This window comes from Cuculus canorus, chromosome 3 (assembly GCF_017976375.1).
Source record: "Cuculus canorus isolate bCucCan1 chromosome 3, bCucCan1.pri, whole genome shotgun sequence".
Taxonomy (NCBI): domain Eukaryota; kingdom Metazoa; phylum Chordata; class Aves; order Cuculiformes; family Cuculidae; genus Cuculus; species Cuculus canorus.
In genome coordinates this window covers 84812989-84884855 of record NC_071403.1, presented here as the reverse complement: position 1 = coordinate 84884855, position 71867 = coordinate 84812989, and the positions used below count along the sequence as shown (strand labels likewise).

The window sequence follows — 71867 nt, the reverse complement described above, 5'->3', positions numbered from 1 at the left end:
TGTTCAGCACAAATCACACTGCACACAAGACATTATCATCTTCAAAGAATGAACAGTGTCTGGAAAAACAGTGTTTGAAAGAAAAGATGCTATCAGAGGGACATTTTAACTTTTAAAAAACAGAATTAGTTAGATGAACTTGATTCTAGATTAAATCAAAACTAGTCCACTTTTTGTATTAGTAACTACTTCTTGCATCAGCTTCACCTCGGTCTCGAACAAGGGCTGGTTTATGTTGTTGGTTGTGAATTCCACTTTGTTTCTCCTCAAGATTTCAGCAAAGAAATCCATGTTCAAAATGCAGAGGATTTGTATTTCTCCACTGTGAGAGCGTGTTGACTGGATGATCCTACAAACACACCCGTGGCTCCCAGAGATAAGGTCCGCATTGTACAGATTAACATTCTGCTAAACAGTAAAACAGAAGTCAGCATCTACATCAAAAATACTGGCATTCCTAGCCAGAGACCTCCTCTGCCTACTTTATGTTCATAGTTTCATCTGAAGCTTATTGTAACTAAAGCCTGCAGCCTCTACCCTCCAAGACTGATTAAGATGGGACCACTGGAATCACTCAATGTGGTTGAAGAGGGCCTGTTCTCAACCATAGGTCACACAGAAGTGCATGGGGCCGATTACGTTTGGCTGGTTGCCTGCAGGGAATGTGCCAAGCTGGCTTGCTCAGCATCTGGGCTTCTAGAGGAAAACAGGTCCCATCTGAAGAAAGACGGAGTCAAAAATGGGGATGTTTTCAGAGAAGTGACAGGACTAGAAGTCTGGGGTCTTATCTAGCTTTGGTACACTTCTCTGTGCCTTCAATGCAATTTAAAATATTGCAAGAGTGAGCTTAATAAATTGGTTTACATGTAAGTGCTGCAATGCCTCTTTTCTAATTAAATCAGTATGAACTGCAGATGAGACTTTCTCCTTACCCTAGTTTGAAGGGTATCTAAAGATATTCAGATGGAGTTGTTACTTGTTTACATCTTGTCATCTCCTTTTTTTTTTCCAGGAGATTTAGAGCTTTAGGTTTTCAGTTTCAACCAAAAATAGCTGAAAAAGCAATGCAAATATTTTTAATAAGAGTAGTTATGAAAGCAGCAAACACAGAGATTCTTTTAAGAGCCTTTCAGCTGTATGTGGGACACACAGGTGGATAGGAGAACTGCTGGGGTAGGGAATGGTATCCCTACTGTCTGCTAATATTTTAGTGTAAGAACATCATCTTTCATTGAATTTTCATAACTATTTCTTACTTTCAAAAACCACTATCATAGTTATTTATCTTGTTCATTTCTTAGTACAGCTACAGAATTGTGCACTGTAGGTAAAAGGGAATTCAGGAGAGATTTTTCTTAGAAAATTCAGAAATGCAAGTCTGAAGGGTAGCAGAGAAATAGCAAGACCTACACTCCAGAATAAAATAATACTTTGCACTTCCAGGATGCAAAGTCTCCATAAGGACCTCAGCGCACTTGACATATGTTTTGTTCACTCTTACCTCAGTATTCATGTGTCACAGGTTGGGAAATACAGAGAGGGAAATTGCTTGATAGACTAATTGATTTATCAGAAGCTAGGTAGGAAGTTTCTGCCAGAGTCTTATTTCCTAAACCCAATATTTTGTTTCAGTTAGAAGATCAAAGGAAAATGCAACACATGCTGATTGATGCTCAGATTCAACCAACTCTGTTTGTAGAAGATTTTAACCACGTAGAGCGTTAATGCAGTGCAGGCTGGACTCTGGATATTTCATGGTCATGCAGTGTGGCTCTCTGTCTCCTTCTGGTGGTTTACATTTGTTATGGTTTTACTATTGACCCCAGACTACTACAGGTTTATACTTCTGTTTCGTTAACTGGAGTTCCTGTACTGAGTGCCATAGGTTTTGGAATCTCTTGAGGCAATTCTCTCAGAAGATTAATAGGTACTTACACATTTGTTTTCTGCTTGAAATAGCTGTGTTGCTTGTTTTGTTTTCAAGAGCAGGGAGTGAGGAGTTAAAGATTTACATTTATCCCGGACAAAATCTGATGGGGATACAGGTCATATAAATCCAATTGTTTTATGCAGGTGCCCCTCTGAAGATATATTATGATTTTATATATGTATATCTAGATAAAAATCTATCCAAGAAAAGCTATACTGCTGTCTGCTACTTAATGGAAGTCATTTCATTTGAAAGGCCTATGAACAATTATTGATTTTTCTCTATCATTCCCAAAACAATAGAAAACAATCGTGAATATTTTCTCCAAAGTAGTTAAAGTGACAGATGTCTTTAACAGAATTAATCCTTCATTATGATGTATCTCATTCATTGTGCATACTATATCTTGACTTCTGTGGGTTTAATGTTCTTTGCAGAACAGACATGGAGGCCAAATCCTGTAGTCTAGACCTCACTGGAAACATTATGCTTGCAGCCTGGGTCATGCAAAGCACCACAGCCTGACCTACAGACCAGATGTGACAACTTCAAGTCCCAGGAACAATGCCACTGAAGAAGCTTTTGTAGATGCTCATATAGAAAACAAGATAAATCATAAAATAGCCTAGATTCTTCTGTCGTGAATCTGGTGTGCATACAAAGAAGGATGCTAGAAGCTATGTGTAACAGAAGGGTTATTTAATCATTGGCAGAATAAAAATACAGATGCTAAAATCAGACCAAAAGCAAAAGGTGGTTGTAATAGTCATCTACAGTCATCCTAAGGGAGAAAATAAAGCAATGGAATCGCTTCATCTGCAAGTCCAACTTCTTCTGACATTAAATGCTCTTTTTGGCCTTTTAATGTAAGTCTTAATGAGAGCACCAGAGAGACTTCATTAAATAATTCCATCTTATTAAGTAGGCATTTTTATCAGGTGTCAACTATAAGCCCTTTCTAGCAGTTACTGGAAAGTCGGTATATGCAAACACAGAGAACATTCCCTTTTATTCCGTCAGTCTCTGTCTTAAACCTCTAGAGATTCAGCAACCACACTGAAAATGCTAAACCAATGCAAACTTAAATGAAATTAAGTCAGTGAGAATACATCTACACTGTGTTAAAACTGAACTGACAAATTTAGTGTTACCCCTGGTCAGTCTGTAGGTTGGATTTAAAATATGTTTATCTAAAAAAAAAAAAATCACATTTTAAACTATTTCAAGAGTGAGTTAGTCTGCTAACCTGAACTGCAGACCAGCAGCATGTCATGTCATGAAACATGACAAATCCTAGTCTAGCGTGTTTAAAGTCAAGTTGTGGCCAAAATAATTAAAAAACAGAGAATCATAGGATGATAGAATTATAGAATCATAGAACAGTTTGGGTTGGAAGAGACCTTAAAGATCACCCAGTTCCAACCCTCTTCCAGTATGAGACAGTACCTTTTAAAATCCCAGGTCAGGGCGAGCAGACCAGTTTGGGAGATGTTACTGTGTGTAGTTTACTTGCTTCTGAAGGGCTTCAGCCACACCAGCTGTTTCTGGGACAGGCATTTTCTGATTGTGAAGCCTGTTTCTTTGCAATGTAAACTAATGAATGTACAATCTGATGTGTGGGCAGACCAGCATGTCACCAGATGAGGGTGTAGCAGGAGTAAGCTGAAGCATGAAGGTCCCTCTGCTGCCAGTACCTGCCTGCCAGTGGAAGAGGGATGAGTACATGATGTTTCCTGTAGCATTTCAGAAGACAAATGCTTGCAAAAGGACAGTTACAGGCAGCTGCCTGGCTCAATGTCATGTTTATGGTAATTTATGTCTCTGCCTGTGTTCTACAGAGACGAGGTATGTGCAAGGAGCGGCGAGGCAGGGCACAAATAGAGAGTTTACTGTGATTTATTGGAAGGCGGATAGTGACTCCAGGAAGAGAGTCCAAGATATCCGACTGCCAGGTTTGTGCCCCAGGTACTTTATAGTGTAAGAAGGGGAACAGAGTCTTGAGGCTACCCCACAAGGATGTCTCACATCTTCAGGAACTAAGAGTGTCACTGTAGCAGTGACACTTTGGACACTGGAAAATAAGTGAAACCTCTAAAATTTTCCATGTTGTGATACAGTTTGCTGGAGCTGGGGGCGGCATATGTGGCAGCCTAAGCCCAGGTGAACTTAGACTCACCTTCCAGTTAAAATGCTCTGGAAATGTCTTTTCTTTCTGCACTCAAATTAGATTAGAATAAATTTAAGCCTACTAAACACAGACTCTTTTCCCTTTTGAAAACATAACATTTCTAATCAAAATACAGATGTAAAAGTACACAGAAAGAAGGAAACTGAGCTTGATGTAGCTTTGTTTTAGAGAGGAAAAATAATATAATTCAATAAGACTTGCTTAAACCCTCTGATTAAAGCTTTTTTAACATAACAGATAGGGAGGATGAGATCTACACTGAGATAAAGATAGTTAGTACAGATCAAAAGAGCTTGTGTTCATGCCAGCTAGATTAAATGACAGGATGTGGTGAAGCGCTGGGTACCGTATCTGGTTACTTTACATACAAAGCTTTATTCACTGAATGTAGATATATCTATTAGTTTATAAGCATTTATATGTGGAAACTGTAGAAATAAATTGAAAGCAAAGTAGCATGTGTAGAGTATTTGTTCCGATATTGTTCTTAGATTGCGTTTCTTCCAATTACTATGTAAAGCTGTAATCTTTTATAGCTATCTCTCTCACTAAGATTGTGGAAGTAAATTATACTAGAAATTGAGGTTTATTTCTAAATGCATTAGCATTCCACCATTCTCACTTGTTAGCTTCTGTGCATAAATTCAATAGAACCACATATTTCATACTCCAGCTTCATCTTAGCAGGAAGCCTAGGACAAATGTAGGAGTAAATTAAACTTAGGACACAAATTGCAGTTGTCATTTTAAAGGTGGCTTTTATACTTATTTATCTGCACGTGGCCCCTGAAGAGGCAGGATAGAGGGCTGGAAGGCTTTTTGGTCTAACCCAGTGTGGCTGCTTTTAAGTTTCTCATATGCTCTGCAACAGCAGGATGCGGGAGGAAGGGAACGTGATTGTCAGGAAGGGAAAACACCGCCGGATATGAAGTTGCCACAGGCCCGTGCCACTGCCCACTTCTGCAAGGCAGCAGGAAGATCTGTCCTCCACATATGGTGAACAGGCTGGAAGTCCTGCCTGGTTGAGCTACATCAGAAATAAACATGAAGGAGAGATTCTGTCAGCTCTGCAGTAAGATTGATGACTCAGAAAATGAAAGGTTTAGCATGGGATGCAATTGAACTGAACAGATTTCATTAGCTGCACCTACTTTTTATTGTTATTTTTCATTGTTGCTGCAGCGCTGCCTAGAAGCCTAAGCCTCACAGTGCTCCAAGTTAGAAATACTCATAAGCAGATTGTCTCAGAAATCTTAAACAATAAGCAAAGGGCAAAAGATGGAGAGAGCAGTAGGAGAAAGACTTTAGTACACAGAGGACATTGCTAGTGTTGTGTTATTTCCCGTGGACAGAAGCAGGATGGGCTGGAGCAACATCTCAGCGTCATCAGGTGCAGAAACAGCTACAACTGCAGTAGAGGTGCACAGTTCTGTTATGCCCTGTGGCACAGGGAAGGGGGCAAGAGGCTGCAGCTCCCTTCGCCCTCCCAGCAAATCACAAGTAAGAACCTAAGGTTTTGTGCCATATGTAGTCATTCACATCTGTGCTGAGGATAAAGTAGAATTTCTGTGCTAATGGAAATGTTTGCACTAAAATGAGGTCCTCAACATTTTCTGAAACACAAAGATTGCCAGCAGTGGATTTTAACATAAGCTGCCTCTGCCTGGAGGAGGACCTGGAAGCAGCTGGGACTTAGAGACCTAACCAGTAATTTACTTGAAAGAAAGAGTAGGTTTAACTGCAAGACCCTAACAGTCAGTCTAAGAGTGGGCAGCTGATACAATGCAATGTGGGACACAGGCTGAGCTAGTAGTTCTGAATCACTGCCGCACAAAAAGGTCCCATCAGGTCATGATTGCTGTGCAGTTCTGTGGGCCTCACTGCCTTTCTGCAGTGTCCTCTGGCTTCAGAAAATGTCTTAAATGTTTCATAACCTTAAAATCCCAGGCAACCTAAGAGAGCTTGCCTGTGCTTGTTTTATTTATGTTGCTGACGGGCTTTTCACAGAGCTGAAAAACAGCTTCACTGCCACATTTAAGAAGGTCAGGGTATAATGTTCTGATTAGGAAATACCCTGAGAGGCTGGCAACCTTGGGTAGCTTCTTGCACGTTGACAAGACAGGAAGAAGCCATTGGTTTGGGAAGGGAACCCCAATCTGTGCATTCTGCACAGGCTGCTTTTACGGCCAACCTCAACAGAGGAGAGAACTTACAGGTGCCTCCACATGGGTTTTGCAGCTTGACCATCACTGCACGTCCCCAGACATGGAGATGGTGACCACAGATTGACTAACATTGTGAAGAAAAGGAGTACAGGCAGGAGGGAAGGAAATCTCTTGTAAGTAGTGAAAACTGGAGCAGACACTTCTGTCCTAGAGGCTGCAGCTGTGCTACTCAGCTAAACAGTGACAGGCTTGTTCTGTGGCTCGGAGGGCGACTGGAATATTTTGTGGCCATACTGTTAAATTGAGCTGGTCTCCAAAGCAGGGCTGCCACATGCAGGCTGTGTATTTGGAACAGCCTCTGCACATGCTACAGTCCTGAATCATGACAGCAAATTATTAAGCCAGTTCCTAGTTGGCCACAATCAACTAGTTAGGAGTGTAACACTGAAGTGTTAGAGGGAAGAGATATTTTGCTGTGATCCCTTTTTCTGCACCATCCTGCAAAACTTCTCCAACTCTTTGCTGGCAATTATGTTATTGGTGGCTAAGGAGGAGGAAGGCCAGAGTGTAGGACAGCTACTCACTGTCCTTGAGACTGTAGATGCTCCTGCAGGCACCAAGCAACACTGACCCTCTTCTAGTGTCCTCTGTGGATAGTGCTGTGCAACTGCGAGGGCAGACTGCGTGGTGAGAAGGTACTCCCAAAATGACCAGCAAGGAATGAAAACCTTTTATGGCCAAGGCTAGAACTGGCCACATCACCAAGTCATCAAATAGCTCTGTCCCAGTTCCACAGGAATGCCATTTGGTATTTCCTCTGGGCTGAATCTGCATTGCCACAGGCAGTTCCACAGCCATAGTTTACACTGCACACAGAAAGATTCAGCTTTCAGCTCCTGCTTAACAGGTGCCCTCGCCTAAAGTACTGGGACTTGTGTTTACTACAGAAAATATCTTGCATGCACAAAGGCTTTAAATACACTCCAGACATGCAGACTATGATCTGGAGGTTCTTTGAGGAGCCAGCAGTTGTTCTGTTAAGAGTGCCTGCTACCGAAAATACAGCAGTAGCATCAAGAGCAAGAAAAGGCAGGCTTTTTTTTTAAAAAAAAAAAAAGTGGTAAATCAATGTATTTTCTGGCAGTTTGTGGATAACAACTTTACAGTTAGACAACTTTATTACGGTAATGAATATGCAGGCCACAAGTTAGTAGCTTCTTACTTATAAATCAGTCAAGCTTAGCCAAACAATCCCAATTTCCTATTGAATATATTTGATAGCAATAATTTAGGGAAGATTAACTGAACTGTATTGGCAAGCTGTACCTGCTGTGTCTGAAGTGATCACTGGAGGATGTCTTTTTTCCCATGCAATACCCTGTCATCCTTCTATGCACCAGTTCTGTGATATAAAATCATAGACTAGTTTGGGTTGGAAGGGACCTTAAAGATCATCCAGTTCCAACCCCCCTGCCATGGGCAGGGACACCTCCCACCAGACCAGGCTGCCCAAGTCCCCATCCAACCTGGCCTTGAACACCTCCAGGGATGGGGCAGCCACAACTTCCCTGGGCAACCTGTGCCAGTGCCTCACCACTCTCAGGGTGAAGAAATTCTTCCTTATGTCTACTCTAAATCTGCCCTCTTTCCAGTTTATACCCATTGCCCCTGGCCCTATCACCACAAGCCTTTGTAAACAGTCCCTCTCCAGCTTTCCTGTAGCCCCTTCAGGTACTGGAAAGTCACTATAAGGTCTCCTCAGAGCCTTCTTTTCTCCAGGCTGAACAACCCCAACTCTCTCAGCCTGTCCTCATATGGGAGGTGCTCCAGCCCTCTGATCATCTTTGCAGCCTCCTGTGGACCCATTCCAACAGTTTCATATCCTTCTTGTGTTGAGGATTCCAGAACTGGACACAATACTCCAGATGAGCAGAATAGAGGGGCAGAATCACTTCCCTCGACCTGCTGGCCACGCTTCTTTTGATGCAGCCCAGGATACGGTTGGCCTTCTGGGCTGCGAGCGCACATTGCCGGCTCATGTCGAGATTCTCATCCATCAGCACTCCAAAGTCCTTCCCCACAGGGCAGCTCTCAATGACATCATCCCCCATTCTGTATTGAAACTGCGGATTGTCCCAATCTGGATGTACGGCCTTGCACTTGGCCTTGCTGAACTTCATGAGGTTCTTCAGCCTTTCCAGGTCCCTCTGGATGACATCTTGTTCCAGTGTGGCGACTGCACCACTCAGGTTTGTGTCACCTGCAAACTTGCTGAGGGTGCACTCGATCTCACTGTCTATGTCATTGAAAAAGATATTAAACAGCACTGGTCCCAGTACTGACCCCTGAAGGACACCACTTGTCACGGATCTCCATCTGGACCTTGAGCCATTGACCACTACTCTCCGAATATGACCATCCAACCAATTTCTTATCCACTGAACAGTCCATCCCTCAAATCCATACCTCTCCAATTCAGAGAGATAGATGTTGTGGGGGATCGTGTCAAAGGCTTTACAGAAGTCCAGATAGATCACATCTGTCAGTCTTCCTGTGACCACTGGTGCAGTTACCCCATGACAGAAGGCCACTAGGTTGGTCATACAGGATTTGACCCTGGTGAAGCCATGCTGCCTGACACTAATCACCTCCATGTCCTCCTCGTGCTTCAGCATAGCTTCTAGGAGGATCTGTTCCATGATCTTTCCAGGCACAGAGGGGAGGCTGACAGATCAGTAGCTCTCAGGGTCCTCTTTCCTACCCTTTTTGAAAATGGGCACAATGTTGCCCTTCTTCCAGTCACCACGGACTTCTCCTGATTGCCATGACTTTTCAAGTATTATGGAGAATGGCTTGGCAACCACATTGGCCAATTCCCGTAGGACTCTTGGATGCATCTCATCAGGTCCCATAGACTTATATATGTTCGCATTCCTCAGGTGGTCATGAACCTGATCCTTCTCTACAGTGGGAGGGGGTTTACCCCCCTGGTCACCATCTTGTTGTCCCATGACCCAGGAGGGGTGAGGAGAGCAGTTGTTAGTGAAGACTAATCCCTGAAAGCATCAGTGGCTGTGAAAAGGCAAGGGCACACGCACTTCCAAATGTTAGTATGTGCTACGCACCTCACAGGTTTGCCATTTATTCCCTGTTTCAGCTCTGTCCTTCAGGGTTACACTTGCTGTCTTGTCTGGCACAAGCAATAAGGAGTTATAAACAGTTCACACATGAGCCATTCTAACTTCATGGGGTAAATGCTCAAGTGCTGGCATGCTATATAACTCTTCCCTCAGTCTTTTCTTCTGTCATGGCTCTTTTGTTGCTGATTCTGGTTTTGAGTACCTTCTGTATCACAGCTGAACTTTGGAAAGACAGAGACAATAGGTGATATTTAACCCACCTTGACTGTGCACTGTATTGTAGCTTCCCATACAGAGTTATAACATGCCTTACTTTGCTAAAATTCAGTCCAAGTCATGACTAAGCTGTAAATATTACTTTTTTTTCTGTGATAAAAACAATGTACTGTACGCTTAATAGAGACTACCTGCACAGAAACCTTAAAGGTTTGTAATCTCTAAGGGCCTGTACGAATGATGAGAATCAATTTAACTCTATTGATGTGAAAGGAAAAGCCCTGATTTGTAATAGCTGGAGATTTGGGCAACACCTGGTAAAAAAAGAAAGAAAAAAGAAAAAAAAAAAACTAAACAGCTGCAGGTATGCCCATAAACAGGTTTTTCTCTTCTATGCCCATAAACAGGGATGATCTGCTCGGGAAACAAGCAATAGCTGCCAAGCAGACGTGCTTGTTAAATGTGGTCACTCACAGCAAAGCCATCAAACTCGGTAGCACATTCCATTTCCTGGCCCTGGACAAGGCAGGGGTTTTCCAGAGTGCTCCTCAGTGCTGCGTCAGAGAGGACTTGGCCCTGTGCATTTCATCTCTGATGCACTGACTTTATTTAGAACACACTTCAGTTCTTCAGCCTCCAGGCTGCAGAGGTAAAGCATTCTATAAATAGGGCAGGCTAGGCTGCCACAGGGAGCTGTTGGTCTGCTTAAGTTTCTTGTTTAGCCTGGGAGAAGCAGAAATCCAATCTGCTGAGGAGATACAGCATAGTACAGGCATCAGCAATAGCTCTTCTCTCCAGCCAGAAACCATCTTTCCTTTTCAAGGTAGCACAGATACAGCCACTTACCTTCCCTGAACGAAGGCTGCACTACCATTCATTTATACTCCTTCCAGCTCTCATAGCTTTTTACAAACTCATGCCATGCAAACCGTCTTGTATTTTCATGAAACCAGCTACTTACGAGGGAAATGCATTCCTTCATTTTCAAAACAACAAATAAAGTGAATCCCAAAATTAAGCATCCAGAGGTAACACACATCTCATCTTTTGGAGGCCCACGGATCTTTAAGAAGGGCTATTTTAATAAAAATACCACCAACAGCCCAGTTCTGCACTCAGGGTTCTTTGTTTCCTCTCACAGGTATGTATACTGAGAGCATTTTCTTCCCTTACTCTATGAGTGACTCAATTACTATTATAGAGAAAAGCCATATTTCAACAAATTTCCATTGTAGCATACCTTTCAGCAAGTGTTTTTTATTTACAGCAGAAAGCTAATGGAGGCCATCTCTGAATGGTGCATTTTTGACTCAAAGCACTTGAACTGATTCTTCGAACTCCACACCCCCAGCTTTTCAAAGCAAGCTGCAGCCAAGATTGCAGAGCAGTGTTTCCCCCATTCCCTCCTACTGGGATGCAACCTAAGAGGGACAACGTTTAAACTAATTTCAGGATTTTCTCTCAGTATTCCGCTGTGCACACAAGAAAATGGGATTACTTGTGTCAAACAAAAAAAAAATCATATACTGAATATTACACGAGAAAGCAAACCATCAAGTCTTGGGGAAAACAGGTGGATCTCATCAATCTTTGCCTTACACCAAATACCTGTGACAGATGGACAGACCTCATTAGAGCCCTTGCCCAGGGATCTTGAAATTCTGGGCTCAGCCTTCACAGCTCTGGTGCCAGCCCACAGCACTGGGAACCTTCCTTGCCAGGGCATCCCCATGGTTCTGGCCACGATGCTTCTGCCAAGCTGCTGAGCAAGATGCCTCCTTCACAGAGAGATGGATTCCCACTAGTCAAACTGAAGGGCTCTTTTACTCGAAATAAGCTTTTTGTACAGTTTTAGATACCTTCCAGTTTGTTACTACCAGTTACTGTGCTTTCATCCCTGCTGACCCTTGCTAAACCTGAGATACAAGAGACTAAATTTGAAGGCAGGCTAGAGCCAAGCATCAGTCAGTGACCTACTAAAACCAAGGACTTCCATAGGCAATACTGGAGAACTACGGGCCTGTCAGCCTGACCTCAGTGCCACGGGAGGTTATGGAGCAGATCATCTTGAGTACCATCACGTGGCACTTAAAAGGATAACCAGGTGATCAGGCCCAGTCAGCATGGGTTTAGGAAAGACAGGTCCTGCCTGATTGACAAGATCTACTTCCATGACCTGGTGACTGCTTAACAGATGAGGGAAAGCCTGTGGGTTTTGTCTACCTAGACTTCAGCAAATCTTTTGACGCCATTTCCCACAGCATTGTCCTGAAAAACTGGCTGCTCATGGCTTGGACAGGCATACTCTGCTGGATAAAAAACTGGCTGGATGGCCAAACTCAGAGAGTTGTGGTGAACGGAGCCAACTCCAGTTGTCAGTCAGTCACAAGCAGTGTTCCCAAGGGCTCAAATTTGGGCCAGTCTTGTTTACCATCTTTATCAATGATCTGGCCAAGGGGATTGAGTGCTCCCTCAGTAGGTTTGCAGACACCAGGATGGGCAGGAGTATCAATCTGCTCAAGGGAAGGAAGGCTCTGCAGAGGAATCCAGACAGGGTGGATCGATGGGCCAAGGCCCATTCTGTAAGATTCAACAAGGCTCAATGGCGGGTCCTGCACCTGGGACACAGCATGCACCACTGCAGGCTTGAGGGCAAATGGCTGGAAAGCTGCCTGGCAGAAAAAGACCTGGGGGTGTTGGACTCACTTTTAAATGTAAATGACTCTGTGGGTTCTTTATGCTCTACTGCAATTTTCCTGCTGCCTCCTCTCTGCTAGACAGGCATTGATTTCTGTTCTACAAGGCTTAAGGTCTAATAGCCTGTGAGCCTCTTCTACCCACAGATGCCTGCTCTCTTCTTTCTTAGATGGTTTAACCAATCAAATTAGGCAGGATTTAATAAGGACAATTTTATTTCACGTGTATTTAGCTCGAATCTTAGATGAGAGAAGTTCTAAGTTTCTCAGTCCAAACCTTGCCACGTCATGCTCTCCAAAAGAGCTGACTGACAATACACAGGCAAATTTGCATCCCATTTCCCTTTAAGTTTGCAATTTAACTATCCCAATATATTTTTTCTGACACAAGCTGTTACTTGGAGATGTGTTTCTAGATCTTGGGAAGCTCGTAAGAAACTGTACTTTCTCATCATAAGCCACTATAATACAGTAGTCATCAGTCCTCAGAGAACTGAAAAGAGCCAGTTTCGGTAAAGGACCAAGAGCTGTTCCCCAACAGCCTGAGGACATCCTGTAGTGCCACGTCTGCATGTTTCCCATCTCTCACTACCTGAACCTAACCTTAGTGTCACCCTTCTGCTACAGCTCCTCACCTCTCCTTTCAGCTCAGTTTCCCCTTCTACTTGCAGTAGCCTCTGATTTCCACACAGCTTCCCTCATTTGCCACTTTCTTTACCTTAACCTTCAGCTTTTGGCTCTTTCCTCTTCCTCCTGCATCTTGCTTGGATGCCAGCTGGTGGCAGGACCAGTACAGACATAAGGCCGCGATCCCGATGCCTCTCTCTGTCTCTCTCTCTGTCTCTGTCTCTCTCTCTCTCTCTCTCTCCAGAGCAGCCTCTAGGTTTCAGCAGTGAAAGGTCAGGCTTGAGGCAGCACAGGTGGCCCCCATAAATTTGTCAGGTACCAATTCTGAAGCCTGAGAATACAGAACTTCACTGCAAATGACCACACAGAAGCTCTTTGGTAGTTAACCTGGACAAAGCCAACATTCTCCCATCATTATCTGATTTCAGAAGTAGTTAAATGCTTTCACCTGTAATTTGCATATGCACATACAAGTCAGCTGAAAGCTAATATCTAACAAAGAAATGACAAATGAAATCATTAGAGCTTACTGAAATTAAGAAAGCCTCCACCAACATCCACAGACAGAGGACAGCAGCTGGATGCACCTGCTAAAAACTGGCAGCAGCACACACTGGCAACATTGGAGATAAGGGGAATCACAAAGACAAACTGAAGTGAAACGATAGTAAGGAAGGTACTCTGTCACATTAGGTTTTGAAGAAATATGGAATCTGTTAATGAAGAAAAACCCGTACATTGGCTCCCTTAGGGTCTTTCACAATGGAGGTAAGTTTTAGCAACTCTTGTTGAAAAATGAGTAAATTTTACGTAAGTACTGCACACTGCTCCTGTAAATCTATACAAGTACATTCCTTCTCTAAATCTTTGGATGTCTGAATAATATACTTTGTTTGTACTAAGACAACACTCCATGTAATTTTATTTGTAGAATAGCAAGTTACAAACAGATATAAAAACAACAGAACATAAAAACTTTTTATGAAACCTAACTAAAATAAAACAGTGCGTTTTCTCAATAGTTTAATTTCAATAAGATCTTCAATAAGAAGCTTACTCCATTCAACCTGAATATTTTGGCATTCATTAGAGTTTCTACAGTATATTAAAGAAACACTTTAACAAACATTCTAATTAATATATCCAAAAACACAGTTTCTGTGAGGGAGTATACAGTAGTTTCCATTGCATGAATGCATATGGACAGTATATATATATAAAAAAGCCAAACCATTTAACAAGTGGGAACAGATTTGCACTGTGATTAACCTGAACACAAACAACTTAAAGTGATTTCTAAAATTACAGGTTGTGTTAACACAAAGGCACGTTTTATTTTAAATGTAAATTCACATTTCTAGAAGATTAAAGTTTTGTGCCCAAGCAACTTCACATCGTGGCACAGTCAAACAACTCTAACTGCAAGTATCTGAACTTTCAATAGAAAGATCTGGTTTCTATTTCTTTAATCCAGTTTTAATAAGGGAGAAATAAAATTAGAAACAGGAGGGCTCTCCCTTCCATATTTACAGACTGCAAACTATATTGCTTTCTCATCTGAAATTCTAGTTCTCCTGTCAAACTTTGTTAAGCTTGGTAACTATCAGTACCCTCACAGTTTGGTCAAAGGCACCACAAACACACAGTCCTTTTTTGTCAGGGCTCCAGTCGAGGCTAGAAATAGGCTGTGTTGACAGAGTCACATTCTGCAAGAGGCTGACTGAACCCGCCACCCCCATCTCGGCTCCTTCAGAATCCTTCTTCGAGCGCTGAGCTGGGTACTCGCTGGCAAGAAGGAAAGAAAAGTAAAACATGCACTTTGAATTTACTGATTAAAACATTATTATTATCTTTTTTATTTTAAAATGAACACAGAGAAGGGTTTCCTCAAGATAAAGCAAATCAATTTCTTCAAAATAATGAATAATCATATCCAGCTATATCCACAATGCATACTTGGGAAATATTCCATTAAAGGAAAAGTGAGGCAGGAAGTTTTGAATCCCAACATCTCTCTCCCATAAGCCCTTCATTATTTAACTGGTTAGGTTTTGCCACAGACAAGAAAATTTCATCTCAGCTATACCTCTGAAACTTAGTGCGCCTACATCACTGCATTTAGGATGATTAAATTATTTTACCATGTAACGTAAGAAGGTGTAAATTTAAGGATCAGTAAAAGTCCAGGCTTTCAATATTCTTGTCAGACGTAACTGCTACCATGTTAAGAAATCCATTTTCTTCCATTTATCATCTTGTTAACCAAGGATATAATTAGATTTTGGTTATGTTAACAAAAGTGACAAAGGCAAAATTCACCTGTGCTGTTGTCACATTATTTCATTCAGGCATTAATTCAGGATTCCAGATCAAGCACTGACACTGAAATCACTGTTTCTACTGCATTCATAAGCAATAATTTTAATTAGATATTCTGAGGTTGGAAGCAGAACCCCACTCGTAATTTACAGCAAGATTCTTTCTTAAAATATTAAAAGGCTGGTTTCTTATTCCTGCCATTGCAGGCTGGAGAGTGACCACTTACTATTTCCAGAGATGAAGGCTCCCAGCTCCTCCACTTGTCATAAATATATCTCTGTTCTGTGGCAGGTGCCGAACCTGCCATATGGTAGATTTTTGTGCCTAATTGAAAAAAAAAAGAAAATCAGCATTGTATAGCTCTCAGTTAGGGATGAGCTTCACAAGAAAGGATGCAGAATCTTAAAATGGCAATCTCTTCTATGAAGAGAACCTGGCGTTCTCACAGTGGATACTGGAATGTTCTTTCTGAGGTGCTTTCTTTTCCTCTGGCCTTGTCACCTGCTGCCACAGGAGTGTCCAGTTTCAGTAAATAAGTCCAGTGAATGAAAGTTAGGAAATTCCATTTTCCCATTTTAGTGATTACAAACACTAATTCAGTAAATATTTTTGTGTTATCTAATCAAAGTACTTCCAACATCTTATCTGCTTTGAATAGTGATATGGAAAATACTGATTTAAAGATATTAAGTTGAAGCTCAACCTTTTCTAATGTAGGTAGAACTTCACCACAGAAGTTCCTTTTCTCCAATTATCATCCAGTTTTGTTCACTAAAAAAAAAAACAACTTAGAAGTAAAAAAAAGCTCTTCTGTAAAGACCACAGACAAATCAACACAGTGGTGACAGATGGAAGAAAAAAGGTCATGAGAGTTCTACGAATCTAACAGCCTCCAAACCAATAAGTCTCTTCTATATATCCTTTCAGTCACTCTCAATATCTCAATCCAAACCCATTTGGTTCTGAAGAAAAACAATGATTTCTATGTCTCACACAAGCTCTGGTGACTGCAAGATGAAAAGTGTCAGTAGAGGGCTCACTTCTTTTTGGGATATATTTATGATTTGGCTCTGCATGCTCATCACAATTTAATATGGCTTCCAATAAACATGACTCACAGGTTGGGGGCACTGCTCAGTCCACAGAGGTGTGACTGCAACAGGACTCCAAGCAGAGCAGCCCGAATATCAGGTTATAAAAGGGAGGAAAGTTGTATGAGTGCTGGCAGCAGGATGCACAGAAACCCTTTCAGTGCTTGCAGCTGGGGCCTCACCAGCCACACTACCACAAGATTTGTGCCCCTGCAACCTGGGCACCTATTACCTATCAGAGACAATAGCTGTAGACCTGCAGTCCTTTGACAGTATATATTCAAAAAGTTTGTCTCTTAATAAGAGGTGCCCTGTCTCCCCATACCTTCTCTGAAACAGAAGCAAAACCTTTGGTTGGGTGCTGAGTTCTCATATCGAAAACATGAAATTTCCCCTCAAGTGATGTGGCCACTAGCTTGTTCATATTTACATCCTTTCTGTCAAACTCCACACTGCAAACCTGGAAACACAAAAACACACATTCAGCCTTGAAATATAGCCACTGCTAAAAAAACCAAGGGGTTTGTGATTTGTAAATATGTATTAATCATTGGTTATTTTTACAATGACAACATAACCAATTTGGAAATAACAGAATCATGTGAAATCGTGAATGAACTGAAAAATACCCCACACTACCCAGACCGAGAACTTGAGAGTTACTATTTAAAGAAAATAATTCTTTTGACACAATCTCAGCAGAAATGTCTTCTGGGTAGATTTCACGTCAAGACAGTTCTTTTCATTTTTCTGTCCTGCATTAAAGCTGGAATGAAAAACACTTTTATGGTTTCCTTACCCCATTCTTAATGTTGGTCTCCCATCGCAGTGACATGGTTTTTAAGTCAAATAATTTAATGTCCCCATTGTCATATCCCGCACACACAACACGCTCCTCTTGATTGTAAGCATTGCCTGGACACAGAGAGAGAATTAATCAGAATACAGAAACCCTCTTTAGTCCATAAATTTCAGACCTCCTAACCCTGCAATTCATCTTATATTTCTGCCAGAAAAACATTACTATTGGGATATTAAGATTTAATGAACTGGCTGGTTTTCAATCCTTGAGAAAAATATAGCTTCAAAACTGGCAGTTTGTTTCTTTTAAAAATATGAACAAAATTCTTACTCCTCCTGCCAAGCACAGCCTAAGCCGCGCAGACTGAGTACCGCACACTGTTCTCATAAACCCATACAAATACATTCCTTCTCTTAAATCTTCATCTGCTATAAACCATGCTCCCCAGACAGCACCAGGGCAGAAAGCAGTTCATTAACCAGCCTTTCAAACATGAAATGTTAGTGTGGCAAGGAGACTTTTCTGCAGACACAGACTCGTAGAGCGGCCGTGGGTATTACTGTGGCCATCACTAGACGGATGCAGAAGTCTGCCTCCAAAAACTCTCCATCGACAGCTTCAAGGAAGCACACCAGCGTTGTGGTGGCCAGGATGAACCTGGCCTTGGCTTAACCTTCAGTAACTCAAAAGAAAATTGAAGAAAATAGGAGGCCACTGTTTTCTCTCCATTTGTCGAAGCAGAAGACAATGTATCAACAGCAATGAGCATTCCAGTTGCACTTACTTGCCAGGAAACATCCTCTCCCTACTATCAATTCTGTTATTATAATCCTTGCACTCATTAGCAGCTTGTAAAACTCACTCCGTGGCTCGGGAGGCAAAAAAAGAGCTAATCCAGAAACACTAGCTTGTGTAGAACAGAAGCAGCTTGTTCTCTCCAAAGAAAAAACGCAGAGGACACATCAAGCATCTATGTTGTCTCTTAGCTTCAAGGATATTCTCTTCAATTAATGCCCTAATGCTTGATAGTTGGAACTGAGCTACAACAGCGATTGGTTCCCTGTGCACTGCAACTTTTATGCTTCTTTAGGACAACAAAGCTGGATACACTGCTTGTACAGTCCAGAGCACAGAGAAAAAGCTGGCACAGCTTCTCTGTGAAATGACTGACCAAAGAGGATAAGAAAGTAAGTCTAAAACCCAGCCATCACAAAGCTTGCTTCTTCTAAAAACCACATTAATACCACGCAAATTTGGCAGTGTTGAAAAGCAAAACCTGCTACTGATTGGCCCATATGAAATAAAGTATGTCAAAACACCTCTGAGAATTGCCAGAGCACAGTCATATTAAAGAGAGGAATGATTATAATCTGGTAAATTACCAAATGCTACTGTCCAGCAGTCTCTTTTGCTCTCCCCCTGTACAGGTTCCATATTTGCGACAGGAGTCTCCTTCTGTCTCGGGTCCCATACCTTCACAGTTCCTGTGAAAGAAGGACAAGGGGTTTTGTATTATGGACACACTGTCACATTCCTCTTACCAGGGAATGCCTTTGCTTTTCAGCCTGACCATTCAAAACACAGGACCATCTCTTTCAATTCCAGAAAGCCAGACTGCATTTAGCGGATAGAAAAAAATGCAACAGAAATAAAGCGAAAGTATTTGCTAAGGATGCATTTTCTCAAGCTGATATTTTGCATTTATTCTGCTTTGTATTCCTTCTGTCCCACGCTCAGTGACAACAGAATCTTTTGCTTATCTACAGCTTCTTAAAAGAATTAAGAGAAAATTTGTCCCCAGGAAGATTCAAAAGACTAAGTATGCAGAACTAGTTGCAACAGACCTGTAACTAGTTCAGATGGCAGGCTGAGCTCTGCCATCAAAGCTTGCAGACTGCTTTCTCAGAATAACTGAAAAGGCTTGCAGAGTTCTCTAACTCACCATCTCGACTGCCAGTCACAATTTCTGGTGCACCTTCCCCAATTCCTAAGCCTCCTACACCATCTATACTGTTTATGATTTCCTTATGACCTTTCACAGAATACACAGGTATTTCAGGAGCTTCTAAATTCCTAGGCAAGAAAAAAAAGAACAAATAACATGGCATTTTCCTCAACACTCAAAATTTGTATAAAAATGAGAGGAAACTTGAGCACAAATTACATAAGCTCAGATTAACAGTGGGAACAAAATATGGATATCACCACTAAGAACCATGAGTCTTTGAGCCTTCGCTGGCTACTGCTTTAGTCTGGTCTGGAGGTTTTTGCTCACTCCTGGACTTTTCTGTTTGTAGAGGCAGATAAGGGCTGCTGTGGTGAATCCCGCAAGACCAGTTTTTATGTTGGAGTCACGCTACAGATGAGAATACCCCAATTAGTTTTACTTTCGGTAAGTGTATAAAATGACCTTATTCACGGATCCCCACTTAGCTCTGACTACTGCTCTTCAATTTCCAACGATAGCTGCAACCAACTGTGGTTTTTTTGGTCCATTCCCACCAATTCTCATCCTTTGAGAATCTTTCAGAATTTTAGTTTAAATTTATTTATTTTAAATTTCAACTCATGACTACTCCGTGGCAATTCTACCATTCCAACAAAATAGAATCAATAACGGCAACAATAATAAAAGCAATCCCTTTTGGACCCTATGCCTTTATCCAATAACCATTTTACCTACATAAATGAATTACAAACATGATTCAGGCACCTGAAAAAACATTTGAAACTTCAAGATTAAAAATACGTATTTAATCTAGACATCAAATTCAGATTGAACACAACCTCTGATTTGTATTCATGCATCCATTCAAAAGTCTCTTCTCAGAACTTTAATAGGTTCTTGTAGCTGCACACAGAAGATGCAAGTGAACAGCACCGAATTAAAACACGGTGCAGAATTCACGTTGTTTTAACAACACAGGCACGCTCCAACACAGTAGCCAGCAAAGCTTACGACTGGGTCCCAGCCACATGCAGCACAGAGAGCATCTTGTACAGAAGCCAGCCACACACGGAAACATCAGCTCAGACACATACATCACAAAACAAAAAACCTTCAGGAGAATGCGTATGCTTACCATATGTTAAGGTTTCCACCAAAATCTCCTGTAGCCAAATATCTTTGCTGCAGAGATGTAGCACCAAAAGTTCCACATTTTATAGATTTGGGCTTTTCAATCTTTTAAAAAAAGGAGACATTCTGTGTCAGCACATGATAAAAAACAACACAACCGCAGGCCAGGGCAGAGGTTTCTTGAGAATCCACAGGCCGCAGATTACAGTGAAACACATAGGAGTGAAATTTAGGAGTGAAACACATTACAGTGAAATACATAGGAGATTTGGCATAAAAGACTATTAACACATTATCAGAGCAAATTACACTTTGTGTTTATTTCTTTGTACACAGAAAAGCAGACACTTCACTTTAACGGTCTTAACCCTCCCCAGAAGCACGCAAACCCCTCGCCTCTGCTCGACGATACCAAGGTTCTGCCTGGAGCCCAAAGCTGCTCCACTGTCACCCCAGGGAACCCCGCAAGGGCAGCTCGAGTGAAAGCCACCCGAAACGCACAGCTGGCTTTCCCAGCAACACAAACCATGGCAACACAACAAGGGACGCCTGCTGGGCTCCCGTGAGCCAGCACCACATACGGGACTGGCAAAATCAAGATGTGAAACCAGGCCAAATATTGGGGGGGTTCTTCTCATTTGTTTCCCGCGACCTCTGGGCAAGCGCTTCGGTCACCCTTTCCGTGCGGGGTCCCCTCACTTCCACCAGCAGCTCCAGAGCCCCACCACCATCTCCATCAGATTTCCACCTCCACCAGCAGCACCACAGCCCCACCACCATCTCCATCAGCAGCACCAGATCCCCGCCACCACTTCCACCAGCAGCACCACAGCCCCACCACCACTTCCACCAGCAGCACCACAGCCCCACCACCATCTCCTCCAGCAGCACCAGAGCCCCACTACCATCTCCTCCAGTAGCACCAGAGCCCCATCACCATCTTCTCCAGCAGTACTACAGCCCCACCACCACCTCCACCAGCAGCACCACAGCCCCACCACCATCTCCTCCAGCAGCACCACAGCCCCCCACCATCTCCTCCAGCAGCACCAGCTCCCCACCTCCCTCTCCAGCAGCAGCACCAAGGGCAGTCCCGCCCCCCCGGAGCTCGCACAGGTGGTTCAGCCCGCCCCGCTCACCTCGCTGAGCAGCGCCAGGCGCCCCCCCCGCAGCTCATACAGGTGGATCAGGCCGGTGCCGCGCGCGGCGCTGCCCAGGCAGAGCAGGCGCGCGCTGCGGGGTACCCACTTGCAGTCGAACAGCGTGAAGGGCAGCGCCTGCTGCACGTGCGCCACCACCTGCGGCCGCTCCAGCCCCGCCGACATCTCCACCACCGCCCCGCCGGCCCCGCCCCGCGCCCCGCCGGAAGTGCTCGCCGTCCCTTCCGGCGGCGGCACGCGGCTCCGCGGGCTGGCATGGAGGCTGCGGCGAGCGCCGAGGCGGGCGGCGAGGGCGCTTTCACCAGCGTCCTGTCCAAGCGGGGCCGGCGGAAGCGCCGGGCGGCGGTGGTCACCATGGACACGGCGGAGCCGCGGCCCAGCAAGAGGCCGGCCTTCCCGCCCGTGGCCGCCGAGGCGATGGGGGTACGGCGGGCGGGGGAGCGCCGGGAACCGGCCTGACCGCGCCTCACGGCCTGGCCTCCCCGCTTCCTTGTCCTCCCCGTTTGACTCCCTCTCTTCGACTCCCTCTCTTCATCTCTCTCCCCGCCCTTTGCTCTCTTCCTCACTCCCTTCCTCCCTCTCTTTCTTATCCCCCTTCCCTTCCTCCCCCTTTGCCCGTCCCTCCGTCCCTTTTCCCCTTCCTTTCCCTCCCTCCCTTCTTTGCCCTCTCCCAACCTTTCCCCACATCTCCCTCCCCTCCCCCCGTAGGTCGGAAAAAGCGAAATGAGGAAGGTTCCCGTGCCGGCCAACAGATACACTCCACTGAAAGAAAACTGGATGAAGATATTTACCCCCATCGTCGAGCATTTGCAGCTTCAAATAAGGTTTAATTTGAAAACCAGGAACGTCGAAATCAAGGTACGGAGAGCTTCTCTCCTGCTTTCCCAGCTAACACCTGGAATGCAGTGCCTCTCTCCCCCCAGCTGGCTTTGTCCAGCAAGTTAAAGACCAGGGAAGTGCTCTGAATCCCCCATAGTGCATGGAAGAAATGGAAGTACGTAACGTAGCATCACCTAACCCGTGTTGAGGAACAAAATAAAACTTGCCAACCACTGTGCAAAAGCAAGTGATTAATGTCAGTAAAGTTTAAAGGTGTTAATCTCTCCTGGAAGGGGCAGGTGTAAGCTAGAGGAAGGTTTCCATTTTAGTAGGAGAAAATTATGTACTCGAGAAGAAAGAATCTTGGCCTCTGTGTTAGGTACAATTTTGGGTATGAACTGGACAGGGGCAGATTTAGGCTAGACATAGGGAAGAATTTCTTCACAGTGAGAGTGGTGAGGCACTGGCACAGGTTGCCCAGGGAAGCTGTGGATGCTCCATTACTGCAGGTGTTAAGGCCAAGTTGGATGGGGCCTTGGACAGCCTGATCCAGTGGGAGGTGTCCCTGCGCATGGCAGGGGGTTGGAACTGGATGCGCTTTAAGGTCCTTTCTAACCCAGAATTTTCTATGATTCTGTGATTTGGAATGTAGTGTCTTCTAGCCATTTAAGGCTTCTAACTATTTATGTGACAATTTTGACTTGACAGTGTTTTTTGAGAGGGCCACCAAATCTGTTCTCTTTTGTTTGTGGCAAAAGATAAGGGCTTGCAGTTTAATAGCTTGTATTTTTTCTTTAATGGATTGCACTGACGTAGCTTGGGGTTCAGGCACCAAAATATAGATGTAAATCTTGGAGTTGCTCATTTTTCATTCTTGACCTTTCTCAGGAACACTCAGACCAGCTGTGTTTAACGTACTCCCAAAGCTCATGCTGTGCCTTTGACGTACAAGTTACTATATTAGCAGTGTTGCTGCATGAGATCTTCTAATGTAATGGTGAAAATACTGACACCAACAGGAATTTTGCTTCCTAATCTGGAAATCTTTCCACAAGTTTGATGGTGGCAAATAGAGGAAAGGTGACAGAGCTCTCTCTTACGCTCTCTAGAAATCACTTGAAGCAAAAGTTAGGGCAGAATGGGAACACTCTTGCAATTCCACTGAATAACCATGCAGGTGAAAACTCTGGGATTTTAACAATACAAGAAGTTTTGCTTTTCATCAAGCCGGTTTAATTTTGCTCATACCTGTCATGAATATAAAATGATTGAAGACTTCAAAGTGAGTTTCTGTCATTTCTGTGACATGGCGTGGAAGCTGTAAATAAGATTTTGGAATACCTTTGATGTATTCCAGACTTTTAACATCACTGTCCTCATTAATTATTGGTTCTTCCTTTTCTTACAGCTTCACAGACTGCTCTTTTCTATGTTGTCCCTGTTAGCATCTGTAAATGCAGCTGTGCACAGAATTCCACTGGTGGCAGAGGAGTGCTTTGGCCCACATTTAGAATACAAGCTGAAAGAACGCCCTGTAGCCTTTGGTGGCACAGGACGAGGGATAAAAGTATAAAACATTATTAAACACTCCAGCACTTGCTGATGTCAGGTCAATTCATTCCTATTCTCTTGTCCCATGTGTTTTATTGAACTTGTCCCTGTTTCTAATCACCTTGCTAACACCATTAGAATATTGTCATTAGCTTTCTCTCCTGGAGATGTCTCCTGTCATCATCCTCTTTTACTCTGCTGTTCTGTGTTGCAGTTTAGTTTAAGTTTGTTTTGTTTTGTTTGTAGTGGTTTAGTTTTGGGTTTGTTTTAGTTTTGTTTTTTTTTTTCATAAAAAAGATTCTTTTTGGTCCCTGGCGGTGGGGTTTTTCAATGGTTTCTTTTTTCCCTCCCCTCCAATCACAGGCTGTGGTAGCTGGTGCATTCTCATAGTTGAGGGTCAACATTATAAGAAAGCACAATATCAGAGCATTACCAAAACATGGCTTTCTTTGACTTGCCTTTCTCTCTCAGGTTTTTCAAGTCCTGACCCAATTATGGCAGGGTCATAATTTGCAAATATCACTTCTTGTCTTGCAGACTTGTCAAGAGACAAAGGATCTCAGTGCTCTAACAAAAGCAGCTGATTTTGTGAAAGCGTTTATCCTTGGGTTTCAAGTAGAGGTGAGTTTCCCAACAGCTCGACTGTGAGATTGCTTGAATTTGCTTGGATGTTGTCTTTGGCCTTTCTGCAAATTCAATAAGAAAGAAAGAAAGATGCTTTGGTGGGTTTCTAGAAACAAATTTGCTTGAATTGGTGACTGGAGTGGAAGCGTAGTTTCTTTAGCTAATGCAGGATAAAAAAGTAACCTTCAAACAGCATATAATTAAAGTTATGAAATGTAGGACATATTTAGCTGTATGTGAGAGGCAAACATGAAGCAGTATGTGGCTCTGAGGTGCTCTGCACATGTCGAGCCTGTTCGTTTTGCCTTAGTCCAAGCCAGACTTTCAGTCTATTCAAAACTCAAACTTCACTTGGAGAAAACAAACCCACTTTTTGCAGTATCATATGGGCTGCTTGGTGCCACAGACCTGTACTGGTACCCACTGATATAGGTGGCTCTGGGGTGAATGTGGGACTAAGTGTGGATAGGGTTCTCCACACAGAAGTAAAAATTAATAGTGCTGTTAAAAAAACAGTCTAACATCAGCTGACTACTGTTTGATATGATGTCATCTGTTTATAAAGAGAACATCAGCTTTCAGCTGCGCTGTGGTACTGTAGCGCTTGGTGATGATAACATCTCTCAATATCTTAGGACGCTCTTGCTCTCATCAGATTAGATGACCTTTTTCTGGAATCATTTGAAGTTACAGATGGTAAGTAGTTTCTGGTGTGATACTCAAACAGTTGTGTGTTTGAATCTACTTTTTTTTTTCTTTCCTGCTGCCCCATTTGTGTCAGTTACCTTCAGGGATCAGGAAACCCTTCATGCTGGTACACAGAATCACTGTCCAGGAACAGGTGGCTTGAAAGGGTTGTCATTTTACTTTGTAAGATGTCCCAGCAACACTCCCCTCCCCCAAACTTTAAAAGTATGTCACTTCATCAGAGATTTTTCTTGTCACAGTCCTAATGTTGTTTTAAAGCTAAAGAGGACATGGAGTGTTTTCAGGAATACATCCACTGGATCTTTAACCAGGAATGGACTTTTGTTCCTCTGAGTATGCTGACAGTGAATGGTTGGAAGCAGACAGCAGAAACACTTATTATGTCACTGGTCACTTGGAGGCTTCTTCAGAGCAGCATCCAAATCTGATCTCTTTACTTTCTACCGGTGTTAATTTCGTGCACTGTGGCTCTCTTTCTTCTCAATCAGGAACAAAGACAGTGCCTTCCGTTGCAGTTATGTATGAGAATTTCTCTCTGATGCTCACGGTCATGTACCGCTGGATGTGATTTTCACTTCCAGTCTTATAGGCAAATAGAGATTCATAGATTTTTCAGCTATAGTAAAGTCACTTCTGTGCGACTTCAAACTAACTGTTTCCAGTAACTTGAACAAGGGAAGCATTACAGAAACACATCCTGCTGCTGTTTTACTGAGTGTGTTAATTCTTGTTCTAGTCAAACCTTTGAAAGGAGATCACCTGTCAAGAGCAATAGGGAGAATAGCAGGGAAAGGTGGAAAAACAAAATTCACGATAGAAAATGTAACGAGGACACGAATTGTTCTTGCTGATGCGTAAGTATTGACTTCCTTCCTTCTAGGCAGATGACAATCCACAAACGAATCTATGTCCTCTGGCAGGAACAAAGATAACTTGAATTCTTCAAAACTGTTGTAGAGCAGTAGCAATACAAATTTTTAAGTGTTACTTTTCATGAACGCAATTTGACTTTTTGAGAATGATGACAGTACCACCAGCATGTCTTGAATTGATTCTACACAGCATAAGAATTCCTCCTTATGAATAAAGTTGAGCCCACGAGCATTTTTCTCCTAAAGCTGCTACGCTATTAAAAATGTAAATTGTAAATCTAATGATTTAGAAAATCAGAAGATTCTATGTTGTAGGGTTTTTTATTTTCAGTGTTTGGGTTTTTTTAATGACAACTATGGAAAAAGAACTGGTAGACTTGTCTGAAATTCCATGCTCATCTCTCACCTCCAACTCAGATATTCTGTTAGCTATGTAGTCACAGGAAGGTGTTTTTTTTTTTCCATTAACTACTGCTACTTTTACTGCTTTTTACAGGAAAATTCATATTTTGGGATCTTTTCAGAACATTAAAATGGCACGAACAGCAATTTGCAATCTGATTTTAGGTAAGTCCTGTTATTTTATCTTCTCCATCACACAAACAGATCATCTTGCAGTCTGAGAAACTGCCTTCTGGGGTATATACCTTCTTCCCTGCTGTGTTCACACCTGTATTTGTAGCAGATTGCTTGCTGGGAGTTCTCTTGATGCCTTTAAGAGAAGGATTTGGAGGAAGGGCAGGGAGCCTAGGGCTTGCTTTCTGGTTCTAAAACTAAAAGGAAGACTTTCTGCTTTTTTATTTAGCTGGAGTGTTCCTTGAGAGGCTCTGTCAGTCTTGGGGAGCAGTACTGGTTTGAATGCACTGTTGACTAGAAAGCTGAAGGGGTCAATCCAGGCTGAGAGCAGTTTAACCCAGTACTTGCAGAAACCAACAGGGTGGCTAACCCTGACCACTCTTCTCACCCATGGGCTTATTCTTCACTCCAGTACAGACATATGCGTTAGAGCAAAAGGTCTCTTTCTGTGACAGACATCGTGTTTGCTGATTTATCTGTGCCTTCTTCTGCAGGAAGTCCTCCATCAAAAGTTTATGGCAATATTCGGGCAGTGGCCAGCAGAGCAGCTGAAAGATTCTAAGCTGCCCTATGGCTGCACCACCAAGGACTGGGAGTCATGGTTTCTGCGTGCATAAGAGACCTGGAGCTACCGCAGCACTTCACCTTCTGCTTGATTTGGAAGCCCAAAAGAAAGCCGGGACTGTCTGTGCAGTCTTAATTTCATTCAGACATGCTGTCTGAGTTGAACATACTGAATATTTCTGTATAGTTATTAAAAGTTATTTTAAATTGGTTGTCTACATCAAAAAGTACCTGATTTTGCTTTAACTTATCCTCAAACAAAAATATGCTTCATTACCGAATTTCTGATTCTGTGAGTACTAAGACACTGCAGTGAGGACTTGAGAAAGCCTGCAAGTTTGAACCTAAAGGAATCAGCACAGTTAAGTGCGCATAAGGACACATCATGGTTCAGAATCTTCCTGGAGGAAGGAAAAGTCAACTGAAATACAAAGCTTGCTGGCAGGCTGCCCAAAGAGTCACTGCTGCTGCTGGGACAATGCAACACAAAAAGGGTAAGGAGACAAAGTAGTAAATAGTGTATTTGAACTTAGTCCTACACTTTGCAACTCTGTATCTCACAAATGACCTGCAAGGGCAGCCTAGTAAAGCCAAGAGCCTCTAGGATAAGTGCTTGCTGGCATACTTAAAAGCACAAACCACTGCAAGGTGCTGTGTCTCCTCCTTAAAAGTGCTACTTTCATGCAACAGGGTACGAAGAGAGAAGATGGAGACCAATCACAGTCTCACTTTAACTGAAATGTAGGCCCTTTTCTGACCCTGCCAGCCCATCTAGTTACCAGGTCTCTTGCAAAATAATTCAGTTTAGGTTTGTGAATGAAAACAAAATATGAAATGAGATTATCAAAACCACCAGCAAATTGGGTAAGCGTTTCTCTCAATGTCTGAGTTTCCAGTGCAGAACTCAATAGCAGGGGATTATTATCGTTATAGCCAGGTTCACACTAAAAGATTTACAACTTGCTGAGCTACCCAAGTGTACAGCTTTCAGCAGCCAACCATATAGGGGACTACCCCTTTTGAGCACCTGAAGGTAAAAGCATATACCTACCTGGTTAGCATACCTGCTGTTCAGTGGTTGCTTATGTAATTTATCTCAATTGCTTGAAAGGTAAGGGGAAGCACAAGGACACAAAAGTAATCTAACCTTTATCCTAAAGCAGGTGCACACTGATACCGAAAAAAAGCTGTGTAGAAGGGGAAAGGGCAGCACACAGCAGGCCCAAACAACTGCAACAGCAACCAGTCCTGTGCTGCTGCTGTAAAGGACATAGTGCTACAAGGAGGATTGTTCTCGCCTGTAGAGCACTTGGAGCTTTTCCTGAGAAAGCAGCTGCCTTTCATTTTCCACCTACACTGAGGTTAGGAGGTTTTGTTCTTTTTCAAACCACCTTCCACTATTCTGAATTCAGCAGAATTTAAACAAGGTATTTTACCCATCTGCAACATTTAACAGAGAGAACTAGATGTGCCTTTAAGAAAGACAAATACCCAAGTAGTCCATCCTGAAACACTGAAATGAAGCCTGGATATACTCAGGGGACTCTCTGGACCCTGTAGAGCTTTTCAATACATTTTTATAATCAAAAGAGGGGACAAACACTATGAAGAGCAACTTCTCTTTAAAGCAGGGTGAAGAGCTGCCTTAAATCGAATGGGAAAGGTCCAGATAAGTACTAAGGCACCACAGCCAAGGTTCAAATAGTTTATTTTGTATTCATATAGTATGAAGGTTCTTATAGTTCCCACAACATATGATGTAGCATGCAGAGGAAAAAACTAAACATTCAACATAAATCATTTTTCCCCACACAAACTAAAAAAAAAAAAACAAAAAACAACCTCATCCCTCCCTTTCCAGTCCCCCTAAGGAAATAACATTAGCACTAATTTCTATAATGCCAGCCAAGATATGCACAAGCAAGTAAGAGAAATCGAAAGCATTTGCTAAAATGTTTGTAACAAATACTTATGTACAAAAAATTCACAAAAGACTAGTTCCCCCTTGAAGCAGAGCACATGGCAGTTGACACTGGAACAGATACAACCACTGGCTGGGATTATAAGCCACGTACTGATCCAGAGGAAGAAAAGTTACATGTAGTGGAGATTTTTGTTTTGAACATTAACATTTACCAAAGTTTGGCAACATTATCTTTTAAATTATGCAAATTATGTAAACAAGAGGAACATTTCAAATCGATCTACATGCAAAACTTCATGTCATGCAAGGACACCAAGCACCTGGATTTCTCTCTCACAGACAGAGCCCATGATGTGCAGCACTCAGTTGAAGGAACAGCTATGGCAGACAGGTGCTCGACTGAAGTTGGTTCAGACAACCTGCACTTTCCACTGCTGATTATAAAACAATTTTGGTAATAGAAAAACTACTATACAGGAAAGATGTACTGTCCTAAAAAATCTAGCAAATGTTTTTCTTCCAGCCAATAGTACCATTGCAGAAAAGGGAAGGGATGATATAAAGTTGTAAAACAGGGCTCGCTACTTTTATATCACACAAATGTATCAAGTTACCATCCATTACAAATTATGATATGGACAAATCTAGAAAAGAAAAAAAAATCCTCCAGGCAAAGGACTGGAGAACTGCAAGAGGTATAAATTTAGATAGTGTGAAGTTTTCCTCCTCTATGGCATAGGTTAACAAGATTTTTCCCCCTGTATGAATCCTATATACATATATATATATAAAATATTACCAGTTATTTAAGCTACCTGTAGTATTTTTTAAATGCAGAGGGGAAACTATCATGGTTGAAACAATAGAATTTAAATGACAAGAATATTTAATAATCTAAGTAACGGTATAAAATAAGTAGATGGGAATCCTGCACAGTTATGTCAATCCTAGTTTCATTAAGCTAAGCACAAGAGAAAATCATGAATGCGTTTAACACCTTAAGCAGCTGTATCTAAAACAAATCCAGAACAGCAGATTTGCCTTAACTTCAGGACAGCTGTTAACTGCTCCCAGTTCCTAGGTGATGAAATCTAGCGGCCATCAAAGCATTCCGCAGTCACTAGATGCACACGAGGGCTAGTTCTTGGCAGTAGCATTAAACTATATTCTCGTACTAAGTAGAACTGATACTAAGTTATTTAGCAAAGAGACACAGTCCCTGGTAATATATTAACAGGTATAAATAAACTTAGTCTCCTGTGTTACAAAAAAATGTATTTAAGGTGAATTAATAAGCAATGCTTTGTCAGCCAGTCAATATATAGAAACATCTGAACAGTCACAGGAAAGGAAAAGAGCTGACCTAACACCCAGTTAAAATTTTACATTCTTCTACTATATATATAAAACTGTGTGAAATAAAAGTAAGGATGTATATCCATACATTGAACTGTTAATATTCTGCTTGGCACTTTGTACTCTAGTTTTGTTTCTGAATCAAGTATATTAAATTAAAGCCCACCTAGCTACTACATATAGAAAGCTACATATATATCTATATATAAATACACACACATATATATAGATAGATATTTCCTTGTTATAAAAGATGAAGAAAAATAAATTAAAAAGCCAACCCCTTCCCTTTCTCCACCACACTGATATGCTCTTTCCATCTTTGCTGTCCTTCAGACTTTAAAGTGCTACACTGAGTTATTGAGAGAATAAAAGTTCAATAACACTTAGTTGGCTTCATGAGGCTCATGTTGGAAAATGTGGCTTCACAGAGAAAAATACTTCCATTTAAATACACAGAGAGCATTGCTGGACGTCTTGAGCAGATCTTCAGAGATGGAGAAGAAAGCAAAAGTGTTGGGTGGTGCCCTACAGAGTCACACGTCTACGACCATCTTTTTGTGGATATCTAGGCCTCCTACAACCTGGTAGAAAAACAAGTGTTCACAAACAATAAGAATGGAAATTTATCAAGGTACAAAGAACATTCTTTGTTCAGAAGATGCATGCATTCAGGTCAATCGTAACTGCAGCACTTCCCTGGCCTCTCCAAACCAATCTACATTTCAGAAGTACTGCAAGATACGTGAATGAATTATGTATGAACCAAGGTAATTACATGAGTACAATTTACACACTCAAGGGCCTGAAAAACAGGGTAAATGACACCATTTTGGCTTTTTCCTCCCCTCATCTTGTATTCTGACCTTGTATGATGTTTCCGCATATTAAATGAAATGCTAACGTTACTTCTAAAACACTCTGTAAAACTCTGCATGGGAAGCAAGGGGCCTTAGGAAAGGTGGCAAGATTTCTGACAAAACCACACACACAAAGAAAAGAATTACCAGTGTTGAAGAGTGTGTGACTCATGGACAGAGAAGAGAAAAGAAATGGAAAGGTGCCATGTCAAAGGAACTTTTTATAACATGGAAATAAAATTCAAAGGCCAAACATTACTGCCAAATGACGCAAACAAAAAAGTTCTGTAGATAGATGGCACAAAATTCAAAGAAGGTAAAACATAAGAACATGAGGGGAAGAGATTGTAGGAATGAAAGGTGTCTTGTCAGGGGGTCAACAAAAAATGAAGACATCAAAAGAAGGGAAGATGTAAATCAAACAGTAGCCCAAGGCAGGAAGTGTGAGTGAAGCCCAAAGACAAAAGAAAAGGCAAATTCATATTTGATGGAAAGCTAGAAGACGACAGCCCAGTGCAAGAAATGATCAGAGATCTCACTAATCTAGGGATTTGCAAGATGCAACTCAGAGTTAGTTCTTTGTAGGTGACCACGTGTTTCCACATGATGAAAATAATTAAACTCGACAAAGCAAACGGGCGGACAATTGAACCTTCTTGCTTTAATAGTCTGGGGAAAGGCAGATTTTTTTTTTTCCACTTTTTTTTTTACAACTTGCATTGATGGTGAGTATGAACAAATTGTTTGAAGTGAAGCTGTAAATTCCAAGAACAGGAAACAAAAGCAACGCTTGAGTGTGTGTTGACACAAACTGTGCTACCCAGATGCATGTTCATTAGTACATCATTTAAAATTTACGTGCAAATATTATTGTGATATTCAGATGTTTCAATGTGTCATTTACTTTTTTTTAAAAAGAGAAGGAATTTAAAACTTGCTGTCAACTCATTAAACAAACGTACAACCTGGGTGTAAGTCAGCCACTTCAAGTCTCAAGTGCAAGATTGAAGCATTCTCCTCAGTAATACCTAAAGAGTTTTTAAAATGCACCTTTCAACTGTTTGTGCCTTTTCAAGAGCAGCACTTGAGGGGTTACTCTCCCTGTAACTGACAAATCCTTTGTGAAATCCCTGTGTTCCACAGAGTGTGATAATCTCCCCAGGCTCTCTCCACGCCCTGCAAAGATAAATCTTTCTGAAGGGTGACTTGGTGCAGACACCTAGTATAGAGACTGGGAGATTAACCTGAAGTTCACCTCTGGAACACACCTCTCCCCTTCCTCTATGCACCACCGCAACAGTGACACTTCTTGAAGCAATTTCTCCCCTCCTTGGCCGACTGCACATTCCTGCACCCCATGCTTCCATATTTTCACTCAGTGTATTCTATTAAGAAGCGAGAGACATTTAAAACTGTGCTGTTTCTTTTTTTAATGACAACTGCTGAAACTCAGAAGCAGTCTCCTATGAAAAGCCGGTCACTAGCAACTCATCTTTAAAGCTGCTATTTGCTATCAGCATAGAGACTGCAATCCCAACATACGTCTTCATGTCAGGCTAGCATTTTTGTCTACATAAATAGTCAAGACTGGTCTTGTGTTTAGTATGCCATAAAATGGCATAGAAATCTGTTGGTAAAAGTTGGTGTACTCTGAATGAAGCAATCTTCTTCAGGAATGCTAGATTCAATGGAAAAGTCTGCATCCCAAATGAACCGATTCATGACTTGCTTATTATGTCATAAAGCAGGATATTCTATTGGAAGCCATAAAGGAAAAATGTAATCCATAATAAAGCTGTGTCAAAGGGTGGCTGTTGCCAGGTCAGAAGACACACTGCTTTACGCTCTTACCCTTCATACTGTTTAGTGGGTTTTCCCTCCCTTTTTTAAAATTCCAAATGATCAAAGTTTTCTTTAGAGGTTACTTACAGCACAGAATTCTTCAAAAGATATTCTTCCATCACCATCCTTATCTGCATTAATTATGGTTTTATCTACAATTTGCTGTAACTGAGTGTCTTTGAGATTGTTCCCAACCATCATCTTCAGAACCTGGAAGAGCTCTCCATTCGAGATGTAACCATCTTTGTCCATATCATAGATGCGAAAAGCAACTGCAGAAGTAAAACATATATATATGTAAAACTTTCAGTAACAAATGTTGTTGGGGAAGAGCAATACACAATCGTGTGCTCTGTATTAACAATAAGCAGCAACACAATCCTGTACAAACTGAGCAAAGAAAAACAAGTGGCATCAGAAACAATACAATAAACGGTGCTACTAAGGTATTTAAAAGAATAAACTCACTTTAGAAACGTCGACTGAAATTAGTTTAGCATCAGCAGTAAAAGAACTCTAGAAAAACTTCACCATCAGAAAATAAGCACCCAGGTAGCAGTTCATTTACAAGCGGAAAAAATTACAACTTAATTCGCTGCAAACAATTTGTTATTAAGAGTGAATTTATTTTTAAACACTTCCAGCAGAGCAGATTTCTTTCCTGATTATAATTACATCTTAGTTACTGAGAGCTACATCCATGACCGAACCTATCCCTCCCCACCTTCAGTGTTCCTAAGATGCAATTCTCAAACAGGAATTTCGTGTTGTTCTACTGCACTGTTAAACGTGGAGAAAACAGCAAATCCAATTTTTTTTTTAAAAATGGGAAATCATAAACGTGGATTGTAAGTTTTTTGCACAGAGTCAGTGTACTTTCCAGTATCAAAACCTTTTTGTTAAGGAAAATCAAAATACTTACACCTCAACTTCTGTTCCTTGTCTCCTTTGACACTGAACTGGGAGACTCCTTCTATAAATTCTATAGAACACAAGAAAAACATGTACAAAAAATGTGCGTTTTTTTAATAAACCATGGAAATCAACATTTAGAAGTCTTCAGAAACTGTAAAAATAATCTAAATTAGTGTAAAGTCTTTAAAATACTGTCTACCTTGTGACAATTAAGTGACTGTATACTTCGATACTGTAATGATCATTAGTGGGAAGTATTTCAAATCCAGCCCTGTGCTCACTGGACAGAATTGTTCACGCCATTAAGTAATTCTGAACTAAATTGTGAACAGAATCTGGTCTAAAACTCCATCAACATCTCTACTAAAGCCTCTCCAGTGAAGATTCTAATCAATACAGCTCCTCTCATGATTGGTTTCTCAACTTGAACCAGGAATTACATGAAACTGAAAATTGCTCTAAAATAAAGTCTCCTCCCCTTTCCCACCCTCCAATAAAAATAATTTTCTATAAGAAACAGGGTAAAAAGAAAATTTTATTGGAAGCCATAAAGGAAAAATGTAATCTATAAGGGTAAAAAGAAAATTTAACATATTTTCAAAGTTTAACAAAGAAGCCATGATAACACAAGCAAACTCTTGAGTTGCCAAAAAAATAAAACACCCTGGCAAGTGATGTTTCTGGATGTAATCCTTTAACTAGACTGCCTAGAGCTCTGGGTGGCTAAAATGACAACAGTGCAGAACTGGAAGTTTAATTAGTGTAGAAGTGATATGGAGGTACAGCAATACAGGTTGAAAGGCCTACAACCGTTTAAACAAGTTTTATGAAATTAAATCAATACTCCCTATATCATTTATTAACAACATGCTTGACAGATAACTTGATTATTTTTGTTTTTACAATTATGCTTACATATTAATCTAAAAAATGTCTTTCAACGAAAGAATTCAAGTTTCCTCGCACTAGTAATTTTCATAGAATCACAGAATGGTCCGCCTTGGAAGGGTTTAAAGACCACCCAAGTCTAACCCACTGCATGGGCAAGGACACCTCCCACTGGATCAGGTTGCTCCAAGTTTCATCCAATCTGGCCTTGAACACCTCCAGAGATGGGACATCCACAACTTCCCTGGGAAATCCATTCCGGTGCCTCCCCACCCTCACCACAAAAAAAAAAAAAGTCTTCCTTATAGCCAATCTAAACTTGTTCTCTTTCAGTTAAAAACCTTTCCTTTGAGCTTCCCTCCAAGACTGAAATAAAGAAATTAAATTAATCAAGTTTGGCCAGATGACAACAACATAATTAATTGCCATTTATTGCAGCAGCATAATTTTACTATGGAAAATTGATTTTGACAGCTTCCTGTTCCCACCCAAGAGGAACAGCTCTCAGTAATTATATTAATCACAGCTCAATGTCAAATACAATATACCATCATCTTTCATCACTGCCTATTTTTCACAAGGGAGTTTTGGACAGTTACATAAAAAATTTAGTGCTTTGAAAACAGACACTAAGGAAGTCTCAAAAATGCAACATTCCAGTTCCACTGCGATTCTCCCTATAGAAATTTAAAGGCTTCTGTATAAGTTAGCAGCTTTTGTAAGTTAACATTTTATTGAAAATGTCTGCCTGCCAATATAAATGAGATTCAATAACTTCCTCCAACTAAAAGAATCCCTCAAGAATATCCGATTAACCTTTTCTAGTCATGAGCAATAATAGATAAGTATTACCTTGAACAGAAGTTAGACAGTATCACATCTAAGGGTCAGCCACTACTTTATGTTAAAGTAGTAATAAAGAATTTTTAAAAGGGCCAGCAGATTAAAAATCATGAATATTTAAAATAAGCCTGAAATTTAGGAAGAACATACTAAATCAAAACTTTTGGTTTTCATTTGAATCGTCTACCTAAGATCACAAATAAGAACCTTGTAAAGGAAATATCAACATAAAATTTTGGAGCACGTTCACAGTTCTGAACTAAAAACACTCCAAAAGAGATCTCATAGCAACACATGACTAAGTACAACTTACACACTCTACCCACTTTTTTCATAGTCTCTCAGCCTAAGAATATACTTCAGAAAGCACAACAATTAAGAGTCTGAATTACTGTACTTTAAGAGATACTTAATGAGCGGTCCTAAATCAGTATGACCTGGAAAGCTATCACTAAACAATCTACTCTTAAGCATTTAATTCAGGAGTGCATTCCCCTCATGCACCAGAGAAACTCTTAGTGGTATTCACTTTCACTAGGAATTAGCACCTTATGTTGATAAAAAAGTTTTCTTCTCCCCTCAGTTTTCTTCTCGCCTTCTCAGCTGAAGCAAAATTTGTATTCCAAAGCTCCAGGAATTCTGATACAAAGCCATCACCTGTCACAAAGCACTAAGTCTTACCTTTGAAGTCTACTTCTCCATTTCCGTCTGTGTCAAATATATCTATTACTCGCTGTACTAATGGATTCTGTTGCAATTCAGGTAAAGACATGAACTCTTCCACACTCAAAGAGCCAGAGTTGTCCAAATCAAGCTTCTTAAATCTCTTTCCTAGTCGTTTTATCTCATCAGCATCAACTGAAAGAAAAACAGTAAAAATGCTTCAGTAAACCTCTTGCCAGTTAAACACAACGCATATTTCTTCACTGCTTTCCTACCAGAATTTCTCCTACTTCATTGTAACTATTAAACACTCTCATGGAAGCTTATAAAGATAACATCAAATTCAAGACAAACACAAGCCTTTTAATTTTATTTTAAATAAACCTTACCTTTTTTCCTCCCCACACCAGCCATAATACAGTTAGCCTTGTGACTCACTGAATACCATATGCTGACACAACATCTTTAAGGATTGAGGATGCTTAGCCGGTTCTTAAGTCAGGCATCTCTTAGAAATATCAGGTATGAAGAAATTAGAAGAGACTGAGGTTTCTTTGAAGAAGCTGGCGTTATGTTTACACTAGACTAGCATAATAAGTTAGAAAGACAATTATGTTAGTAAACATACTGGCAAAACTAGTGCTTCTTCAGCACACCAAACACGTGAGATTTCCTGGCATTCATGTCAAGTTAAGCAGGTTAACACATCCGACCGTCGACCAGTTATCACTCACCCACCCAAAACATCACCTAGAGACTTAAAATCATTGTTCTTCCTCTCATCTCAAACAGACATATCTGTGGCCACGACCTGCGTACATCTCTTCGTTGTCTCAGAAATTAAAGCAGATGCAGGTTCTGCAGCAGTACCTCTTCCTCTTCAACTTTAAAGATAATCTCAATTAAAGCATATATCTAGTACCCTACTTCACACCTCTGCTTTTGCCAGGGATAGACTAAATCTGTAAATCCATAAGCACCACTAAAAAATCTTGTATTCTGTTACTGCTGAAAAGCTTGAAAAACGTTCCCTGCAACAACCTGAAAATTCCCTATCAGCAGCTTGATTTAAAAATAAAAGTTAGTTCACAAATTGCTCATCGTGTTTGGGGACAAAGGAGGAAGTCCTAGAAAGTGGCCAGCAAAGAGCAAATCACAAACGCATAACTTACAGAACCTGAAGCTTTCGAGCTCCCCAGACCAATTTCTTTCCTAATATGAACTACCTCCTCAACATAAGAATTTAGTGTTTGCTCCAATAGTGAAAGAAATTGTTTCTTGACTTTTACAAGGCACAGGCATACCACCTGATCCACTTTACATCACAGGCATTTGTAAAAGCGCAGCATAAAACCAAAAAGCACTTAGTCTTTCCAATAGGTAAGGTCAGCCAAAATGCAGAGCTTTATGTTTGAAATAGTAGCCGATTCAGAGACCTGATCCTCTACCAAAGCAGTAAAACTTGCACTTATATTTCTTGATATCTTCATCTGAAAAAACAGCCAGACAAATCCAGAGATACACACAACCGTGGTATTAAGGAATGAAATGGAGAGAGTATGCCAGAAGTCCAGAAGCACAAGATGATTTTCTGTCAAGGCTTATTTTGCCTGGATAGTGAATTCTGACATTCTGCAGTTAGTCAGTCTTAGCAACTGCTTGCAACTACAGAGGCAGAGGGCAAAAAAGGGTCTATGCTCCCAAAACAATCTTTCCTTTGCCATGCCAGCAAGCGACAGATCCAATTCTGCCTCTGGGGCTGTAAAATAAGGCTAAACAGCACTTGCAGAGGCTTAAAGTAGTTTCCTCAGCTTCCAGTATGCAATTTGGCATTTCAATTAATTAGGCTCTCGACTGCAATAAAACCATATCCCTTTTTCCACCAGTTTATGTGGAAGCCTAGAACACGGTACGTGTGGCCTTAACAGCACAACATAACACTACAGCATCAAGAGCACATTACTGTTGGCACAGCTACAGAGAAACCTCTCTGGATCACACAAAAGGAGCTGTATCACCATATGGCCAGCTATTCAAAGACCTTAACCATGAGACTAAAAAATGCCTATTACAAGCAAACAGTAAAGCAGAGGTGCACTGGCAATTAGCCCCTATAGTTCCTTATGAATTCTACCAGTACAAAATGCTGCTTCTCATGAAATACTAAAGGTATTTGCCAACTCTTGTTTCTGTCCACAGAAACTTCTTGGTTTCCATTTTCCTTAAAACTGTGAACGGAGTCAGTCAATCTTTGAAATAGTAGGCACTACTATCTGCCCTGCCACCCTAATGTTATTGGACCCACTGCAGTTTAATGCAAAGCCAGCACTTGGGCAAGCTGTCTACCTGGGAATCTCATTTCTACTGCAAGCTCTACTCCAGACTTGCAACTCGCATGGAAAGAGGTGATATCCTAAAACAATCCTCACAGCATTAGCATTTGAAGAAGCACAAAATCATTAAGTGTGGCTTGTCGCACTACATATTGAAACACATCTTTCAACGTAAAACAAATGTGTGCACAGACACAAATTATATCTTTATTGCAATAATGTATGTAAGGACTTGTCCAGCCATGACATCCGTCTCTCTCTTATTAGCCACGTTTAAAATGATGTCCTGGTCCAACCACAGCTCTCCTACTTCCTAACCTGGTCTCAGAAAACATCTTTCAAGTAACTGGCTATTATTTTATTAAGACAAATCCCTGACAAATGTTCCATTTTTGAAATCAGAAGCTTGCAATTGCATCTAGATCTCATGCTGGGAAACCTTGAAATACATTCTGTGAGGCTTACATTACCACTACTTCCTACAGAAAAAAAACCCCAAAAAACAATAAAAAGGTACATGTATTATTTATTTTTCTTCAAAAAAAATAATTTCACTTTAAAACAACTCAGCAGCGAATTGAGAGTATTGTTTCTAGTGTACATAAAGCACCTTCATCCCTTTACCAGATCAGTGGGATTTTACTTCCAGTATTAATAGAAACACTGGCACTGACTAAAATCGAGATATTAAAGCCTCGTAACTTGAAATACTTCATAGTTCTGTGATTTCATAAAATCACAATGGAGAAAAACTATAGCATTAACATAGCTGGATCTCTTCTCACTTGAGAAGACTCACTAGATTTAATGAATTGTGATTTTTGAAACACTTCTGATTTACACTTAAGAAAACCCAAAGTATCAAATCACAGCAGTGAAATTTTCACAAATCAGGATGTGAACCAACAGATGTCTGAGCCAGGAACAATGACAACCAGTCAGAGAGCATCATAGGCTCAGAACCCCAAAGCACCATTAAGCAAAGTCCATTTCCTGGTTTAGGAGCTGTAGTCCACAGTGGTTTTCCTCATAGACAAAGGAGCAAAGACTGTTAAGTGAAACCCAGAGTTCTGTCAGCTTTCTACTATAGAAGGGAGCCAATCACCATGTATACAAATCAAATGCCTCTACATAATTTTCAATTACTACAGCTGGCACATAAGGGACAACATCAGCTCTTCCATCCCACTAGCCTGCTCCAGTAGAGAGATAAGACCTTCCACACAAGAGGTACAAAGAAAGCAGACTCGCTAGAAGAGTGTTCTACCTCAAGCTCATCTATCTCTACCTTTTAGCAGGACTTACCAATAGGCATTCAAAAAAAATATTTTGCTGGGACATTTAGAGACTGATCCACCACACACAATGTTAACAAGTGATACTACACCGAAAATACAGCTGCTGGACATAAGGTCCATTCTTCAGTTAAGCCCTACATCGCATTCAGACAGATACTTTAACTTATAAAGCAGCAATGCTTAAGAAAAAGTAAAGCACCAATTTATTTTTTTCTTTTCAAGATTGTAGATGATAGAGACAGGAATCAGATGATAAGAAAAGGAAGAGGTTTGAGAAGCACGCAAGAGTATTTCTCAAGAATGTTTGCGTTTTGCTGAACTGCAGCAAAGCAACAACCACCTAAATTATGAAACCGAAGAGCCTTCATACTTAAAAAAATATTACTCTTTCTCCAAACATACAGACATCCAATTTCATAGCACGTATTGTCAATTCCAGTTCAGCTGCGATGAAGAGTGCAGGCACAGATGCTGAGTCGCAGTTTTACTAGAAATGGGCATTAGAAGTTTCCCATTCCTAACCCTAAAACATTAATGCAAAAGGTTTGCCTGCATTAGGGAGCTGAGAGGAGTTTGACATTTGGGGGGGAAAAAAACAAGTCAAAGAAAAGCACTGAAGAAATAAGTATCTCTTCCAAAAAATGATCAAATATCAAGCCCATCCAACACTTTGTTTCTGGCAGTGGATAGTACTTGGAGGAGAAAATAATGAAAAATTAAAAGTCATTAAGGAAATGGGAAGATTTTCTTTAATAGTTCATGAGCACAAAAGGCTCTGGTCATATTGAGCAAAGAAGGATAAAAACATCTGCAGGTCAGCGTTTCATAACTACCTGTATGAGAACTTCTTACCATAACAATTCCACTGTTTTTCCTTAAACATATAACAAGCACCTTGCCGACCTTTAAAGTCCTTTCTATAGGTTGAAATTTAAAAAAGGTTAAACATGTTTTTAAAAGGAATATTTCAGTAATATCTTCAGAAAATAGCTTTAAAAATAAAATAAGAATATAAAAGAAAGTATGAATGCATTACAGCATCAGCCCTATTTTAAACTTGCATAGTTTTTGTCTATTCTTTCTTCCTTTAATTCACAGTCATCATATCTGCTGACTCTCTCTGCCTGGGCTGGACTTAATCTAAAAAAATATGTAGGTTTTCTGGGGCTTGAGTTTTTCTTATTTCATTTGACTTGGTTTGAATTTTCAAAGGAAAACAGCAAACGTTTATGTGTAACAGCAAATTTAAAAATTATCTTATTCATTTTTTGTTCAGATTTCCTCTACAGTTGCACATATACAACAGACTGTCTTGCTTAACATCTCACGAAGCGGCACAGAAGAACAGGGTACTGAAATTAATTTATCAGAGCCTGAGCAAAACATTACTTTCTTTCATCTCTGATGGCTCCTTATAGGCAACCAAGTACCCACACAAACATCCCGAAGCTATACCAAAAATGCAAGGAACAAGATGATTCAGACACAGTGAAGGTTTCTAAGCCAGAAGGACTGATGGTGGCAGTAGCAGACAGAATTTTACAAGTCTTGAACTCTGAAGACCAAGACACAGACGAAAACGCGAGGAAATCCAAAGGAGGTCCAAGCCCGCAATAGTGTAAACAGGGTGGTAACATCACCCAGCAAAATAAGGAGGATCAAGCTTTGTTTACATCATTTGAGGCAGACTTCGCCTGTGACTCATCACAGTGGTCTGAACTTCCTTGAACTCCAGCCACAGCGAGCATTCCTCTAACCTCAAACTCAAGTTAGCCTTTTTTGTGCTTTGCTGACCAGCTGACACGAGGCTCTCTGCACCCTATGCTTTTCCACAGAATCAGAAAGCATCCCGTCAGTTTGGCACTGCTGCCTGAGCTTACAAATATACTAACTGGTTGGAAATAATAACTGCTATATGTTTTTCTTTAAAAGGCTTTGCTGGTAGCCCTGTAGAAACATCAAATTATTCACTGTTTTAAAGCACTCAGATTTATGCTTATTATATAATCCATTTCAAATTGCATTCTCCTTGTAACTAACGTAACAGGGTGGGTTTCTTCCAAGCAGTTCAGTATTAAGGTTTTCTTGTTGAAGAATTATCACTGTTTTCAAAAGATTCCTCTTCCATCCAAGTATTAAAATTCTAGAGCCAACAATACCCGCTTCATATCTTGAATTCATTTGCATACATCTAAGAAATGGATGAATTGGGTTAAAACACAGGGACTCCATGCTTCCAAGAAACCACATGCAAATGTTCTGTGTAACTCCGACAGATTTTCATCTTCCAGTTGGACACACTTTACGTTGATACATACCACTGAATCCTCCATTCCTTTCCTCCAAGACAACAACTCAGAATTGTACACTATGTTTTAAAAAACTTTGTTTCAAGCTGTTATTCACAGAACTGATGCTCAGATAGTATAAAAAACACAGAAGTGGCAACTCAAAAAGTCTCATTAAAAGCAAATTTCTGGAGTGCAACGTGCTCTATATATGTTGAAAAAAGTAAATTAAAAAAAATCTTCTAATGAGATTTTTTTCTAGTCAATGTAAAGGTACACTGCTATCTTCCTATTAATATGATAGTCAGAAGTAAAGAATGCCTTAAAAATACAGATCTCTGAAATCCACTACATTCAGTGTATTTAAACCTGTATTTAAAAAGGATGGCTTTCCAGATCCTCTTTGAAATATTGGCTCAATATTATAACTAAAAACACAGACCAGAGTGTGGTCACACAGTCCAGTTTCCACATATTTTTCAGATATGAGATCATTATAAGAAAGAAATTGCTAAGGTATTTACAAAAATATTTTTTCTTATAAAACATGTTCTGAAATTCACTTAAAATGTTTCTGAGTTAAATGTCCATAAGAATGAATTGCAGAGATCTCAAAATAAAACAGACCTTCAGTAAAAGCTCTCACCTCTATCCACAGTCTTGTCTGATTCACCAATATAATGTTTCAGAGTAGCAACCAAGATCGCCATTTCAGTCTTAAGAGATCAGATTTCAAAAAGATGACGCCCTTGAAAACACATTCAACCACTTGTCTTGTATATGCTTACACACAGCTGGCCTAATCCTTTTCATGACTTCAGATACGTCAATTACAATGTCCTAAGTTAGAGAAGATATTCTAGTCTCCTTGTCCTAAAACCAAAACATACTATAAAATATTGCTTATACTATAAAATACTATAAGATAGATTATTTTCTACTATCGAATACTGTAGTAAAATAAGCAGCATTTTATATTCTAAGTTTTCTTCTCAGCTTTTTGCTATGACAAAATTTTCTAATGTATAATTTGGCATAGCCTGGCTGACATCAAATATTCACCATGTAAAGCAGCAGTAATTTCTCAGACAGAGCACAGCTGAGAAACAAAACCATACTGTTTGGGGGAATCCAACAACACTAATTCACTCACTGAAAAGAACTAATACTCTAAAATGAAAGATAAGGAAAACATTCTTGACTATTTAATGGTGTGCATCCTCTGCATAGCATCCTGAATTTGCTTCCTGTAACTGCCAACCTTAAAACAAAATTAATCTTATAAAACAAGACATCAAAAAAAGTGACTCCAGAGGCAGGCAGAGGTTGGGACCCAATGTCACAGTACAGATAGCACAAATACATTATTGCTAACTGACAGTGTCCCAAAAGTCTAACTATTCAAAATCTTAATCAAATTATCTTCAAAAACATTGTTCCGGTCTTGCCTTAAAAAGCATTTGTCCAGGTAACAACTACCTGGAAGCAGCATGAACATTTAACACTTGAAGGACAAAATGAACACCTACCTACTTATCTGGCTTATTCACAGATATCCGTTTCCCCCCCCCCCAACACCCCTGCTCTTTCAGGATACCTGGGCCTGCAGAACCTTTAAGCACAGTGCAGTCATTCCAGTGATTAGGCACAATGAGGCAAAGGGCACCTGCGATAACTATATCTTCCCCAGTGTTTGTAGCAATGTGTCCCAGAGAAGCCGCTGACTTTCTGCTATGAGAAGGGCCATCAAAGCAGAAAAGGCTTTAATCAAGCAAAACCTCAGATTTACATAACATTATCCTCAAAATATAGTTCAACCACAGCAATATGGTGCTGCGTATAAGATTCTCAAGTGATTAAAAAATGATGATTCAAGTTAGAATTTATGTAGAACCATACACTAGCAAATTACTAGCAAAACCTCAATTCTCTGAAAAATTCATTTAGGGAGAGATTCCTCCATGATTATTTTGTATTACTGCTTGACTTATGAGAGCTGGAGTTCAGTTATGACCAGCATCATGAAAGCAGCCTGAAACATAGTCCGTACCTTGAAGAATTTATTATCCTGTTTAAGAACCAGATCTGATTTACTGAAGAAGGGAAATTTTCTTAAGCAGTCTATATATACACAGGTCTACACATGACATGGTGCTGAAGAAAAACATTAAAAAAGCAGTTTTAAATATGGTTAGCATATGCTTAGCATAACACCACAAGGACGCTTCACAAGACAACCCTTTATTTGGTCAGCTTTAGGCAAGAAATACTTTGTTATTTTTGCAGGGGAGACTAACCCCATGAGAGGGAGCAAGGAATTCTATGTGGCTAAAAGCAAGTAACACCAACTGGCTTCTCACCTAAATGTTTGGCTGCAAGCATACAGAGGAAAAAAAATGTTCTTTCAGCCTCAACCTCTCTTTCCTCTGAAGGTGCAAAGACAGCTTAGGCAATATACTTCGCTCCTAACATAGCACATATTGCACCACAAGCTGTTCTGCAGCTCTTGAGGAACCAGCACTGGGATTGACAGAAAAGCAGCACCAGTTACCAGTTTTAACGCTTCGCTGTACAGACATCACAATGACAATAAGTTTGTTTCATATTCTAAGGGGAAATTTAAAAAAAATTTTATATGTGATTTTTTTAAAGACAGCGTGATTTTTCATTTTGCAATCTAACAGCAAAAGCTACGTTATTTCACGTTTTCACCTTTTAGTTTTACTTTTTTGGTTGGAATATAAACTGGATAACTTTGCAAGCAGTAAATTCAGTAAATTCATGCATGAAAGTTGTACATATGGATCTGCAAATAAAATTAACTGCTCTAACAAAACAATGTAGCAATTAAACAACTTACAGTGGGAGCACATTTCCAAAGGGTAGCTTGCCTCATTTCCCTGAAACACAAAAAAAAAAAAACCAAAGTTGCAATCACTCCCAAGTTAGCTTAGAGGAGCTATTTAAAGCTTCAGCACTGTAGAGATCTCTGGCAATAGAGGTTACATGGTCATTAAAAATAAAAAAAAGTATATACATACACAGAGATTAAACCAAACAGCCAGGGACAGTGTTTTATTCGGACAGGTCTATTTTACTAAAACAAAGAAATATAAATCCATTGAGGGATTTCCTCTGATGAGAATTTCCATGAAAATATCAGCAGCCCACATGGTAAGAACATCAGTCCCATATTCTAACCTCCAAAAATCAAACTCGCACTACTTTGTTGTGCAAATGCTATTTTTCAAGTTAAAATAATATTTAATGTCAAGATTTCACGTAATCTGCTTTACCATTTTATTTTCTACACAGAAACAGACATGACCTTATGAATTACCATGGCAAACCTTACCATATTGATGTAAGAAAACCGCAGCACATTCCCTCCCCACAACCACTTGCCCACTCCCCCCAAAAAGGATTCACACAGGAAGAACAATGAAGAAGTGGTTTACATAACTAGAAATTAAGACATAATAGCTTTACGTTTAAACATTTTTGTCATGTACTTTGTGAATATGTTCCTGTTTTGTAGGTGAACAGAAAGTTAAGCCAAGTTTTAAAATTCCTGCTGCACTACATGATCATTACCAGAAAAATTAGAACTTTGAAGGTATAGTCACTTTGAACTTGCACATACTGAAATCCGCAAGTACTGCAACACAGACACCAAAAGACACTAAAATTAAGTTGGTATATTTTTCCTAAATGCCTCACTTTAAGCCACAGAAGATCACAATACACACATGATTAATATTTTTTAATCAGTCAGCAAAAGAAGTGACCAGATAAGAGGTTCATAAGTAAACATTTGCCAAAAAAAGTATTTTTAAGGGAGTATTTTATACAAGAAAACAAAACATATTTAAGATGAGTCTAAGACATTCTTTTCAACAGTGATTCTCGTACAGTGTGGAGCCTAAGGGATTCCATAGCTGAGCTCTTGCACAGAAAGACACCTCAAAATAATATGAAATTGAACAGAAATACAGTGATTACTTGACAGAAGGGAAAAAACAAGAACTACATTTAGCCTGGAAACATGCACTTGCATTCCCTAATAAGGACAGAAAGGGGCAGAACAAACATCTCATGAATCTAAACATGTCTCAGAGGAGATGTGTTGTTTGACGGGGCCATTTTTTACCTCCAGAACACATTCACTTTGCTTATCCCCCCCACAATCCACAAGCTTCTGTAAAAAAGTTAATACACTTGCTTTATAAGAAGAGCAGCAGAAGATACAGCCTGAACTTCCTCCCCGATGTCCACTTATAGCAAGATAAAGTAGCAAAACAGAAACGTAGACAAGAACCATCAGGTCCTCAAAAACCTCAAAAGCACAACTGATATATTCTATAAGAGAATCTTATTCCACAGGGGCAGGGAATCTAGAACAGTGCCACACAGAAAATCTTAGACGGAACCCAAAGTCTTTGAAAAAACAGTCAAGAACAAAATAAGCAGTAAAAGCCTAGTATATTTATATGAATATAAAAGGGCAGGGGATTTAACATGGGGAAAGTAGAATTTTGAAACAAAGAAGAAACAGGAACCAGGGGATCCAGCTAGGCTGCTCAAGACACGAGGTCATGAAGAGGCAAGAGAAACACCAGACTGGAAGGCTGCAAATTAAAGGAGAAAGTTGAATTAAAACCAGTGCACTTATGCACATGCACATACAAATATACAATCATAACTACACTAGAAGACTGTTCTGGGCACTTACATCCTTGTTCATGTGTTGGGAGGAAGTTCATTTCTAGTACAGGCTACTGAAATCAATTCGCCTAACGAAGCATAAAATGCTCCTGAGAATTGAGCAGGAAAACTCGAAAAACAGGAATAACTTTTCAGTTCATGAACCAAGTGTAATGTTTATAAAGGGTATTACTGTCCATCTAGATGCATGTACTAAACAATATCAAGTTATCTATATGAAATAGCCTACAAAATGTTTGGAGAGCAGAGAAAAAAGTGAATAAACTTCAGCTCAGTTTTTCTGTGGAATAGTTTTTGCTAAAAAAGTGTTACGAATACTTACCTATCCAGGACCGGAACTTGTATATCTACCAAAAAAAAAAAAGAAATATCTAGTAAATCACAATGTAAAACCTACATTATTAGTCACTATTTGCTACAGAGTATTTAAATAAGGTATCAGTAGTTACCTGCTATTGATGTGCTGGGTGTTCATCTTCACAGGAGAATCCAAGACTCTAAGTTTTAAAAAGGTTTTAATTCTTTTTTTTGGTACAAATAAATGTTCAAGCTACTCATGCCAAGATTCCCATTCGCACAGGTGTGACCTGGACAAACACAAAGGCGTTCCTCTATACCAAAGACTTCATACTCAGAAATGGTGATTATTTGTTCTTAGGGGGCAGGCATTTTTCATCATATTCTGGAGAGCAGTACAGAAAGGTCACTTGTCTCCAAAGACAACTGGTAAGCGTACACACTTCATGAGATATAATACAAGCCCTGAAACACAAGTACTAAACGGGTTATCTCCTTGCTGTTTAAGAAGATAGAAGGTCTAGAGCTACATCTACATTAATGCGTTATGAACAAAAAAAAGTAGGGAGGGAACTACAGCTACGAGACTTCAAAATATCACAAGCCCTTTAAGTAAAGGGAAAAAAAAATCAGGTACACATTTTCATCGGTACAGTTTTAACGCAAAGAATTACCAAATTTTAACACCAGAACTAGGAATCATTCTAAAGAATGCTGGTAAATAATAATTTGTGATTAGATGCACTAATAGAAAATTTCAGTTACTACAAGAGATCATCATAATTATAAACCTTACTCAGCAATAAAACACTGCACTGACACTTATTTTATAGTTTTAAGGTAACGATATTAATTTATAAAAACAAGAGTAATTGTAAAAACTCCAAACAGCACATCCTTTCATCTCTGATGCTGAGAAGCCGGTTTACACAAATAAATGTTTAGAGTTACAAGGTTCTGATACAACTCTTAAGACTGCCAACTCAAACTCATTATAAAATTAGTAATTCCTGCCAGATATACAGTTAGCATGCCTCACTTGAAGTGAGAGTATCCTCTTATATACACCATATTCACACATTTACAAGAGTGACACATGGTTTGTTGAAGAAATGCAGCTTGCACAGCATCAACACTCCACAACAGATTTACATGCACCTATAACTAATATAAAACATCCTTGCCTCAGCCGCATCTGTGTATTACTACCATACTGCAGGAGTTCAACTCTTTTCTCTTGAGTTACACTATTAGAATGACTGGCTGGAATACTAGGGGTATTTTGAATAGCTTTATCCTTTTAGAATAGTCTTGAAATTTTCTCGAATGCTGTGAGATCCCTACAAGTTAATTCCTCCTTAAACAGCAGCAAAATCATGATTTATATACAGAAACAATTATAGATCAAGGAACAGTCCAGAGTCTACTAACAGAAAGCTGACCAAATTCTGAATACTGCAGAAATATCAGTTTGCTAGAGAGAAGTCAAAACATGTCACTATAAAGTATTTCAGATGTTTACATGATGTAGTTTGTTCCTTTAAGAATAAAAATGTTCTTTGGAATTTTATTCTCTACTAATGATTCTCTTTTTCTCCTTTCAGCAGCTGTGCCTATTTACTGATTAAGGATAGGCTATTAATGAACTTCAGTCTTTACTTCTTCTGTAGTTTATTCAAATAGATGTGTTTCTCAACTTCTCTTCCTTTGGCAGTTAGTTCAAATACTAATCACTCTTCCTTCTTAAGATCAGTTTTGTACATACTCCTCCAAGGTAGGATAGTTAAGGGCAATTATCTTGACAAGTTTGCTCTTAGTGAAAGACATGAAGAACTGCAGATAAAAAAATCAAAAAGGAAATTTACAATTAGCAAAACTAGCAACAGAATCTCAATTCTTAGTTGAAGTTATTTATACAAACCAGCTTGTACACAGTGAGATGTCAGACTGCAAGAGTTCTTCAGTGTACAGCAGCAGACTACACTCTCTAGATCTGTTTAATTGTACACTACTGTTCTGCATGATGTACATGTTTTTGTAAATCGTTCAGACACTTAATTCCAACATTAGCTTCGAATTAGTCTTCTGCTTTTATAAGTGCAGAAAACATGTCTAAATGCCAGCAAGCCACAAAATTAGCTTAAGACTCATGTCAAGTGTAGTTCTTAAAAGGTGGTGTATGAGGGACTACATATACCAATGAACTCCCACAACAGCTTAAAAACTAGTTTGTTTCAAGGCTTTTGATTTGTTTCCATAGCCAGACAATGAACCAAAACAAGTAGCAGGAATGGTCTCCTAAGACCTGTTTAGTAGAGATACAGAAATAGTTGTTCAAGATTTACTGTGACTCCTGTGGTGACACATGAAGAAGCGTAGTAAGTTCACTCATGTTACAAATAGCCTCATATCTGCAAATTGCCTTGATGCTACAGTTGGCTGCCACCCCAATGCACCAAAGGTTCCCACAGAAACAGAACTAGTGTTTCTGCACTGGTTTTTGATGCATGGGAACTTCATGGGGTGTTGTCAACATACTGCATGTTGTGCTTTCTGCATTTGCTCCTGCGCCTTCTACTTTACTAGTTATCTTTATTATCACAAGAAACTCTGTGCAAGTAAAACAGGTAACCAAGCCATGTCAGCCACGGTCAGAACTATTGATTATCAAGATAATCAACTTTAATTCTCAAGTTACCCAAAAAGCAGTCTTCCATCATCAACTACTACAACTAGAATGGGAGTGTTAAAAAGAAAGATGGCAGAGGCTAACAGCCAGCCTTGAAAAAGAGCCTATGCAAAAGAATTCTTCATCTTCCACAAACACAAACTGCTTCTCTATCTTTCCTCATTCTTCTCCATATCACCAAAATTAATCATAAATAAAAATTACCTGTTGCAGAGCATTCTTCCTTCTCCTCATCCTCCTCTGAGCTCATTTTCCACACACTGCCATTTTCACAAAGCTTTAACAATGAAGAACTACACCAGCTTGGTGAAGAGAAGATTTGTTTGCTTCTTTTTAAATTGCCCCTGTTTAACAAGTTACTAGAGCTTTGGCTGTCATAGGCTGGCACTGTATTCTTCATCACAACCACCAGGCAAGCTGGCAAACTAAAAAGGATGGCATTTGTTATTAAAGTTGCAAAAACTTTTGCATGAATAGAACACATGACACAGACGCATCCACAGTGGTTCACATATTTGTTAAAATTAATTCCAGGCAAAGCCGAGAGGCCTTAAGCCACTTTTAATATCTGAATTTTTGAATTAACTGATGATCAGAAAAATACACAAGATCACACCAACTGTCACTTGCGTACTTCATATGTAATTTGCTGGAGCAATTAAAGCCTAAAAGAAGTTTACTAGAGCATAGATGAAAGACATTCACGAAGTTTCCATAGATACCACAACAAATACGGCTTATTTGGTTATATCTGATTAGAAAAAAACAAAACACCCTCAAACAGACCAGTCAATACAGTGAAGTTGTATCTTGGCCTGAAAGGAGCCTGTGAATCAAGACAAGTTTCTCATTATCTTCCAGTATATTTAACAGGAATATCTATTTGTACACTACAGTAGGAAACTTGTAATGGAGATGCCATAGATGAGATTGCTAGCGAGTTTGGCATTTGTGTTTGACTTGGGAGTAATTAAGCCACTTTTCAGGCTTTTCACTGTAGCCACTGAAAGAAATCTACATAAAACTGGGATATCACAACACAGATACCCAAAACAAGACTGGACACAATTTAAGAGTTAATAGTGCAGAAACAGCCAAAATGTAGAAACTAACATTTAAAACAACTTGGTGACTTTCACTTATGCAAAGCAACTACTAAATACTTACTTTCCATAAAACTATTCCTAGCACAGTGAACGCAACTCGCCAAACACTAGTTCCTCAGAATTAGCAGCTCCCCAGCAGAAGACTTCTACTCGAATACTAAACTAATGTATCTGCCTTTGAGGTTCTTATGGTAATACTAATGTTGAGTCAGATTAGGTGATGTAAAATTAAGCAAGCCAAGAGCACTAAGTTAAGAGGACACGTATAAGTTCAAGAAACTTAAGAGCAGCAAGATTCACTGCTGACTCTAAACTGCCAAGCTAGTTTCTAAGATCATGGCCCAGAGAGGGAACTGAAGAAATAAAAATGCCTGACACCTGCCCCACATGCAGTAAGTTCCAAAATTAAATACCTTCTAGCAGTGCAGTACCACATTTCCTAATTTTGCGTTATTTTTCCAGGCCACCAACAAATCCATTCACTGTTCTGAGGGGCCGCCTAATTCCTTGCCTCTCTAACTCTGAAACTAAAAGATTATGACAGCAGTTTAAGATGCAACGCTTCTAAGCTGAATCCAGCTGAGACAACCATTTATTGAACCTTCACAATTACACAATTTTCACAACTTCAGCTCTGCTTAAGCCCCACTCATGTTTGTGACCCAATCTATGGAAGACTCCCACCACATATTTCATACCCATCACTGTCTTTCCAAAAGTCCAACACAGGACCTGAAAGCTGGAAACCAACTTATTTCCCTTCTGGTATTTAGACTGTCAAATGTGGGCACGCTGTTACCCCTTGGTGTGAACATTCAGTTGTCCACAAGCAAAACAGGAAGAAGGGTACAAGTGAGCAAGGAATTATTACAGTTCATACTGCAAAGCAAAGGATTATAGAAAAAAAATAACAAAAGAAAAGCCAAGGAAGAAAAACCTAGAAGCAATAATAATGGCACCAAGTACGTGGCAAATGTGTTCCTAAAAAAAATAAACTGAAAACTATTATCTAATTCTTGCACCTCAATGCAAGAATGTACATATTTTTGAACTCTTAATTTGCCAAGGGATTGCTAATGTGTTCTCCTCTACTTTTTATTCACATACACAAATATTATCCAAATGTGGTTCTGAAAAATTTGGAAAAAAAGCATGTTTTCAATGGCCCAGGTACTGAAGTGTTATACACTTTAGAAGGTCTAATATTTTATCCTTAAAAATAAAATCTAAAAGCTCTAGAGAAAATGGACAAGTTTCACTTGGGATAAAAATACCCTTACAGTTACATTAGTTAACACACTGTTGTCCAATTCATGGGTTCCTCAGGGAGATGGAGGCATTTTCCATTTTCTGGCATCCACAATTTTCAAAAGAGTACAACTACCTAGCATAATACATCCACAACTCAGCATCTCTGTTATAGTTCCACATAGTCGTTTAAGACCAAGGACATAAGGCTGCCAACATATTCTTCCATTCCACCTGCATCTTTGGTTGCAGTGTCCACTTCAGGACTTAAGTGTAAACTGTGCTCTCCCCTCTAGCCGCTGATGAGTGTAATCATGTTCCCTGAGGCTACCTTAAGTTTTTGCCTAATATTTTGTTACGCTTTTTGCAAGGTTAACTAGAATTCTGATAAATCACTGAACTTGTATCATTGATCAGTTTTTAACTGTGCCCCTAACTCAAAGGTGAAACTACAGAAGTACAAGGGACAGGTCTTACAGCTGCTGTTAATGTTCTAAGTCAGTATCTCACCTGAACACTAATCAAGAGCAAACATCAAGGAAGGCTAGAAGCACTCTGTAGTCAGAAAAGTGCACTGCTGGGAAAAGAGGAATAAAAAACCAAAAACCCACACAACACAACACAACATCCACAGCTTGTTTTAACTTACCTTTGAAAAGAGAAGACTTCAAGTTGTAAATACATTATCCCCCAAAGGAGCCTAAATTTGTTAATCCTGCCTCTAAAGAAAACACTTTGTGACCTTTAGTATTGAAGGAACTCAAAAAAAGATTAATAGCTAATTCTTGAACATGGCATTTAAATTGCAGACATCAGAGATAATGAACCAAGGCAAAGGGGATTGCCGGATTTGGGATTACAGTAGAGATCAAGTCAGGTTAAAGCTGTTACAGCATTCTGTCATTGTTGTTCTTTACAAGTACATGGAATAAGTGTTATAATTCCCTTTGCCACAATTCAGGAAAAAAAAAGTCTTATTACAAAAACCTTATACTGGATACATTTATACAATCTGTTCATAACAAGAGATGTGATGATTCTTCAGAAGATTCTTCCCCTTCAGATGTATATCAGGTTCTACCACATTCTCCCTGAGGATGCAGGAAGCAAGAAAGACTGTACAAGTCTTAGGAAAAGCTTGCAGTTTATTCCTTAGTCACCATCTAATCCAGTCACAGCTCTGCTCAAGCTTTGTCAGTCATTTTAAGGGAAGCCACTTGTCCCCTGGCTGGCAGTTGGCCAGTCACTTCTGCTACGCTTTATTTAAACCCTCCACTGTCCACGGGTCTCCTCCAAAATGAGGCATTAATGGCTTAAGGCCATCACAGTCAAGCAGCTATTCCAGGATACCACAGGGAAGCCCTACACCAATGAAACAAGAAGTGGACCTGAAATTAGAGGTAGCTACTGTTGCCAAAACCTCTACCAGACAGGAAAACAAAAGGAATCAATAATACAATTATCAGAGGGTTCAGCCTTTATCTTTAGTATGCTCTTTTGCTTTATTAACATTAAAGGCAAGATAAAAATAAAACATCTCCAATCAAATAGAACACGCACACATTTTAAATGTTAATGTTTTGTATTTGAAGTGTCTAGGACCAATAAGCAACCTCGAAATTCTGACCACTGACAGAAGGAATATAATTTATATTTGTATACATAAATGCCATAGCTTTTCCTATAGGAATTCAGTTACAATTGCAGAGCCTTCAGCAAAAAGCTAAACTTGCATGACCTTGAAGGTACAACAAAGTACTTGGTTTAATCACATATCTATACATATATAAGACTGTATTTACCCATCTGCAGATAAACTAAAAATGTCCTCAAGAAGAAAACCTGTCACCTAAGACAGAAAGAGACATAAGGACGGAGAAGAAGCACCAAAGAAAACAGACTGTAAAACTGCTTAAGAAGATAGCATGATCACAGATGGAAAACAGTTTTATTGCAAAGTCCTTTTCCTGAATTACGAGAGGAAAAGGAGCCACCGAGTTAGAGTGTACAGTTAGCACTGGTAGTATCATTCACTAGATGTGTCTATCCCCACAAGTTCTCTAACACAGTTAATGTACATATGACAAGAAACTGGAAGATAACTCCGTTGTTGCAAACTCTGGTAGAGATAATTAACAGTGCTAGAGTCAAACAGTTCAGATTTTAAAACAAGGTGAAGCAGAGAAAAGATTGCACCATATTCAGAAAACAAATAAATCTTATTATATGAAGAAAAGCAAAACCTCATACATACGAAAAACCACAAACTCGCATATGACATAATAAGAGCTCTCATTGCAACAACTTGCATAAGCACTGCAATCTGAAAATAGACCGAGAATGAAAGACTCACAGGAACAGGAGTGTTCACTTTCTGAGCTAACAGACGATTCCCTTTGTGCAATTGGGCAATTTCACTTTTGGCAGTTCCAAGCTTCTAAGTTCTCTTCTCTTGAGAGGCAAGAACTCAGTCTACTTATGCAATCACTACAGAGCTGGCATGTCTAAAGCTTGCATTGCTTTTGAAAATTCTCAGAACTCTTCAAAAGCCAAGAAAACTACTACCTTGAAAGAGTCAAAACATACATTTTCAATATAAAATATTTAGTACATAATTAAAGCTCTTTCAGCTTCTCTCTTTCTCCACAATAATTTGGAGATAAAACAGTTTTTTGTCCAAAGTACCTTCCAACAAAACAGACAATGTTCAAAACTTCCACTCTTAACACAAATCAATGTAACAGTGACCTAGGAAAACTGGGAATTAATCACTGGCGGACCTATATAAAAACAAGGACAGATATTTTATAAGAAGATATTAACTTGACCTAAAGCCATATTGAAATATAATTTGCTGAATATAGATATAATCTCATGAGGCTACTTTCAGTTTTGCCAATTTAATTCTTAGCACTGCCAGGTGCTATAAAGCAAAAAAGATTTTGGGACCTTCAGTGAATAGCTTTCTAGAACAACATCAGTAAAAACTTGTGTCAAGGTAATTGGTAGTTCAACATCTCCCTTCAAAAGTAACAGAAACAGCCAAAAAACTGCTTATATTCTCTACAGTACTTTCAGTCAAGCACTCTCGCCACTGGATTGATGACATTTCTTTTCTCTGAATTATTTTTTTAAACATCTTTAACATGCTGTGGAAATTACTGTCCCTTAAGGGTACTTGTTACCATGCTTGCAATATATAAACTTGTTTTGAAACAATTTTCAAAAAGCTAAAGGCAAGCATTATCAACATCTGCAGAATCAAAACCTACCTCTTAAAAATATGATTTGGGACACTTCAAGTACAAAAAAAAAAAGACTAAAAGTAAGGGTGGCCTAGTTTTTTTAAGTTTCTCAACCTCCTGATTTTGCTTGTACTAAGAAGATCAGATGCAACACCAATAGCCTTCAGTATACAGCCAGGAAGAAAACTGATAATCATTAGATCAGTTTCATACTAATTCCTCAGCAATGCTATGAGCATTAGAAAGGAGTAATAATACTTCTCTTGGCAGAAGGTGTTCCAAAATCAGAAAAGTAGCTATGGTGGTCAAAAAAACGACCCATGAAAGGAAACAAACCACCTCCCTAACTTCTGCAAGAAACAGTGACAGGCCTGCTTGTGGCTGATCAGATATATCTCACATATGCATCGGGCTGAGGCAAATACAAAAGACGAGAACCTAGCTGGAAATTAAATGGAGCATATTATCCTCCAACAGCAACCGACAAACATACAAACTAACGTATTTGTTCCCAACATATCTGGTAAAGTTCCTTCACCACAAACTGCTCACCTACTTGGGCAAGAGAAGAATGGGATACCAGCATCGGTTAGAAAATGTTTTAATTTTTCACAGAGGGTTTAGACATAGCCGACTGACTATACTGCTGCAAGTGGTATTTGTAGAGAGAAAGTAATGCAGCAAAGATACATTCTAGAAAGGAACATAACAGATAATACAGCATCATACAACAGTATTATACTGGTTACACTACCAGACTATACTACAATTGAATGTAACTCTTCATTCACAGAAAGGCTGGAAATACTAAAGAACAATGTGACCAGCACATCTTTCTCTATTAACTGATTATCTTAAGTTCCTAGTTTTTAACAGTGTATTCAGTAATGAGTTAACTGCAAAGGTTAAGGCTTTGGGAATAGTTGCACAGATATTTGGGAATAGATCTCAGAAGGCCTGGAGGAAAAAGAAAGCTGATGCAGCTCTACTGCATAGAAAAGCCCAGAAGAGAAACATCCCTTGAGCTGGGAAGTTTAGTGCCAGTTTTGAGAATATTGTCAATTCACATCAGCTATAACACGACTTAAAATCTAGTTTCAGGAAAGTCACATGTGTCAGTATACAGTACTCGATCAAATGGTATAAAAACACAGAAACAGGTCGCATGAACAGATACTGTCACCAGCCCTTCTTCCCATTTGAGAAGTTTACAAACAGTTTAACACCACTTAGTGTGAAAAACGGAAATTTAAGATTGAAAGAAGGGAGATGTGTCTTATGTCTGGGCAACAAGAAAGGAGAGAATAGAAACAGTACAGCAAAAAGTCAAAGCAGACAATAAAATGACATTCAGGCTCAAAAGAGGTTGAAGAACACTGCGAAGAGCTGTGTAAAAAAACATACTGGAAACAAAAAAGGTCGCTAAAAAATGAGATTTGATTTCACAAACTGGTAAAAACAGAAAATAAGGAGGCAAGGATGCAAGACGAAGACGTGCTAATCAAAGGAAAAAGAAGACTCTGCTGAAGGGGAACTGTTGCATAGACAGAATCTGCAGAATAAGGGACTGTGTTCCAGTATTCTTAACCTCCTCCAATAGTTAACACTAATATTAATATTTATTTCTTTTTTTTTAAAGGAAACTAACTTCATCAGAACTTACAGCTGTCAGCTATTAAATTGAGATATTTTAACAAACTCTGGTTTAGTGTATGACACTTGAGGATTCATGAAGAATTCAATAAAGAATAAAGATGAATCATACAGTTTGAAAATAGGCCCTACCAACACTGTGATCCAATAAAGCAGGATCAAAACCATTATAATTAAAATATCAACAATTTTACAAAATGTTACACACGTCTTCTGGGCTTTATCAACTTCCAATCTAAGTCAGTGCTTAGAATTTCCAGCAAATTAGGAATCTATTTTCTGAAAAAGATGCACTGCAAATTTTCTAAGTCTTCCAATTATCATTTTCCTAGACTTCCCAATCAAAGAAAAGCGAAATGTAACACAGCAAACCACAGAAAAATACCACACTGCTTTCAATTAAGGTTTTCACAGCTACAAAATATTCCAAAATCTTGAAATAGTCTTTTTTATATGACCAGAGTCACAGAGAAAATACTTAAATCTTAATGTTGAGGCGATGTCCATTCAGGAATTGGTTATATGAAGCAACATTCAAATGCAATTAGAAAGATAGAATACTTCAAGTTCTTCAGGGCAGGAACTGACTTGTTTCTCATATTTATGTGCAAGAATGCAAATGTTTAACATTTACTATCACATAAAAACATCTGCCACTTTAGCTACAACTTAATATAAGTGTACTCAAAAGAGTAGAATCATAGAATCATTAGGGTTGGAAGGAACCTTAAAGATCATCTAGTTCCAACCCCCTTGCCATGGGCAGGGACATCCCACTAAATCAGGCTGCCCAAGGCCCCATCCAACCTGGCATTGAACACCTCCAGGGATAGGGCAGCCACAAGTTCCCTGGGCAACATATGCCAGTGCCTCACCGCCATCATCATGAGGAATTTCTTCCTAATGTCTAATCTAAATCTTCCCCTTTCCAATTTAAAAGTCATTCCCCCTTGTCCTATCACTACAAGCCTTTGTAAAAAGTGCCTCCCCAGCTTTCCTGTAGACCCTTCAAGTACTGGAAGGCCGCGCCCCAGAGCCTTCTCCAGGCTGAACAGCCCCAACTCTCTCAGCCTTTCCTCCTAGCAGGCATGCTCCAGCCCCATGATCATCTCTGTAGACCTCCTCTGGACCCATTCCAACACCTCCATGTCCTTCTTACATTGAGAATTCCAGAACTGGACACAATATTCCAGGTGTAGTCTCACAAGAGGGGAACAGAGAAGCAGAATCACTTTGCTTGCCCTGCTGGCCACACTTCTTTTGATGCGGCTCAGGACATGGTTGGCCTTCTGGGCTGTGAGCACAGAGTAAATCAGAATTTCAAACCAGTTTCAGTAGCTTATAAACAATTATATGTCAGATGTTTCAAGAATTATCCAAAAATCTTACTTGTAGAGGTCAGCATTATTTCTGGGAAAAGGTTTAGCATTTGCCAGAAAGATTCCTTCATCTTGTCGGAAATCAAAGCTTATTACCTGCTAAAACTAGCAACACAATTAAAAACAGCTCTCCTGAAGAGCTATAAACTTTCACAACTTGTAAAAGTACATAGAAGCAAGTATGAAAGTACACACAAAGCACCATTAGAAAAATTACTGCTATTTATAGGGTCCACATGTCCCAAAATAAGTTAAGTAGATGCATCCCTGCAGTGCCCCAGTGACTTCCAGTAATAATTACCAGTTGCTCTGGAGACTTAAAATCAAGAATCTTGTCATCCTAGTCCAAGGCACAGTACAAACACTGCATCCATTCCCCCAAGACTAACCCAACACACAGTATGCCCACAGAACCACAGGCTATCCTCTTTTGCTACTTCCCATCTTTTTTTCTTCATAGGCTAGACTTCCAAAAATTTACTTTTTGCAAACCTTAAAGGCAGCATGTAATACGTAAATGTTTGTACACCAGCCTGTAACAAAAACTGCAACTCAAAGACCACTTCTAATTTCAATATAATTGTTTTAACTGCTTTTTGTGAAATGCTGGGTAACATGGATTGACGTCACAAAACATCTATGACACTGCACAAATGTTAAACACTACCTCTGAGAAAGCAGTCAAGATAAAACTATTGCTAAAAACCACCCACACTCTCACTCAAATTCATCCCAATTTTCTGGAACCTTAGCTGCTCTGCCTCCTAGTATTACAGTACTACTACATCATTGCATATACAATCTACATCTTAAGCAACTACATTCTACTTCCCCTCAGTTTTAGTCCCTTTTACTCATGTGACTCTTTGTTTTCAAAACGAGAAGGAGAATTCTGGCCACCTTCTGGCTCACTGTTCATTTTTTCCAAACCTCTCAAAAGAGAATTTTTTTAGAATTGAACTCTGGCAAACTTTTGTGCACCCACACCAGAGTTGCACTCTAACATTCAAGACTACACATGATTCAAACTTAACAGCTCATATTTTATACGTTACATTTGTCAGTAATCTGATTTCTTCAATGCATGGTCTGAAACAAAAAACTAACACCAGCAGTACTAAGTGCAAATGCTTTAATCTTATTACTAAAACAATGAAACAGCATTTTGAATAAAATACTTCCAAGAAAACTAACAACATTATAAAAGGAATCCCTGGAAGTTTGAATAAGAAACAGATATTTTACTAGATACCTCTATGAAGAACAGTGATTAGCCTGCTGAGACAGTCTACTTAAGCAAAATATAAAAATCAAGTCTATTTATTCATGTGGCATTTTTTGGTATCATCATTTAGAAGCTCTCCTGTTTATCATAATTTTTTCCTATTGTTATTAGACCTACACACAATTAAGCTTTTATCTGAGAAATCCATGAAGCACTCCTCCAGTGGTATTAGTAAAATTGACCCATGACTGCGCAGACGCCAAGGTGCTAAGCCAGTTAAGCAGTGGCTCAGTACTAAATTACACTTCCCCAAGGGAACTTCATTACATACATAACTCTGAAAAAGCTGCTCACTTATCATGCCCACAGAGTACATGAGAAGTTCTCCTTCATAAGCCCATGCCTAGAGTCATATCCGTGGAGTTAATTTAAAAACATCTCCTTTCAAAGTCCTCTCCGCTAGCCAGTGTCATTGAGCTGAAGGAATTCCAAGTGACTTTTCAACTTCAGTGATGCTATTCACAACCAACCTATAGAGTCAGAAGAGAAACAACAGTTGTTTTGTCTTTTATTACCTATTACAAAAAGAAACCCAAAAAAACCATAAATGCCTAATAAATGTACACAGTTATTCACAAGGTGAAAATGGAGAAGAGATACGAAAAGAGTACTGTGGCCGAGTTCCTCCTTACCAAAGTTTCCAACTGCTTAAAAATAAAGAATAAAAAGACTCCATATTTGTCACAAATATACTGGAGGAGGAAAAGAAGTTCCACAGCATTAAAAGATGATCCTAAGATTAAATTCTTGTGAGAATCGGAGCCAAATTCACTTTTCCAGTAGCTGGGTTTCTTCCCAGAAACATATCAACTCCGGCCTTCATCTCTGAGCTTCCTATCTATTACTTCAGCTTCCCCTTTCCCGCCCCTCTCAAATTCTGACAAAAGTTCTTCAACAAATGTCTTGCAACTGTTTTTAATTCCTACTTTACCTAACCTAGATGATGATATAAAGTGTTTGTGAACTTCAAGCTGACTGCATAAGCTTTTTAAAACAGGCACGGATCAGCTTACTGGGGGAGTTCCGGTTCTTTGCTTTAACAGTTTGCTTAAAAATGTCCATCAACACAGACTTCACAAATATTCACCTGAGTGTATAACTGGCACAATCTGTTTACAACTTGGCAGTCAAGACTTCTGTTGGCAGTTCATGAGCAATGCTGTCCTTTAATCCAAAGCATTTAAAGGACTTCTGAGACTTCTTTAGCACAGTTAAATATTATTATTTATATCACTAGGAATTCTTCCTTAATTGTGGAACAGAGTATCAATAGCAGGGCCAACTAATTGTCAAGTTACAAGCATGTCAAATATAGTCTCCAGCCTCTTTTGCACCATCTACATAGTTTTCCTGAGCAGTTAAAGTAACAACGTGCTTGTAGCTGTGCTACATACAATCTAAAAGCGTTATATAAAACATTTATCTGTATGTGGAAAAGGCCTAACAAAGTATAGTTACTAAATTAAAATTTTCTAGTTACACATTTAGAAAGTTACATAAAATATCAAGATTAAATTTTCCTATTTAAGAAAAGTCACTCCAAAAATTAGTTTGCATGAAAGATGTGGAGTTTATTCTTAGATACACCTGAAACTTTAAAAAAAAAACCCAAACCCAAACCTCTCTATAGACTTCTGTCATTAAAATTATACTGAATAGACCCAAACAGAAAGACAAGCCATAGTTTAAGGTTAACTCTGATTAAACTTACCTCTATATTCAGTATTGCTAAGGAAATATAGTATTTCACACAGTGACCAAAATAATCTAGCTACATCATACATCAAGTGGAATACACTGCTTCTAGTCTTGTACTGAAGTCATTATGAAATCATGAATGTCACGTCATTTAAATGCCTCAAACACTAATCCAGGGAAACAGCAGTGAAAACATTCCCAAAATATTTAAATCTGGTATACTGAAAGATCTAACCATTTCAGATTAAAAGATGTTGATCCATATCCAAGACTGTCCCACTGCATTTAGCACATTAAGGCAATCTTTGTAGCAGATCTTTCTGAAACTGCGAGTGTCGAGATTAATGTAGGCCACCAACATCAAAAAAAACCCTGAATAGTTTACATGGGACATAAACAGCCGATTTCCAAATCCAACTTCCAATGAAGCTACACTAAGTGGTTGACACATGCTACAAAAGTGTCTAAAAAAGGAAGTGCATGACCAAGCTTTCAACCACTGCACACCATAACATGCCTTAAGCCAAACGGACAGCATACAGTGTGTTTTCTGGTGGCTGTACCCTGTATCCAATAATCACACCTCAAACTTTTTCATTTTTTGAAAAAGGACAGTATTTACCAGCTTCACAAAAGCACATTAAGATAAGGTCTTACAGTCTTCAAGAAAGAAAGAATGTGTTTAAGTAATTTATATAGTATAATCAAGTCAGCTAATAAAATTTACAGTTTCCAGGAGTTCCAATTTTTTTTTTCTATTTTAACAGGGGCATGCAAGTAAAACAAGATACTGATTTTCCTGCAACATCTTGCTCAGAAGGTTCCAACCACATAACCTTCAAGCGTAAGCACTTTTCACTCCACTCTTTTGATGTGGATCCACATCTCTCATCATTCCTTCGCCATCACTTCAATCTTTACTCCCCCAGCCTTGTAGTGTTCGCTCCTCCAGAAGCAGAGGAGTTTGATCGTGACAAAGACACAGTAGCACCTTCCCCATTATGCTGATGATTCTGGCAAAGAACCAGCATGTAGGAAGTATGGGAACAGCCAGCCCCCTTTGTCCTGTGGTCCCTCTGCAGGGAACACACAGGAATAAGCAAGCTTAGAAAAAAACGTACAGGCCAGAAGAAGGAAAGGATAGAAAACAGGGAAATGTGTCACTAAATGCACTGGCCATTAATCAACAAAGAACAGTGCAGAGCAATTTTTCTCCCAATTAGAAATCCACAAATGACACTACCCAGACCAGAGAGAACAGCCTTGGGAGGAAAGAGGAGGGGCAAGGAAATCAACAGCAAATTGCTTTCAAAAAGTCTTATATTAGCTCAAATTACAGAAAAGTTTTTCCTATGAACACAATTTTTGGTCACCACGTAACTATAATGAAGTCTTAACAGTTTCATGCTCAACTACCATTCAGACTTAAAACATTTAGTAGAGGACACAATTTTCTTTAACAAAACTCAGCTAAACGCAGACAGTAAAAAGGGAAGAGAAAGCAAAAGAATTTTTACTAGCAGAGATATCAAAGCAATGTTGAAAGATCTTATGGAAGTATAATTTATGAATCACAGCAGGAGAACACTACTAAGCATACCTACAATTAGAAAAAAACTATTCCTTTGGCAACTCTGCCAGGCAACCACCAATTCAACATCCAGGTGCAAGAAACCTGTAAGATCTCCATTGCTAGATTCATTTCTTCTTGAAAGTATGTATTATGCAAATCAACTCTGATAAATAATTTTTCTTACAGTAGCCTGGCTACACTTAAACAAGTTTCCCTTTCAGTGTCACGTGAGATGCCTTATAAGTTGAATATCCCGGAGTTCCCAAGGCATGCCCACAACAAACCATCTTCTTTAAACTATTTAATTTCCCTCCCTATTCTTAAATTAATAGTTTAACAATATAAAGAGAGAACTATTTTTACCACAGAAATAGTGAAACCATAATTTTTTAAGTCTCATCCATCAACACGATTTGTCTTTGTCAATCACAAAGTAAGCTTGCATATTCAAATCAGACTCTAAATTATGCCTCTGAAGGTTACTTTCAGAAAAACTATTTTATTAAACAAGTTGGCCTAAGTAGGCCTACCAAATACTTAAGATCAACACATGAGCTTCACAGTTTAAATCCTAGACCAGTTACGTTACCTGTGGCAGAAGACTACCAGTAGGCTGTAAGATACAAGACAGACCTAGTCAGTGCTTCTCAGTTCCTGCCACCTGTTACAAAACTCAACTTTGACTATTCAGATGTTTCTAACAGTAGCATTGAAATAATGATTTGGTAATTGAATAACTAGTTTTTTCTTCAACTAAAAAACAAATTACTTAATACCTTCCCAGGAAAACAGTACACAATGATTCAAGATGGTCTTCTGGGGTTCTTTATGATTTACTGCAAAAAAATGTTTTGGTGGTTCTTGGCTTCAGTAACTTAGAAACAGATCAGATTCAGCTGGAGAAAATACACAAGAAGCACCATTATTCAAGTAAATTGAGTCAAAACAACTGAATAAAGTCTAGCAAAGAAGATTGGTGCACTATGTAATATAGTTTTGGTGATTGCTATGCAATTCTGTGTCTTCCGTCCTATAACTATAAAACTGAAGAGCTAGATATGAACCAGAATGCAGGCCATCCCAAGAAAATAGTATCTATCCAAAATCAAGACTGCTTAATAGCATCTATGTGTGCTACTTACCTTTTCCTAGAAAATACTACTCATAGGAAAAACCTGCTAAGTCAACTCTGACAGAAATAGCATATCAACATTTCTTCTGGCATTATGTAATGGTCTCATCATCTTCTGCTCTGCCTGACAGATTATTTTAGAACTGGCTATACCAAAACATCCAGAACTACATTCTTTGACTCACTAGATGTTTATGTTTTGTCTTAAGCTATCTACTACGAACACAACAACCTTTTCTTCACAGTAACTGTCAGCTCTCTGGTCCCGTAAGAATACAAAAGAAATGCTACTCCAAACTTCTAGAATAGAGCAAATATTTTTTCAGAAAGTAAAGGTTTGAACAAGGTCTACTTTATTCCTTCATTAAAAGTGAACTCTTGCAGTGAAAACAACCACAGATAATGACAATCCAAAGAACAGCAGCTTAAATGAAACATATTTTTAATGTTCTTCAGCTGTTCCGTTTTAGCTTGGTTTTCAGACTACAACGCACATAAGATCAGGTGTTATCAGAACCAGCATACTGCTATAGCAAAAACTCTCCTGCTGTTATTTCTCATGTGACCAATTGAACTGGCAGAAATTATATCCAGCATATTTTTTCTCCAGCATCTGCATCAACACATTGTAATTGATCACAAGCACTGTTTTCAAGAAGTCACAAAGTAATAATCAACATGATTACACCAGCAAAAGATGCTAGGACAGCTTTAGTTACAACAGAACGGAGAAAAAAAAAATCAAAGTTAATCATACAGGAAAGTTAGGTTCATTACAGGTCACTAATACACACATGACACATGGACTTCATGGTTAACTAACATTTTCTTTCCTTTTATGCATGTTAGCACACCTCATCAGGCAAGTCTTTGAGAACAAAATTTTCACATAAGACCCAGCTAACAGGAGTATGAGCACAACTGTTGTACGGAAGATTATCACGGTTCATCTATATATTCACAGCAATTAGCAGACTTGCAGCTATGGAGTAGTTTTGAATCATAGCTTTCCTTTTAAAGTTTCAACTTCATTAATACCTTTTTCTCAAAGTATGCGCCTTCTTTTCTCACAGCCTTAAGACTACGTGAAGACATTCAGTTAACACACTGGTTTAGTCCCCAACTGAAACCAAATCTTTATACATTCAAAAATATCTCTCCAAATGCATATCTAACAGACACTGAAGTTACACATAAACACAGGCTGAGCATGGCACACCAGTTTGTGGTACAACTTTATTGTTTTAAAAGAAAGAGTGCTTTCCCCCTGCTAAAAACAAAAGAAAACCCTTTTTCAGCTCCCAGGCCCCCCCGAGGTCTAATGTGAAACGTGATAAACAGCTGGCCTTGCTCTTAAAGGATGAAGAATTAAAAAGTTTAAACCACTTATGTTTCTCCAGTAGTAAAAACAAAATATTGTCAGAATCTTCCTGCAGCCAGGGTACTGGATAATTTAGGCTCAAACAAATGTTTATTAAAAAAGGGCGTTGATTTCTTGGCAGTGGTGAAAAGCAGGAGATACCCCTAGTGTCGACGTAAAATACTACAGGACTCCATACTGTATCACTGCGTAAATTCTACGGCAGTAAAAGGGAAATTTAAGTCGTCACGATTTAAAAAAACAGAGGAACTCAAACACACACACCTGGACACACCGCGCATCTTCCTGCAGTCTCAAACCCCACACGCCTGTCATATTTGAAGTGTCAGCTTTCCGAACCCGGACCAATTAAAGTCTGCATTATCTGGCCTCTCTCCCTGCCAGGGGCTACGTGCACTATAGCTTTCCGGTCTGCACACGAACAGCCAAACGCTGCTGCACCAAGGGCGGCAGGGGTGCGGGGGGACACCCCACCGAGTGTAACAAAACAACACACACACCCCCCCAGACATCGCTACCGAAATGTGGGACTCGCTTAGGGCACTGCTGAGGCATCTGGAAAATAGATGAATCCCAGGAATAAGGGGAAGGGGGGTGAGAGCATTTGAGGTGTGAGAAGGGGCGTGTAAGGGGCTGCCGGGAGCAAGAGTGTGCTTGGGGGAGAGTGGAGGTCGGTGGGGGGGTGCCAGAAGCAAAGCAGAGAGGGAGGGTGTTTGGGGGGGGGAGTGAGGAGCGAGCTGGGGAGGCGTAGAGTGTTTGAAGGGATGAGGTGGTGCGGGAAGAGAAGCAAGGACGGACAGAGTGCTTGGGGTGGGGGGTGTTTAGGGATGCGGGGAGGGCGCGTGAGGAGCGAAGCGGGGACTAGGAGAGTTTTTGGGAAGAGGGGAATAAGGTGAGGAGGCGAAGAGTTTTAGGGGAACATGGCGGGGGGAGGGGAAGAGTGTTGGGGGGGAGGGTGTGAGGGGATGCGGGGAGCAAAGCAGAGGGTGAGAGAGAAGGGCCGGGGCCCCTGAGTGCTGCTGGGGCGGGAGCGGAGGCGAGGAGGCAGAGGAGAGCCAGGGGGCGAGGCCGCGGGCGGCGGACGGGAAGCGGGGGCAGCGCCGGCCCCAGGGGGCGGCCACGGCGTAGGGAAGCAGGCAGGGAGGGAGGCAGGCAGGGAGTCAGGCAGGGAGGGAGGGAGGGAGGCAGGCAGGGAGGGAGGGAGGGAGGGAGGGAGGCAGGCAGGCAGGCAGGGAGGGAGGCAGGGAAGGAGGCAGGCAGGCAGGGAGGCAGGCAGGCAGGGAGGGAGGGAGAGGCAAAGCCCGGGCAGGCGCCCGCAGGAGGACGTGGCCGGCCGGGGGCGGCGGGGCCAGGTCAGAGCCGGGGCAGCAGCGCCCGGGCCGGGCCTCACCCCCCGCCCCCGCGGGCCTGGAATCTTCGGGCGTGGCGGGCGCGGGTGCTCACCATGGCGGCGGGTGGGCGTCAGGCGTTTCCTCCGCAGCTGAATCGGCCGAGCGGCGGCCTGGCTGTCGGTGCTGGCGCCGCGGGCCCCGGCGCCCTCACTGCGGCAGTGGCTGCACTCTCCGCTGCGGCGCGCGCGGCCAGCGAGGGAGGGAGGAGGGGGCGCGAGCGGCGGCGCGGGGCGGGGCCTCCCACATCCGGGCACCAGGGCGGCGGGACACGCCCCTGCGGGGGGGCGGGACGGGGCTGTGACGTCACCAGCTAGAGGGAGGTGGGGGTGTAGGGGAAGGGAAGGGGAAGAGAAGGAGAGGGGAGGAAGGGAGTGGAGAAGGGGCGCAGGCGTAGGTGTGAAGTGACGGAGGGGGTGAAGGTGTAGGGGAGCGGCAGCGGCAGCTCGGCTGGCCCAGTCATAGATTTATCGAATCATAAAATTGTTTTGGGTTGGAACAGATCTTAAAGCCCATCGGGTTCCAACCCCCCTGTCACGGGCAGGGACACCTCCCACCAGCCCAGGCTGCCCAAGGGCCCATCCAACCTGGCCTTGAACACCTCCAGGGATGGGGCAGCCACAGCTTCCCTGGGCAACCTGTGCCAATGTCTTACCACCCTCACTGTGAAGAAATTCCTCCTTATGTCTCATCTATATCTGCTGCTCTGCAGTTTATACCCCTTGCCCCTTGTCCTATCACTACAAGCGTTTGTGAACAGCCCTTCTCCAGCTTTCTTGTAGCCCGTTTCAGGTACTGGAAGGTCACTGTAAGATCTCCTCAGAGCCTTCTTTTCTCCAGGCTGAACAACCTCAGCTCTCTCAGCCTGTCCTCATCTGGGAGATTCCAGAACTGGACACAGTATTCCAGGTGGGGTCTCACAGGAGGGGAATCGAAGGACAGAATCAACCCCCTTGACCAGCTGGCCACGCTTCTTTTGATGCAGCCCAGGATAGGATTGGCCTTGTGGGCTGTGAGCACGCAGTGCCAGCTCATGTCGAGCCTCTCATGGACCAGCACCCCCAAGTCCTTCCTGCAAGGCTGCTCTCAATCACATCATCACCCATCTTGTATTGAAACCACAGATTGCTCTGACCCAGGTACAGGACCTTGCACTTGGCCTTGTTGAACCTCATGATGTTCACACAGCCTCACTTCTCCAGCCTGTTCATGTCCCTCTGGATGACATCCTGTCCTTCTAGTGCAGCAACTGCACCACTCAGCTTGGTGTCATCTGCAAACTTGCTTAGGGTGCACTCAACCTTGCTGTCTATATTATTAATAAAGACATTAAACAGCACTGGTCCCAGTATGGACCCCTGAGGGACACCACTTGTCACGGATCTCCATCTGGACCTCAAGCCATTAACCACTACTCTCTGAATACAACCGTCCAGCCAGTTTCTTATCCACTGAACAGTCCACCCATCAAATCCACATCTCTCCAATTGAGAGAGAAGGATGTTGTGGGGGCCCATGTTGAAGGCTTTACATAAGTCCTGATAGATCACAGCCATTGGTTTTCCTGTGTCCACTGCTGTGGTTACCCCATCATAGAAAGCCACTGGGTTGGTCATACAGGGCTGGAGAAGTGGGCCTGTGTGAACTTCATGAGGTTCAACAAGGCCAAGTGCAAGCTCCTGCACCTGGGTCAGGGCAATCTGCAGTTTCTAGACAGGCTGGGGGAATGATGAGAGAAGGGCCTGCTGTGCTGATTGATGAGAAGCTTGACATGAGCCAGCAATGTGCTCTCACAGCCTTGAAGGCCAACCGTGTCCGGGGCTTCATCAAAAGAAGCGTGGCCAGTAGGTCGAGGGAGGTGATTCTTCCTCTCTATTCCACCCTTGTGAGACCCCAGCTGGAGTATTGTGTCCCGTTCTGGAATACTCAACATAAGAAGGATAGTGAATTGTTGAAATGGATCTAGAGGAGGGCTAAAAACATGATCAGGGGCCTGGAGCACCTCTGCTAGAAGGAAAGGCTGAGTGTTGGGGCTGTTCAGCCTGGAGAAGAAAAGACTCCAGGGTGCAGCCTTCCAGTACCTGAAGGGTCTACAGGAGAGCTGGGGAGGGACTGTTTACAAAGGCTTGTAGTGATAGGACAAGGGGGAATGACTTTTAAATTGGAAGAGGGAAGATTTAGATTAGACATTAGGAAGAAATTCCTCATGATGATGGTGGTGAGGCACTGGCACAGGTTGCCCAGGGAAGTTGTGGCTACCCCATCCCTGGAGACATTCAATGCCAGGTTGGATGGGGCCTTGGGCAGCCTGATCTAGTGGGAGGTGTCCCTGCCCATGGCAGAGTGGTTGAAACTGGATGGTCTTTAAGGTCCCTTCCAACTCAAACCATTCTATGATTCTGTTCCCTTGGGTCTCCGCCTAGGGAAAGGCTCCCTTGGGTTTTGTGGGGGTTGTTAGGGCTGCTGATTGTCCTTGTTCCCCCACACATCCTCTGCTTAGGCTTGCCCTTCTCAGCTGCTTTATAGGTGTCGTTCTGCCTTTCTTCCTTGTTGTGCATCTGCTCTCTGCAGAAGTAAAAAAGGCTAGAGGCGGGGAGGAGGCTCAGCACAGGTCACCTTTGGAAGTGTGGGTCTAGGGGAGGCCCGCTCTCCTTGTGCATTGGCTGTTATTTCCCTTAGGTCCTTGTCATACTTACATAAGGCTGTCCAGGTTGAAACGTGCTCTCACTTCACAGATTTTAGAGGATTGCATTGCAGTGGCATTGCTAGTTAATTATACAAAACTAATGGAATTGTGCTGTGATGAGATAATTCTTAAACATGTATGCATGTCTTTTTGTGGTTTCATGTCAGTAGTTAATGCTTTGTACCATGGATAGTTTACAAAATAAAATAACTGGTGTAGCTAAATGCAAACTAAGATGAAAGACGTAGTCTCAGTTACCCCTTTGGGGCAAGATTTAGGGCAATGCAACTACTTGCATAAGTAAGGCTGACCCTCAGGGAGTGATCTCTGTACATTATAAAGTTTTAAGTAGGCCAGATGACACCATTAAAAACCTCTGTGAAGGGTAAAGTGAAGAAGTAAAAATGAGTTGATTCCACATTCCCTTTGCTGGTTTTGCTCTTCTTTCTCTGCTCGCTCTGCTGAATGTGTTTATTTTGGAGCACCATGACACAGCACATAACACTGTGACAAATGAAGTGGTGATGTGAAAATAATAATTGCGTATAAAATATTGTTTTGTTAATGCTGCCAAAGAGAAGATTCAGTACTATGTTGATGTAGTTTTTCAGGCATTTGCTCTTTGGCTCACAATAGCTAGACACTTTGCCAGGGAAATGCAAATCAATGCTGCCAAGGACTGCATTCAAGGTGAATGGCAATCAAATTTGTAGGGGAAGGAAGACTGGATTATTACTTTAAAACCAGCTTAATTTTTAGGGCCATAGCCGAGCATGAGCTTTGCAGTCTAAAATGGAATTTCCTCTCCCTTCAGCTGCTTCTGGAAAAGGAACTGCCTTGTCTCTCTTGCCCTGTTTGTGGGAGTCTGAGCTGCTCTAAGGTTGACAAAGGTTACTGCAAGAGTTCCCAGAGAAACCTGGAATCTTGAAATCAAATGCTGATGTGCAAATGCTGAGAGGAATGGGGAATCTCCTATATGGAAGCCTGCTAAGGAAACTAGATAAATAAAGGGTGACAGTGAAGTTCAAGAACAGATTGGAAGTTTTGTCTAAAGGATTGAAACAAAACATGGCAATAAATGTGCACTTCTTAGAAACTGTTAATAGCTGATGAAGGTTCTGTTTGGAAACTGATATGCAGCATGCCTTCATATCTGCAGAAAGAGGTGAGGTTGACCAGGAAGAAGGAAGAGTGGATTAGGGAGATTACACAGGAAAATCTAGCAAAAATAAGTAAAATAAGAACATGGTGATGAGTGAAACTAAGTGGTGGTGATCAAAAAGTAATTTATATCAGAAGAATGCCAAACAAACACTAATGTATAACTGTAAGGTTTGAGTTAATAACAAAAGATAAAAACCAGCCTTGCTGGTAAGAACCTGGGCCTGGCCACAGCGAGAGGTTACAAGTGGTAAAATGATCTGATCCAGAGAAGTCATTCCCTGCCTTTTCTTATTAACAGTTACAGATGAGTAGGACAACTCTTCTTTTTGGGGAAAACAAATTCTAGTTGCTAGAATGTTCAGGAATAAAACATTCCCAGATTTCACTGAAAACTTGTATCAAAACTGACTAGACTGTAGCCAAAAAAAAAAAAATAAATAAAAATCAACCTTAAGATCTCCAAAAGAAAAAGGAATTCTGATGTAAAACAGTCTTGCATCTCTGTCACTGCAGCATTACCTGGCAGATGCAAATCTGGAGTAAAATCATCTAAATGAAGGTGAATATGGCTAGAATTTCTATTGCATATTGTAATGAGTCTAAAATAAACACAAATTAGGAATACAATACCTTAATTGTTAACTTACTAAGCTCCAAGTAGAGACAGCCAAGAACTTACGAAAATGTAATTTTTATCTTGTACTGTAGTTATGTCACTGCTATTAGTTTTGAACCTCTAGATGCAGTACAGAGGAGCTTATTCATTTTTAATTCCTTTTTCTGTTGTGGGAATGTGTCAAAGTTGGTTTTCTTTTATATCTAACTTCTTAAAGAAGTTAAAAATGCAAGATGGCATTTGTTAGTGTATAGATAAGAGTCTG

The 71867-nt window shown here is 40.5% G+C and overlaps 3 protein-coding genes across 5 annotated transcripts; 1 reads left to right on the top strand and 2 right to left on the bottom strand.

Moving 5' to 3' along the window:
* Positions 1-13213: 13213 nt before the first annotated feature.
* On the bottom strand, positions 13214-21578 carry DNAAF10 (dynein axonemal assembly factor 10). The gene is made up of 8 exons (XM_054064036.1): positions 21393-21578; positions 20258-20358; positions 19117-19247; positions 18557-18658; positions 17172-17287; positions 16698-16832; positions 15508-15605; positions 13214-14747 (listed from the first exon to the last, which is right to left on the bottom strand). Exons 1-8 carry the CDS (start codon positions 21576-21578, stop codon positions 14540-14542), a joined length of 1077 nt encoding a protein of 358 aa, XP_053920011.1. The 3' UTR covers positions 13214-14539.
* Positions 21579-21618: 40 nt separating this feature from the next.
* PNO1 (partner of NOB1 homolog) lies at positions 21619-27345 on the top strand. Its single transcript, XM_054064037.1, has 7 exons — positions 21619-21836; positions 22122-22271; positions 24321-24404; positions 25043-25103; positions 25852-25969; positions 26484-26554; positions 27058-27345. Exons 1-7 carry the CDS (start codon positions 21669-21671, stop codon positions 27123-27125), a joined length of 720 nt encoding a protein of 239 aa, XP_053920012.1. The 5' UTR covers positions 21619-21668; the 3' UTR covers positions 27126-27345.
* A 1473-nt stretch (positions 27346-28818) lies between these two features.
* On the bottom strand, positions 28819-67332 carry PPP3R1 (protein phosphatase 3 regulatory subunit B, alpha). Of its 3 annotated transcripts, XM_054064040.1 has the most exons (7): positions 47512-47639; positions 47385-47409; positions 45198-45237; positions 36437-36613; positions 34032-34091; positions 33197-33381; positions 28819-30991 (listed from the first exon to the last, which is right to left on the bottom strand). In XM_054064040.1, the coding sequence occupies exons 3-7, from the start codon at positions 45208-45210 to the stop codon at positions 30944-30946; spliced, it is 483 nt and encodes a 160-aa protein (XP_053920015.1). In that variant the 5' UTR covers positions 45211-45237; positions 47385-47409; positions 47512-47639; the 3' UTR covers positions 28819-30943. The 3 variants fall into 3 exon arrangements, with proteins under 3 accessions (XP_053920015.1, XP_053920013.1, XP_053920014.1); XM_054064038.1 differs by lacking the exons at positions 47385-47409; positions 47512-47639 and adding an exon at positions 67192-67332; XM_054064039.1 differs by lacking the exons at positions 45198-45237; positions 47385-47409; positions 47512-47639 and adding an exon at positions 36808-38257.
* Between the last annotated feature and the right edge of the window lie 4535 nt (positions 67333-71867).

Bases quoted from the DNA above. Each gene is read 5' to 3' on its own strand.
- DNAAF10 (XM_054064036.1), bottom strand. From the start codon at position 21,578: ATGTCGGCGGGGCTGGAGCGGCCGCAGGTGGTGGCGCACGTGCAGCAG. The intron at 16,833-17,171 runs GTAAGGAAACCA...TTGTGTTTCCAG, and splicing joins AGACCAACATTAAGAATGGG to GTTTGCAGTGTGGAGTTTGA. The intron at 14,748-15,507 runs GTAAGTGGTCAC...CCTTCTTGCCAG, and splicing joins AGCCTTCATCTCTGGAAATA to CGAGTACCCAGCTCAGCGCT.
- PNO1 (XM_054064037.1), top strand. From the start codon at position 21,669: ATGGAGGCTGCGGCGAGCGCCGAGGCGGGCGGCGAGGGCGCTTTCACC. The intron at 25,104-25,851 runs GTAAGTAGTTTC...TTCTTGTTCTAG, and splicing joins ATCATTTGAAGTTACAGATG to TCAAACCTTTGAAAGGAGAT. The intron at 26,555-27,057 runs GTAAGTCCTGTT...CTTCTTCTGCAG, and splicing joins AATTTGCAATCTGATTTTAG to GAAGTCCTCCATCAAAAGTT.
- PPP3R1 (XM_054064038.1), bottom strand. The intron at 36,614-45,197 runs GTAAGTTGTTTA...TTTTTCTTTCAG, and splicing joins TTTGGAAATGTGCTCCCACT to TTGATGCTGATGAGATAAAA. The intron at 30,992-33,196 runs GTAAGTAACCTC...TTTTTCTACCAG, and splicing joins CTTTTGAAGAATTCTGTGCT to GTTGTAGGAGGCCTAGATAT.